The sequence below is a fragment of the Pseudophryne corroboree genome, chromosome 5, assembly GCF_028390025.1.
Source record: "Pseudophryne corroboree isolate aPseCor3 chromosome 5, aPseCor3.hap2, whole genome shotgun sequence".
Lineage (NCBI taxonomy): Eukaryota > Metazoa > Chordata > Amphibia > Anura > Myobatrachidae > Pseudophryne > Pseudophryne corroboree.
The window spans coordinates 719,790,846-719,862,934 of record NC_086448.1 but is presented as its reverse complement, the minus strand read 5'-3'; the positions used below and the strand labels follow the sequence as shown (position 1 = coordinate 719,862,934).

General features: G+C 48.8%; 1 protein-coding gene across 1 annotated transcript; it reads left to right on the top strand.

Moving 5' to 3' along the window:
* Positions 1-22,822: 22,822 nt before the first annotated feature.
* Positions 22,823-71,512, top strand: TMEM70 (transmembrane protein 70). The gene is given in 4 exon segments (XM_063923976.1): positions 22,823-23,122; positions 44,171-44,282; positions 70,485-70,891; positions 70,893-71,512. Coding segments are annotated over 4 exon segments (711 nt in total). The 5' UTR covers positions 22,823-22,972; the 3' UTR covers positions 70,935-71,512.
* The last annotated feature ends 577 nt before the right edge of the window (positions 71,513-72,089 follow it).

The window sequence follows — 72,089 nt, the reverse complement described above, 5'->3', positions numbered from 1 at the left end:
ATGGCATGGGTTAAATAAATGCATTGGTAACTCATAAATCGTGCTTGATGTGACCAAGGAAAGCTGATTATTCTGAGCAGACTGAAAATCAGCTATTCAGAAAATGACCCTCCCAAAATGGCCGCTGCTCCTCCCCCTTCCACATCCATGAGGATTACACTAAATGGTGGACAGGCCATGTGGCTAGTCCAAAATGGAGGACAGACCATGCGGCTTCCTTTGTCACAAAAAAATCACACATCATACAAGCACCAGAAGTTATTTTAGGCCTGAGTTAAAAAAAAACTATATCAAGGCTATGCAGCAACTTTTAAATATACTTAACAGATAAACAATCCAATCTGAATCAAACACAATATGACGTATTTGAACCTTGTTTTGCAACAATAAAAATACATTTTAGCATCTTAAATATTATGAGAAACGCACTGTCCCTTGAATTTCAAATCAGCGGCTTACTGATAACACAACAATACATTAACGTGGATGTTATTTTCATCAGCTTCGCGATGCGTCCATCGGAGCCGGTCAATTACAGCCGCATTTGTAATGTACAGTGCATCATTAAGAACGTGATATCACGGACGAGCCCCGAATTGATAATGCCGTTTTATATGCAGGAATGAAAAGCTATACCTTATACACACTTCAAATACACTTTACCATGAAGCCGCTGCGGCCGCTAAACTTAATACACACCCTACGTACATTGTACACTGTTTGCGTACAGAGTCCCATACAGTGTACGGACTTTGCGTACACACGCCGCGCTGACGGTACAAAGTACACGCAGCGCGTAAACACCCAGAGATTAAACCTTTTACAGCAATGCAATGCAATAGTAATACACTTTAAACCTTAGCAGGAAAAGGAAGACACGACACCAGTTTGTAGTTAAACCACTGGGTTCCGACACCACAGCGTATTATTGCTGAAAGGGGGTTACAATATAAACAATACAATACAACAGAATAATGGCTACAATCAATGGTACATACGTGAGTGGATTCGCAGCGCTACCCAGTCTGGTCCTCCGTCATCTGATAGATAACTTTGTGAGTCTTGTGTCTGACCAGGCCTGCAGCAGGCTCTCTTTATACAATTCATCCAAAACTTAACACAATGGATATTGTAATCTCTTTGTCCATTGGACACAGGGATGGTCATTTACAGTACAGGAGAGGTCATAGGTCGGTTTGAATAGGTGGGCGATGTCTGTTCCAACTCCTCTTGTGGGTGGTCTCCTCTGGATTCCCGCCGCATACATAATGTACAGTAAATACAGTTTATATCTATATTCTGCTCCTGCACATAACTATCCGCAGGAACATGCGATCTTCCTCAAACCAACACCGGAATGTTACCCTTAAAATACCCTACAGCTGGATACCAAACACCACCTTATAACCTTGTTCTGTCCCCTCCTATCCTGTAAAGGTGAATCCCTTTGTTCTGTTACCATTTAAACTGCTGTTACTTTCTGATGTGGCGCAGGGAGACTATGGGGGTCATTCCGAGTTGTTCGCTCGGTAAATTTCTTCGCATCGCAGCGTTTTTCCGCTTAGTGCGCATGCGCAATGTTCGCACTGCGACTGCGCCAAGTAAATTTGCTATGCAGTTAGGAATTTTACTCACGGCTTTTTCATCGTTCTGGTGATCGTAATGTGATTGACAGGAAGTGGGTGTTTCTGGGCGGAAACAGGCCGTTTTATGGGAGTGTGTGAAAAAACGCTACCGTTTCTAGGAAAAACGCGGGAGTGGCTGGAGAAACGGAGGAGTGTCTGGGCGAACGCTGGGTGTGTTTGTGACGTCAAACCAGGAACGACAAGCACTGAACTGATCGCAGATGCCGAGTAAGTCTGGAGCTACTCAGAAACTGCTAAGAGAGGTGTAATCGCAATATTGCGAATACGTCGTTCGCAATTTTAAGATGCTAAGATTCACTCCCAGTAGGCGGCGGCTTAGCGTGAGTAAATCTGCTAAAAACAGCTTGCGAGCGAACAACTCGGAATGACCACCTATGTGTACATTGTGCACTATTTGGATTAAATATGTAATGTGTTTTGATAGCTTTCCATGCGTTCACAAACTCTACCGTAAATACCCATACCACGCGCTAATGTGCAGGACCGCGGGAGCGACCATACGCAAATTGCGGATATGTGCACGCACGGCAGAACTAGTACACGCGCGGAGGCCATTTGTGTGTAGTTTGTACGTGGTGTGTACTGCAATATTTTTCGACTTTGACAGTACTAACTAAAGACAGTGGCCCTCATTTCCGAGTTTATCGATAGCTGCTTTCGTTCGCAGCGCGGCGATTAGGTAAAAAAGCGGCATTTCTGCGCATGCGTAAAAAAAATCCGATGCAGTTTCACACAAGGTCTAGCGAGAGAGTGATTGACAGGAAGTGGGTGTTTCTGGGTGGTAACTGACCGTTTTCGGGGAGTGTGTGTAAAAACGCAGGCGTGTCGAATAAAAACGCAGAAGTGGCTGGGGAAACGTAGGTGTGGCTGGCCGAACGCAGGGCGTGTTTGTGATGTCAAAACAGGAACTAAACAGTCTGAAGTGATCGCTAGCTAGGAGTAAGTCTCGAGCTACTCAGAAACTGCACAATCTTTTTTGGTAGCAATGCTGCGATCCTTTCGTTCGCACTTCTGCTAAGCTAAGTTACACTCCCAGAGGGCGGTGGCTTAGCGTTTGCACGGCTGCTAAAAGCAGCTAGCAAGCGAACAACTCGGAATGAGGTCCAGAAGTCTACCATACTGGATGCATCTCTTGCTGTCTTTTGCCATTTCCTAGGTGTTCTAAATGTAATATTAATCAGAGGAAGCCTCTGGTTGCAATGCCTTGGCATAGTCTTGTCTTTAAGCACAAAGCACCCAACAACCATTACCTTAAGGCAATGGTTTTCAACTTCAGTTCTCGCGTACCACCAACAGGTCATGTTTTCCGTATTTCTGTTTTGCTGCGTCAGTAATATTCCCAATTGTTTCAGAGTCAGAAATACTAAAAACATGACCTGTTAGGGGTATTTGAGGAGTGGAGTTGAGAACCACCACCCAAAGGCTTTGTACAGATTGCACTGCTTCAACTACGTTGCATTAACGAGTTGTCCACTGTGAGGGTCTGCTTTTTAAGTTTAACACTAGTGAGTGTTTAAGTTCTACTAGTGAATCAGTGGCATATTTATTATGGTCTGTATTTTATGCATATCATTTCTAATCACTGCATATTGGAGTGATAATAAACTATACGGGCTATTTATGCATATTTTGTTAGAGTAGGATCCCTACAAACTCTAAAAAGCGATCACTTTACTTATGGGCTCAGATCCAGTAGATTGCTACATGGCCATAAGGTCAAGCATATGTAAGCAATCATTAACCTCTCGCTAAAACAAATATGATGGCATTACCTATAAGGAACCAGTCCTTGATAAATTTCATGTACGCACAGTATCCTGATTTCAGCCTACAAAATGTTGGGAGATATGCTGCCTCACAGCACTGGGGTCATGGGTTAGATACCCACCATGGTCCTGTGTGGAGTTTGTATATTCTCCCCGTGCTTGCGTGGGTTTTCTCTGAGCACTACGGTTTTCTCCCACAATTCCAAAAATATACTGGTAGGTTCACTGGCAACAAAAATTAACCTAGTGTGTAAGTGTATGCGTGTTCATGGGCAGACTAGGTGGGCCAAGGGTTTCTTATCTTCTGTTATATTCTATGGGGTATGTTCAATTAGGGTCGGATCCATTCCGACATGCATTTGTCGGAATGGATCCGACAACCCCTATTCAATCTCATTTCAATTTGACTTTTAAAAAGTCGAATTGAGACGAGGGACCCAGAGGAGGAGGTGGGGGGGGGGGGAGCCGCGGGGAGACCAGCGAGGACAGCCGCAGGCAGACGGAGGAGAGCAGCGCTACAGTAGTGCTGCAGGAGGATGTCACACAGCCGCACGACCTCACGGCAGTGTCCACCCGGCTCCAGCAAGCGTGTACTCACTCGCTGGAGCCGGGTGGACGCAGCCGTGAGCAGCGCGGCTGTGAGACATCCTGCTGCAGCGCTGTGCTGTAGCGCTGCTCTCCCCTGTATGCCCGTCTCCCTGCGACTCCCCCCTCTCCTCCTCTGGGTCCCACATCTCAGTCCGACATTTTTTTATGTCGGACTGAGATGGTCGGAAACGGGGCCAAATCCTTTCGAATTTAGCCCCGTTTCACTCAAAAGTACGTGAATCGGCAGCTATAACGTCGATTCACGTACTATTCGACAAGTCGAATTCCACGACTTGTCGAATAAAAACTGCTGGGACTGAATAGGTCAAATCACGATTCGACCTTAAAAAGTCGAAAAACTGCCGTCTTTTCGACAGACGCCAGTTTTCGACCCTAATTAAATATACCCCTGTTTCTATAAGAAGATTTGCTATTAACATGCATCACAGCCCCGAGCTGTCTTGCATTAATTCCCAGCATAACGTTGCGCTTAGTGGTGCTGTGATGACACAGATCGTAGTGTCACGTCATTCCCACCTATACCAACTTTCAGAGGATCTCCAGGAGGCTTCCTAGCAAAGGTCCACAGATATGATGCTGGTGTGTAACATAATAAAATAAAACACTGAATGTAGACAGAGATGCTAACTGCGTGAATAACCTCTAACAACTACCTTTGTGGTTAGTGTTTATTTCTTCCCCATCGAGATCATCTACATGTACATGATGAAGCAGGGCCGCAGGCACACAGTGTAACAACTTGTTTACAATTTAAACAATAATTATTGATGAGCCGGTGAGCAAAAGCAGCCCAAACAGCCTGCAAATGTAACACTGTCACTCACACTACAAAATACAGACAATAAAGCATAATCACAAATGGGCACACAGGCGCAAACAGATAAATTCAATATAAAACAGTATGTTTCTTATGGATAACAATAACAGGTCATCCTGACTTGTGGTGGGACAGATAGTGGTACCCAAAGATGGAGAATTCTTTCAATGGTGTGCACTGTAGATGGGAAACATCAAATCCTCCTGTGATGCCCAGTATCTGTCCCCTGATCCCTGCTAACTGCAACCGCTGTCCCCGCAGGGGTTAATAGATTGTCCGGTTGCTGGGCAACCCCAGCTGGCCGGACGATTTGCTGGAAGGACACTAGGACCCAGTGTTGAGGAGGCTGGGGACTCAGGGGATTGGCGGTACACAGAGCGGGAAGAGGAGAGGCGGGACTGGCGCCAAAGATAGTGCTGGCGGGCAGGAGAGAGAGGAACGCGACTGCTCCCGTCAGAAGGGAGAGCTGCCAGCCGCGGTCGAGGAGGACAGTGGCAGCGTGAGCCACCTGCGGGAGAGCGTACGGCGCTGCTGCAGCACAAGAGAGCCGACGTGACAGCAAGGAAGCTGTCAGAGACGAGCCGCGCCGGGCGCCCTGAGTGAGTGAGGGCCACCGAGGGCTGGAGGGAGCCGCCTGCAAGGGAAGCTAGCGCCGCTGACCACCACGACCATCAGGGGGAGCCAAGAGGCATGGCGTGCGAGCGCCGAGCAGGAGAGAGCCGTGCACGTGTGCCCAGCAGAGGAGGGAGCTGTGACAAGAGCGCTGGCAGCAGCAGGTACTTTCTTTTCCCTGGTCCTACAGGAGATATATTGTAGGGGTGCAAGAACCCTATCCCAAGCCCATTGTGTGTACCCCCACAGTCTGTGCCCTGCCTGCCGTCTCTTGCCACCTAGTAAACGTAGCGCTGCTTTAATCTTATGTACGCTGTAGCACCAGAGATCCCGTTAGCCGCGTGATGCCTAGCCCGCAACCCCTTTGGTATACGCACTGATACTTTTGCCTATTACCGGAGTCTCAGACCGGGACAGTGTCATAAGCCACAGCAGACCCCAAGTAAAGACAAGTTTTGTCCACCCCTGTCCCCTTACTGAGCCATAACAGGGGTTGTTCTCAGCCGGACTGCCCGAACTCTTGCATACATTCTAATTGGACCCCCCTTCCTTGTCCAGCCAGTGGAAAGGCAAACACCTCCCTCCTTGAGTTACATTACTGGGCGAACTCGCATTTGGACTTCTCCGGATTGTGTGTAGGGCCATAGGCTTCCCCTCAATGAGTCTATAGTGACACCCAGTGGCTCATCTGTATACTGTTTGAACATTCTTGAACCTGCCTTCCGAAATTACAGTTTGGAGATTACAACTATGAGAAGTAGTTATGTTGTTGTTAGGATCCGTTTACTATGCAATTGATGTATGCTAATTTGTAATGTGCCTTACCGAAATGTGTTAAACATACTGATCAGTAACTCAAACTACGTAAGCAGGGAATATATCTTCCTGCAATAAACCTTTGTTCCCGTATCCCACCGTAGTTATCCTTGTGCACTTTGGGGTGTTGGCCGTACTGGGGTGTCCCCGTCCTTCTGCCATATTCCTATACAGGTGTTCGACGCAGGTTCCGGCAGGAGCTGTAGCAAGCGAGAACTGGTCGACCCGACAGGCCGTAACAGGACAGACGTAAAACCCAGGTACGCTTAGATATCACACTTGGCGTCACGAACAGGATACAAACAAGATGACGGACCCACGGGTTCCCGCTACTCCCACGTCAGCATCCGGCAGGAGGATGCTACCAGTGTCACCCGGGCAAAGAAACACGACTACCGTGGTGGCATCACCATTGACTATGCCATACTATTTTGGAGCACCATGGTTACCAACATATGCAGGAAAACAAGTTCCGGGTTCAAGTACATTCAAAGAATTTAAAGACAAGATGTATTCCATGTTCCGCCTGTACCCACTAACCGCATAACAGAAAATAGAGATCGTGATGGGTCAATTGACAGATTCGGCACTACGGGAAGTGAAGGCATGGGAAAACAGTGAAAAGCAGACCGTCGAATGCATCTTCAAGAAGCTGGTGACCATATTTGACTGCCAGACCATAGCGGAATTAAAGAGCCGCCTTTATGCGAGGAAACAAAGACCCGATGAATCACTGCGAGACTTCTCACTGGCCCTACAAGAAGTTGCAAAGGCTATACGGGCCCTGGATGAACGAGAAGTCGAAGGGATAGACAGAACGTTAACAGACCTGTTTGTGGAAGGGGCAGGAGGAGAGATGATTCGTTCTCAAATGCGCATGGAGAGACGACAGCAACCAGGGAGCTCCTTCTCCGAATTCAAAGAGACGGTGCTGCAGATCCTTGGGAAAAATCAGAGCAATAACGTTGAGAAAGACGCGTCTTCGGAGTGGAGTGAAGAGGACAGCTACAGAGAAACCGCGCCGCTCAGGAAGCCAGACGGACTAACCCAAGTAGGAGCGGTCCTCCAGCAAGCGCAAGCCTCACCGGGACCAGATTCTATGGAAACGCTCAATCAGAAACTGGCAGAGATGACAATGAACCTCTCCCGAATGAACCGAAGGATGGATGAGTTCGACAGGGACCAAGATAGGAATAGACACAGAGAATGGCGTCAAGAACGAGGTGGGCGGAGTCGTCCTCGCTGGGACGTGGTAAGAGAATCTGGCAGAAGACCCACCGACCAGTTCGACTCTCAGGGGAGCCCGATATGCAGAGGGTGTCGACAGAGTGGCCATATCGAAAGGAACTGCCCTGCGGCTGCTTTAAACGAGGAGCTCCCGAGGCAACGGACCGACGTTCGGGAGAGGAACCAGTAAGTGGTCCACTGCCCCAAGAATGGTCCAGGTACGTCGGAGAGTGCCCGCACCTGAGGATTTGTATCAATGGAATTGAAATACCAGCTCTGTTGGATACTGGGTCACAAGTCTCCACCATCCGGATCACCGAGTTCCTTCAGCACTGGGACGAAGCCACCATTGTGTCCCCACCAACCACCTGGATCCATCTGCTGGCCAGCAATGGGCAACCCATAACGTATCAGGGTTACTGGGAAGCGGACACAAAAATTGGAAATGCGACACTGCCACGGCAAGGGTATCTTGTCACCACCGCTCCTAACACTCACCTACCTCCCGTCATCCTGGGCATGAATGTCTTGAAGAACTGCCCTAATGAACTAGTGGAAGCCCTTCGGCAGGAGATGCAGATAGCAGCCCCGGTGGAGCGGAGAGCCTTGCAACAGACGGTGCACCTACTGGAGAGGGAGAAGAAATTCGCCAACCACCGAGGGGAGGTTGGGAAGGCCAGAATCGCCGACCACCGGTCTACCCTCTTGAGGCCGAACTCGGAACGTGTAATCTGGTGTAGGGCGAGAATCAGTCCAGGAGGACGAGATTATGAAGCCTTGGTGGAACCCTGTGACTCGGAGGGCCAACAACCCTTCACGGTGGCGAGAACGCTAGCAAAGGTGGAACACGGAAGAGTGCCAGTGCGCATATTGAACCCGCATCCCTATGCTATCAGACTACACAAGCGCTGCCTGGTGGCGAAAGTAAGCTCAGTTGACTTCCAAGACATTGTGGGCCAGGATATAACCACAGCTGCCCAAGAGACGGCGACTGAGGGGCCATCGACAATGGGTCAAGAACCCCCATGGTGGGCTGATATTCAGGTTGGCAACGCAGAAACCCCCAACGAACAGAAAGCGGGAGTATTACAAGTGGTGCGGCGGAATGCAGCAGTTTTTGCCAATACCCTTCTGATTTTGGAAGAGCCGACAAAGTGTACCATCATATCCCTACAGGGACGACCCCCCCTATCAAGGAAAGACACCAACCCCTTCCTCCAGCCTTGTACCAGTCTGTGAGGAAAATGATAGCGGAGATGAAAGACGCAGGAGTTATCAGAGAAAGTCACAGCCCATGGGCAGCTCCGCTAGTGATCGTTAAGAAGAAGGACGGCAGCCTTCGCTTCTGCGTTGATTACCGCAAGCTCAATGTGGCCACCCATAAAGACGCCTACCCACTTCCTCGGATCAAAGAGTCCTTGACGGCCCTGAAGACTGCCGCATACTTTTCGGCCCTTGACCTCACCAGTGGATACTGGCAGATTCAGATGGCCCCCGAGGACATGGAAAAAACAGCCTTCACAACGCCGATGGGCCTGTTTGAGTTCGAAAGGATGCCTTTCGGGCTTTGTAACGTGCCCGCCACATTCCAACGCGTCATGGAACACTGTCTGGGACAGCACAACTTCGAGATGGTCCTGCTATACCTCGATGACGTAATAATTTTCTCGAAGAGTTACAAGGACCACTTGCAACACCTAGAAGAAGTGACAAAGTGTGGTCTGAAACTTAAGCCAACGAAATGTCACTTGCTCAAACCTGAGGTCCAGTACTTAGGCCATGGCGTCAGCGCGGAAGGCGTGATGCCCGACCCTGAGAAGGTCCGAGTTGTTCGGGACTGGCCAGTGCCGAAGACCGTCAGGGATGTCTGAAGCTACCTCGGGTTCGTGGGTTACTACAGACGTTTCGTGGAGCACTTTGCCAAAGTGGCAGCCCCGTTGCATGAATTGCAGAGAGGTCAGTCTGGCCACGAAAGGAGGGGATCGTCACCGGTGCAGTGGGGTAAAGAACAGCAACAGGCCTTCCACCAGTTAAATACCTCCTTGACGGAAGCCCCGCTATTGGCTTACCCCGATTACGAGCAGCCGTTTCAAGTCTGCACAGACGCCAGCCATCGTGGATTGGGAGCCGTATTGTCCCAGGTGCAGAATGGGCGTGAGAGAGTAATCGCATATGCCAGTAGAGGATTACGCAAAACAGAATGGAATTGCGAGAATTACAGCGCTTTTAAATTGGAACTACTCGTCCTAGTCTGGGCCGTCACAGAAAAATGTAAACACTATCTCGCTGCTACACCATTCATCATCATGACAGACAACAACCCATTGGCTCACCTGTCCACCGCCCGGCTCGGCACCCTTGAACAGCGATGGGTATCACGGCTTGCCAATTTCCAATACACTGTGTCCTACAGGAGTGGGAAGTCCAATGGCAACGCCGACGCACTGTCCCATTTGCCCACCACCGATGTGGCGGAGGAAGGAAGAGACATTGAGGAAGAAATAGAAGACCCAGTCTTCAAAGCCTCGAGGAAAAGATGGATGGTCACCTCAGATCCATTAGCCGTCATGGACTGACAGCGATCAGATTTGTCCGAAGCCCCTGCTGTAGACTGGGAAGCGATCCAACAACGGAATCCAGTGCTGAAGGAACTCACAGCCCTCCTCCGACGTAACCACCAACTGACCCGGGCACAACGTGCCGAAGCGGATCCGGAGCTGGTAAAGTTACTGCGACAACGGAGACAACTTCACCTGAAACAAGGCATCTTAGTACGTACCAGTATTGACCCCAGTACTCACCAGACAGTGGATCAAGTGGTTGTTCCCCGAAAACAAGAAAATGTCCTACTTACCGCCTACCATGACAAGTCAGGGCATTTTGGTACACAAAAAACGGAAGCCATCTTGCGTACCCGGTACTTCTGGATAGGTCTGCATGATGACGTAGAACGATGGTGCTGGGACTGTGTCCCCTGCAACCTGAAGAGGCACCCAGATGCACATCAGAAGGACCATTTGCACCCCATCAAGAGTCACCGTCCGCTGCAAATTGTCGCTCTCGACCACGTGAAACTAGAGCCCAGCACCAGCGGACTCAATTATGCCTTAACCATGACCGACCACTATAGCAAGAACTTAGTGGCGGTCCCTGTGAAAGACTTGACTGCTAAGACTACGGACGACTTATTCCTGAAACACTTCGTCAGGCCCTTCGGGTACCCCGAGTGCATACTAACTGACCAAGGGCCTGCCTTTGAGTCACAGCTATTCTATGAACTGTGCTCCTACTATGGCTGCCAGAAAGCGAGAATGACAGCATACCACCCACAGGGGAATGGTTTGTGTGAGAGAGCTAACCAGACCCTCATTGGGATGCTCAGAAGCCTATCAGCTGAAGACCGTGCCCGTTGGCCGACCTTGCTGCCTGAACTCGTCTACCTCTACAATAATGCGGAACACTCCTCCACCAGTTTCACACCATACTACCTTATGTTTGGTCGACAAGGTAAACTACCTGAAGACCTCGAGCTTGCCCCCGCGCTAATGTCTCCTGCCACTCCACAAACCGATTGGGTCCGTGGGCATCAGCGGAGAATCGAAGCGGCCAGAGAGCTGGTGGAGGTGCGGATGGAAACCGTCCGACACCACCAAGAGAAGAATTACAACGCGACCATCCATCCTACGCCTCTGAACGTGGGTGACCTTGTTTGGAGGAAACAGAATCACCGCACCAGTAAGTTGGACACCATGTGGGAAAACGCACCCTATGTCGTCGTCAGCGTCCCGGAGGGAGAACGGTTCACCTATGAGATCCGCCGAGGTCAAGATGGGCCCGTCAGTGTTGTGTCCAGAGAACAACTCAAGCCTTACACCTCCGAAGTATCACCAGAAACGGCAACCTCACCTGCGGCAGAGGGGCGGGGACCCCCAGGCGGCATACCCTTACTCGACCCCATAGAGCTCTTACTCTTTATGTGCGGTCCACCCGCATTGAGCTCAGTGCCTCATGACACCCTAGACTCAGTGGTTAATGGGCCCTTAGAGGGTCAGAGTCGGCCCAATCCAGTCACTACCCATAGTGAGAACAGAGTCCCCACGGTCGAAATTAGAAGGTCGGGAGGTAGCACAAAGGGCGTCCCGCCCTCTAGGTACAGGGAATAAGCTAATACTTGATTTGTAAATATGTTGTTCAAGGATGTATATGCATGTTGGTACCCAACTTGATTCTGTTCACCTGTTTACTACTGTTCGCATCCTGAAGGACTGTAAAATTGACTTTTGCCATGTTGCCTAATGCGTGAGGACACACAATCTTCCAGAGGGGGAATATGTGATGCCCAGTATCTGTCCCCTGATCCCTGCTAACTGCAACCGCTGTCCCCACATGGGTTAATAGATTGTCCGGTTGCTGGGCAACCCCAGCTGGCCGGACGATTTGCTGGAAGGACACTAGGACCCAGTGTTGAGGAGGCTGGGGACTCAGGGGATTGGCGGTACACAGAGCGGGGAGAGGAGAGGCGGGACTGGCGCCAAAGAGAGTGCTGGCGGGCAGGAGAGAGAGGAACGCGACTGCTCCCATCAGGAGGGAGAGCTGCCAGCCGCGGTCGAGGAGGACAGGGGCAGCGTGAGCCGCCTGCGGGAGAGTGGACGGCGCTGCTGCAGCACAAGAGAGCCGACGAGACAGCAAGGAAGCTATCAGAGACGAGCCGCGCCGGGCGCCCTGAGCGAGTGAGGGCCGTTGAGGGCTGGAGGGAGCCGCCTGCAAGGGAAGCTAGCGCCGCTGACCACCACCGACCATCAGCGGGGGGGAGCCAAGAGGCACGGCGTGTGAGCGCCGAGAAGAGAGCCGTGCACGTGTGCCCAGCAGAGGAGGGAGCTGTGACAAGAGCGCTGGCAGCAGCAGGTACTTTCTTTTCCCTGGTCCTACAGGAGATATATTGTAGGGGTGCAAGAACCCTATCCCAAGCCCATTGTGTGTACCCACGCAGTCTGTGCCCTGCCTGCCGTCTCTTGCCGCCTAGTAAACGTAGCGCTGCTCCAATGCTATGTACGCTGCAGCACCAGAGATCCCGTTAGCCGCGTGATGCCTAGCCCGCAACCGCTTTAGTATACGCACTGATACTTTTGCCTATTACCGGAGTCTCAGACCGGGACAGTGTCATAAGCCACAGCAGACCCCAAGTAAAGACAAGTTTTGTCCACCCCTGTCCCCTTACTGAGCCATAACAGGGGGTGTTCTCAGCCGGACTGCCCGAACTCTTGCATACATTCTAATTGGACCCCCCCTTGTCCAGCCAGTGGAAAGGCAAACGCCTCCCTCCTTGAGTTACATTACTGGGCGAACTCGCATTTTGACTTCTCCAGGTTGTGTGTAGGGACATAGGCTCATCTGTATACTGTTTGAACATTCTTGAACCTGCCTTCCGAAATTACAGTTTGGAGATTACAACTATGAGAAGTAGTTATGTTGTTGTTAGGATCCGTTTACTATGCAATTGATGTATGCTAATTTGTAATGTGCCTTACCGAAATGTGTTAAACATACTGATCAGTAACTCAAACTACGTAAGAAGGGAATATATCTTCCTGCAATAAACCTTTGTTCCCGTATCCCACCGTAGTTATCCTTGTGCACTTTGGGGTGTTGGCCGTACTGGTGTGTCTCCGTCCTTCTGCCATATTCCTATACAGGTGTTCGACGCAGGATCCGGCAGGAGCCGCAGCAAGCGAGAACTGGTCGACCCGACAGGCCGTAACTGGACAGACGTAAAACCCAGGTACGCTTAGATATCACACTCCCGTTTGTGATTTTGTGTTATTGTTATTTTCTGATTTGATCAGAAAGTTTCTGCTCTTCCGTTTATTATAATTAAGTATTGTGACTTGAAGATATTTCTTTGCCATTATTTCAATCCCAGTGATGACAACTGGAACATAAGTGTAACCAACAAAAGCAAGCATTGTATAATATGCATATACAGCAAGCATTGTATATATCAGTGGTTCACTGTGCACCGTGCCACCCTGGAATGTCTCAGGACACCTGCAGGGGTGCCAAGGATTGGTGGTCCAGGACCAATTGAAATTCTTTATGGTCAATGTAATAGGCAAAATCATACTCTCTAACATTTTACACATACAAATCGGTACAAATTAGAAAAGGGGGCGTGTCTACGGGTAAAGGCACATGGCCACGCCCCTTTCCCTATATTTTCAATGGAAGTTTGGAGAGCCAAAAATCGGTACAGACCATAATAAAAAGGGGTGTGGATCATAAGATCGACAGTGTCTAGGTCGACAATGTTTAGGTCGACCACTATAGGTCAACAGTCACTAGGTCGACAGGGTTTGAAGGTCGACAGGGTTTCTAGGTCGACATGTTCTAGGTCGACAGGTCAAAAGGTCGACATGAGTTTTTCATGTTTTTTGGGTGTCGTTTTCTCGTACAGTGACCGGGAAGCCCAATTAGTGCACATTGTCCCCTCGCATGGCTCGCTTCGCTCGCCATGCTTTGGGCAAGGTGCCTCACTCCGCTACCGCTTCGCTCGGCACAGGTTACCGTTTCCCAATCGTAGTCCACGTGGATCATTAAGTATGAAAAAGTAAAAAAAAAATAATTATTTTTTAAAAAACTCATGTCGCCCTTTTGACCTGTCGACCTAGCACATGTCGACCTAGAAACCCTGTCGACCTTGAAAACATGTCGACCTAGTGACTGTCGACCTATAGTGGTCGACTTAAACATTGTCGACCTAGGCATTGTCGATCTTTAGACCGGATCCCAATAAAAAGGTACTGTACCTGCCAAAAAGGTACAGCTGGAGTGTATGCAAAACCAGCGCTGGTGGCTGTCAATCATAAAATATGTGGACAAACAAAAACAAATATTTTCCCTCACCACACAATTGAACCAAATGATGAAATACAAACACAATTCACTTGATGTAATATTTCTTTCTAAATTTCTCAACAAGAAACATTTGGCCTAGGGGTGCCGTGAAAAAAATCATGGCACCACACTCTGACTCTAGCGCCATGATTCAAAAAACTTTGGGTACCACTGGTATATTATATGCATATACAGCAAGCATTGTGTATATTATATGCAGATACAGCAAGCATTGTATATATATTACATACACATACAGCAAGCATTGTATATATTATATGCATATACATACCCTCCAACTGTACCTTTTTGGCAGGTACAGTACCTTTTTTTTATGGTCTGAACCGATATTTGGCTCACCAAACTTCCATTGAAAGTATAGGAAAAGGGCGTGGTCTTTACCAGTGACCACGCCCCTTTCTCTGACGTCCTAGTGGATGCTGGGGACTCCGTAAGGACCATGGGGAATAGACGGGCTCCGCAGGAGACTGGGCACTCTATAAGAAAGATTTAGTACTATCTGGTGTGCACTGGCTCCTCCCTCTATGCCCCTCCTCCAGACCTCAGTTAGATTTCTGTGCCCGGCTGAGCTGGATGCACACTAGGGGCTCTCCTGAGCTCCTAGAAAGAAAGTTTAATTTAGGTTTTTTATTTTACAGTGAGACCTGCTGGCAACAGGCTCACTGCAACGAGGGACTAAGGGGAGAAGAAGCAAACCTACCTGCTTGCAGCTAGCTTGGGCTTCTTAGGCTACTGGACACCATTAGCTCCAGAGGGATCGACCGCAGGACCCGTCCTTGGTGTTCGTTCCCGGAGCCGCGCCGCCGTCCCCCTTACAGAGCCAGAAGCATGAAGATGGTCCGGAAAATCGGCGGCATGAAGACTTCAGTCTTCACCAAGGTAGCGCACAGCACTGCAGCTGTGCGCCATTGTTCCTCATTACACACTTCACACTCCGGTCACTGAGGGTGCAGGGCGCTGGGGGGGGGGGGGGGGGGCGCCCTGAGCAGCAATAAAAACACCTTGGCTGGCAAAATAACCACAATATATAGCCCCAGAGGCTATATATGTGGTAATTACCCCTGCCAGAATACAGAAAATAGCGGGAGAAAAGTCAGCCGAAAAAGGGGCGGAGCCATCTCCCGCAGCACACTGGCTCCATGTTCTCTTCACAGTGTAGCTGGAAGACAGCTCCCCAGGCTCTCCCCTGTAGTTTTCAGGCTCAAAGGGTTAAAAAGAGAGGGGGGGGCACTAAATTTAGGCGCAATATTGTTTATACAAGCTGCTATTGGGGAAAATTCACTCAGTGATGGTGTTTATCCCTACATTATATAGCACTCTGGTGTGTGCTGGCATACTCTCTCTCTGTCTCCCCAAAGGGCTGTGTGGGGTCCTGTCCTCAGTCAGAGCATTCCCTGTGTGTGTGCGGTGTGTCGGTACGGCTGTGTCGACATGTTTGATGAGGAGGCTTATGTGGAGGCGGAGCAGATGCCGATAAATGGGATGTCGCCCCCTGTGGGCCGACACCAGAGTGGATGGATAGGTGGAAGGTATTAACCGACAGTGTCAACTCCTTACATAAAAGGCTGGATGACGTAACAGCTATGGGACAGCCGGCTTCTCAGCCCGCGCCTGCCCAGGCATCTCAAAGGCCATCAGGGGCTCAAAAATGCCCGCTCCCTCGGATGGCAGACACAGATGTCGACGTGGAGTCTGACTCCAGTGTCGACGAGGTTGAGACATATACACAATCCACTAGGAACATCCGTTACATGATCCCGGCAATAAAAAATGTGTTACACATTCTGACATTAACCCAAGTACCACTAAAAAAGGGTTTTATGTTTGGGGAGAAAAAGCAGGCAGTGTTTTGTTCCCCCATCAAATGAGTGAATGAAGTGTGAAAAAGCGTGGGTTCCCCCGATAAGAAACTGGTAATTTCTAAAAAGTTACTGATGGCGTACCTTTTCCCGCCAGAGGATAAGTTACGCTGGGAGATATCCCCTAGGGTGGATAAGGCGCTCACACGTTTGTCAAAAAAGGTGGCACTGCCGTCTTAGGATACGGCCACTTTGAAGGTACCTGCTGATAAAAAGCAGGAGGCTATCCTGAAGTCTGTATTTACACACTCAGGTACTAGACTGAGACCTGCAGATAGTGCTGCTGCAGCGTGGTCTGTAACCCTGTCAAACAGGGATACTATTTTGCGAACATAAGACGTCGTCTTATATATGAGGGATGCACAGAGGGATATTTTGCCGGCTGGCATCCTGAATTAATGCAATGTCCATTCTGTCAGGAGGGTATTAGAGACCCGACACTGGACAGGTGATGCTGACTTTAAAAGGCACATAGAGCCTTATAAGGGTGAGGAATTGTTTGGGGATGGTCTCTGGGACCTCGTATCCACAGCAACAGCTGGGAAGAAAATTTTTTACCTCAGGTTTCCTCACAGCCTAAGAAAGCACTGTATTATCAGGTACAGTCCTTTTGGCTTCAGAAAAGCAAGCGGGTCAAAGGCGCTTCCTTTCTGCACAGAGACGAGGGAAGAGGGAAAAAGCTGCACCAGTCAGCCAGTTCCCAGAATCAAAATTCTTCCCCCGCTTCCTCTGAGTCCACCGCATGACGCGGGGGCTCCACAGGCGTAGCCAGGTACGGTGGGGGGCCGCCTCAAAAATTTCAGCGATCAGTGGGCTCGCTCACAGGTGGATCCCTGGATCCTTCAAGTAGTATCTCAGGGGTACAGGCTGGAATTTGAGGCGTCTCCCCCCCGCCGTTTCCTCAAATCTGCCTTGCCGACAACTCCCTCAGGCAGGGAGGCTGTGCTAGAGGCAATTCACAAGCTGTATTCCCAGCAGGTGATAGTCAAGGTGCCCCTACTTCAACAAGGACGGGGTTACTATTCCACACTGTTTGTGGTACCGAAACCGGACGGTTCGGTGAGACCCATTTTAAATTTGAAGTCCTTGAACACATACATAAAAAAATTCAAGTTCAAGATGGAATCGCTCAGGGCGGTTATTGCAAGCCTGGAGGAGGGGGATTACATGGTATCCCTGGACATCAAGGATGCTTACCTACATGTCCCCATTTACCTTCCTCACCAGGAGTACCTCAGATTTGTGGTACAGGATTGCCATTACCAATTCCAAACACTGCCGTTTGGACTGTCCACGGCACCGAGGGTCTTTACCAAGGTAATGGCAGAAATGATGATACTCCTTCGAAAAAAGGGAGTTTTTAATTATCCCGTACTTGGACGATCTCCTTATAAAGGCGAGGTCCATGGAGCAGTTGTTGGTCGGAGTAGCACTATCTCGGGAAGTGCTACAACAGCACGGATGGATTCTATACATTCCAAAGTCACAGCTGGTTCCTACCACACGCCTGCTGTTCCTGGGGATGGTTCTGGACACAGAACAGAAAAAAGTGTTTCTCCCGCAGGAGAAAGCCAAGGAGCTGTCATCTCTAGTCAGAGAACTCCTGAAACCAAAACAGGTATCGGTGCATCATTGCACACGAGTCCTGGGAAAAATGGTAGCCTCTTACGAAGCAAAATTCCATTCGGCAGGTTCCATGCAAGAACCTTTCAGTGGGACCTCTTGGACAAGTGGTCGGAATCGCATCTTCAGATGCATCGGCTGATAACCCTGTCTCCAAGGACCAGGGTATCTCTACTGTGGTGGCTGCAGAGTGCTCATCTTCAAGAGGGCCGCAGATTCGGCATACAGGACTGGGTCCTGGTAACCACGGATGCCAGCCTTCGAGGCTGGGGGGCAGTCACACAGGGAAGAAATTTCCAAGGACTTTGGTCAAGTCAGGAGTAGTCAATACACATAAATATTCTGGAACTGAGGGCCATTTACAATGCCCTAAGTCTGGCAAGGCCTCTGCTTCAAAACCAACTGGTACTGATCCAATCAGACAACATTACGGCAGTCGCCCATGTAAACCGACAGGGCGGCACAAGAAGCAGGATGGCGATGGCAGAAGCCACAAGGATTCTCCGATGGGCGGAAAATCACGTCTTAGCACTGTCAGCAGTGTTCATTCCGGGAGTGGACAACTGGGAAGCAGACTTCCTCAGCAGACACGACCGACACCCGGGAGAGTGGGGACTTCATCCAGAAGTCTTCCAACTGTTGGTAAACCGTTGGGAAAGGCCACAGGTGGACATGATGGCGTCCCGCCTAAACAAAAAAACTAGATATTGCGCCAGGTCAAGGGACCCTCAGGCGATAGCTGTGGACGCTCTAGTGACACCGTGGGTGTACCAGTCGGTTTATGTGTTCCCTCCTCTGCCTCTCATACCAAAGGTACTGAGAATAATAAGAAGGCGAGGAGTAAGAACGATACTCGTGGTTCCGGATTGGCCAAGAAGAGCTTGGTACCCAGAACTTCAAGAAATGTTATCAGAGGACCCATGGCCTCTACCGCTCAGACAGGATCTGCTACAGCAGGGGCCCTGTCTGTTCCAAGACTTACCGCGGCTGCGTTTGACGGCATGGCAGTTGAATTCCGGATCCTAAAGGAAAAGGGCATTCCGGAGGAAGTCATTCCTACGCTGATAAAAGCCAGGAAAGAAGTAACCGCAAACCATTATCACCGCATTTGGCGAAAATATGTTGCGTGGTGTGAGGCCAGGAAGGCCCCTACAGAGGAATTTCAGCTGGGTCGTTTTCTGCACTTCCTACAGTCGGGAGTGACTATGGGCCTAAAATTGGGTTCCATTAAGGTCCAGATTTCTACTCTGTCGATTTTCTTCCAGAAAGAACTGGCTTCACTGCCTGAAGTTCAGACTTTTGTAAAGGGAGTGCTTCATATTCAGCCCCCTTTTGTGCCTCCTGTGGCACCTTGGGATCTCAATGTGGTGTTGAGTTTCCTAAAATCACATTGGTTTGAACCACTTAAAACTGTGGATCTGAAATATCTCACGTGGAAAGTGGTCATGTTATTGGCCTTGGCTTCGGCCAGGCGTGTGTCAGAATTGGCGGCTTTGTCATGTAAAAGCCCTTATCTGATTTTTCATATGGATAGGGCAGAATTGAGGACTCGTCCCCAGTTTCTCCCTAAGGTGGTATCAGCTTTTCACTTGAACCAACCTATTGTGGTGCCTGCGGCTACTAGGGACTTGGAGGATTCCAAGTTACTGGATGTAGTCAGGGCCTTGAAAATTTATGTTTCCAGGACGGCTGGAGTCAGGAAAACTGACTCGCTTTTTATCCTGTATGCACCCAACAAAATAGGTGCTCCTGCTTCTAAGCAGACTATTGCTCGCTGGATTTGTAGCACAATTCAGCTGGCGCATTCTGCGGCTGGATTGCCGCATCCTAAATCAGTGAAAGCCCATTCCACGAGGAAGGGGGCTCATCTTGGGCGGCTGCCCGAGGGGTCTCGGCTTTACAACTTTGCCGAGCTGCAACTTGGTCAGGGGCAAACACGTTTGCTAAATTCTACAAATTTGATACCCTGGCTGAGGAGGACCTTGAGTTCTCTCATTCGGTGCTGCAGAGTCATCCGCACTCTCCCGCCCGTTTGGGAGCTTTGGTATAATCCCCATGGTCCTTACGGAGTCCCCAGCATCCACTAGGACGTCAGAGAAAATAAGATTTTACTCACCGGTAAATCTATTTCTCGTAGTCCGTAGTGGATGCTGGGCGCCCATCCCAAGTGCGGATTGTCTGCAATACTTATATATAGTTATTGCCTAACTAAAGGGTTATTGTTCAGCCATCTGTTGAGAGGCTCAGTTATATTTCATACTGTTAACTGGGTATAATATCACGAGTTATACGGTGTGATTGGTGTGGCTGGTATGAGTCTTACCCGGGATTCAAAATCCTTCCTTATTGTGTCAGCTCTTCCGGGCACAGTATCCTAACTGAGGTCTGGAGGAGGGGCATAGAGGGAGGAGCCAGTGCACACCAGATAGTACTAAATCTTTCTTATAGAGTGCCCAGTCTCCTGCGGAGCCCGTCTATTCCCCATGGTCCTTACGGAGTCCCCAGCATCCACTACGGACTACGAGAAATAGATTTACCGGTGAGTAAAATCTTATTTTTTCCCGCATTTGTACCGATTTTTATGTGTAAATTGTTGGAGGGTATGCATATACAGCAAGCATTGTATCATATCTCCCAACATGACCCTCTCCAGGAGGGACAGAATGCTCTGCTCCTTGTGTTTCCTCTTAATTCATGATTGTCATCACCTGTGCTGAAACACCTTTCTTATCCATTCACCTGTTCAACACAGGTGTCGGCAATCATACATTAAGAGAAAAGTCCAGAGCAGAGCATTGTGTCCATCCTGGAGAGGGTCATGTTGGGAGGTATGTTGTATATATTATATGCAGATACAGCAAGCATTGCAGGGACATGCAGTCAGGGGAGGCAGTGCCTCCCCTGTGATTAATTTTTAAAATAACAAAAAGAAGATACTTATGACACATGTTCTGTGTCATAAGTATGTTCTTTATTTTATTCTAATCATTTTAAGGCTTTAAATAGGTTTGGGAGGCACTGATAGCAGTGCCTCCCGTAGATAATGGAAACGGGGATCGAGCGGGGGGTGGGGCCAAAACTGGGCTGTAACAGCTCATTGAAAAAGATAGGCAAAGCGGCACCTATAGCAGTGACTCGCTGACATCACTGTCAGCAAGGCAGAAATGATTGGACAGCGGATCCAGCGCTGGATCCGCTGGTCCAATCATCCATACGAGGCGGCGGGACAGTAAGCTGCTCCCCTCCTTCATCCCCCCCCTTAATCCGTCACCTGCTGCTGGCGATCATCCCTGGGACCCTGTGCACGAGACAAGGCCAGCGGCGGTAGCGGGCCTGCAACCGGCGTCTGTAATGTAAGTGGTGAAAGTTCAGTGGTGGCGCCCGGCGCTCTCCTCCTCCAAGCTAAGTTCAGCCACAGCACCGGGCGTCAGCCTGCGCCTGTGGTGAGTACAGTCTCTGTCACTCTCTCTCTCTCTCTCCCCCTCTCTCTCTCTCCCTCCCTCCTTCTCTCTCCCTCTCTCTCCTTTCCCTCCTCCTGTGGATTGAAGTATGTATGTATATTTTTCATTTTTTACAGGTACCCCTAGTGGATTCTACTGGACAAGTGGACGTGACCGGCGTGGGATGTAGGTAAGTAATCTCTCTCATTTTTACAGGTTCCCCTATTGGATTCTACTGGTCAAGTGAACGTGACCGGTGTGGGATATAGGTAAGAATGTGTGAGTGTGGAAGTGTGTTTTTAATAAACTTTTACTTTCACGGTGTGTGTGTTGTGTTTTTATTTGGGTATTTTTTGTTGTTGTAGAACTACAGGTACCAACGGGCCCGTTATTTCCTCGCATGCTGGTACTTGAGGTTCTCCAAGTACTAGCAAGCGGGGGAGGCTTGCTGGGCCTTGTAGTTCCACAACAAAAAACAATATTCTTTTTTATTACACACATGGCTATCAGCCTCCCATCCACCGCCCACGGATGGGGGGGACAGCCTCGGGCTTCACCACTGGCCCTTGGGTGCCTGGAGGGGGTGACCCCTTGATTTAAGGGGTCCCCACTCTTTCAGAAAACCCCGGCCAGGGGTAACTAGTTGGGGGGTAATGCCACGGCCGCAGGGGCCTACATAAATGTGTCCCCCGGCTGTGGCATTATGTCCCTGGCTAGTGGAGCCCGGTGCTGGTTTTAAAAATACTGGGGACCCCTAAATCTTTTGTCCCCCGTATTTTTGGAACCAGGACCGGACTAAGCCCAGTGCTGGTTGTCTAAATACGGGGAACCCCTGTCCAATTTTTCCCCCAGTATTTAAACAACCAGGACCGGCTCAAAGAACCAGAGGCTGGTTATACTTAGGAGGGGGGACCTCACACATTTTTTTTTTTTTTACATTTTTTAACCCATTCAGACCCTTTTCCATTAAGTTAATGGAAACCCTGGACAACAAAAATTGCATTCATGTCCTCCTCCCACTCCCTTCCCAGTCCCAAACACTATTTTTTTTTTCACGAGCCACTGACCTCACCGCACGCCACTGAAGCATTGTATATATTATATGCACATACAGCAAGCTTTGTATATATTATATGCACATACAGCAAGCTTTGTGTATATTATATGCACATACAGCAAGCTTTGTGTATATTATATGCATATACAGCAAGCATTGTATACAGTATATTATATTACGGCTTAGAGCAGCTGCTCAGGTGCCCACATATAATCACAGCCATCAGCCAGCTCCGCTGTGACTTCATACAGTATACAGATATGACTGCCATCTGTGCTGGATACTGTTATACAGCGGTGATACTCATCCCCCATCTGTATCACTGCTGCCCGAAGAACAGGGTGTGATAGTCAATAGTCACACGCAGAAAGGGAAGGCGGAACCAATGGGCCTCACTACTATTGTACTACGGACATATTATAATGTTGCACAGAGATGCGTCCACACTCACCCTGGCAACTGTCAGAGAGGGGTCACCAAGGGGGCGATAGATTAGGACATCCGGGAGTATAACGAGGGCGGGGGTAATACATCCGGGGCAGTACGCCAGGACGAGGAGCATTTGGAGACATTCGCACCGAGGGGGAGATGCACCGCTTTGCTGTGTACGGCCGGTGCCAGCGGGGGCTGCTGAGCCTGGCTTACAGGGGTCCTGGCAGTACGCAAGACTGCCTCCGGTTCCTGATGCCGGACACAGTACAGAGCCGTGTGCAGAGGAGTCTACTGCCCCCTCGCCAGGTGCGGTCACCGTGAGACCGGGAGAGACTGACAGGACACGGGGGCTGAGAGAGGGGAGAGAGTGACCCTCAGACGGGCAGCTGTGTTACTGTAGGCGGGTGGGTGACCGGGCTGGTGTGTGACTCTAGGTGGGGAGAGGGTGACAGGACAGGGGTGTGACGGTGGGGGTAGCAGGGCAGGTGTGCCACTGTAGGGGGAGATGGTGTGACAGGGCAGGTGTGTGACAGAGGGGGTGGCAGGGCAGGTGTGTCACTCGGGGGAGAGGGGGTGACAGGGAGCAGGTGGGGAAAGAGATTGACAGGGCAGGTGTGTCACTAGGGGGAAAGGGGGTGACAGGGCAGGTGTGTGGCTGTAGGTGGGGAGGTGGTGGCAGGGCAGGTGTGTCACTAGAGGGGGTGACAGGGCAGGTGTGTGACTGTAGGTGGGGAGCGGGTGACAGGGCTTGTCTGTGACTGTAGGTGGGGAGGGGGTGACAGGGCAGGTGTGTCACTGTAGGGGGAGAGGGGTGAAAGGGCAGGTGTGTGACGGAGAGGGTGGCAGGGCAGGTGTGTTACTGTAGGAGTGAGAGGGTGACATATAGGGCAGGTGTGCGACTATTGGAGGCAGTGACAGACAGGGTAGGTATGTTACTGTAGGGGGTGACAGACATGGCAGGTGTGTTACTGTAGGGGGCGGTGGGGGTGACAGACCAGGGCAGGTGTATGACTGTAGGGCGGAGAGGGGGTGATGGGTTAGGTGTGTTATTGTAAGGGGGAGGGGGTGATAGGGCAGGTATGCGACTAGACGGCAGAGGGGTTGACAGGGCAGTGATGTGAAGGGGGGAAATGGGGCAACAGGGCAGGGGTGTTACTGTAGTGGGTAGAGGGTGACAGACAGGTCAGGGGTGTTTCTGTTGTGTGTAGAGGGGGTGACAGGGCAGGTTTGTTACTGAAGGGGGTGAGAGACAGGGCAGATGTGTGACTGTGGGGGAGGGGGTGACAGGGCAGATGTGTTAGTGTAGGGTGGAGGGGGTGACAGGGCAGGTGTGTTACTGTAGAGGGTGACAGACAGGGCAGGTGTGTGACTATCGAGGGTAGAGTGGGTGACAGACAGGACAGGAGTGTGACTCAAAGGGGATAGGGGGGAACATGGCAGGGATGTGACTGTAGGGGGGGGGGGGGGCAGGGCAGGAATGTGACTGTAGGGGGTGACAGGGAGGGATGTGACTGCAGGCGGCGACAGCAGGAATGTGACTGTAGGGGGGCGGCAGGGGTGGGGGCGAGAGGGCGGTTGTGTGACTGCGGAGGGGGCAACAGGGCAGGTATGTAACGATGAGGAGAGGATGTTGACAGTTAAGATGTGTGACGTGCTGAAAGGGTGACAGACAGGTCAGGTGTGTGACATTGTAGAGAGGTGAGGGGGTTGACAGGCAGGGCAGTTTTGTGATAGTGTTAAATGAGTTGTGCGACTATGGAAATGGCTGTGTTTCATTGCAGGGAAGAGTGTAGGTGTGTAACAGCGTGTAGGGAGTACAATTAGGCTCATGCACATGAGTGTTACTTTATATAGTGTTTAACACAATTTTAAAGATTTTTATATACATTTTGATGCTGATGGTGCAAAGAAAAATAATGTATTCTCTCTTCCAGGAGCCCCAGACTGCTCTTCATGTATTCTCACTGTTCACATCCTCTCTGCAAAATCCTAAAAATAGTGTTTTGTTTTTTTGTTTGTTTTTTTATGGTACATGACAATATCTAAAGATATCAATAACAAAAGTAGCACTCTAGATAACTCCCACACCAACAAAAACACACAAACAAACAATAGAGTCAAGGCTGATCTCTGTTATGGTGTGTACACACGGTGAGATATTTCTTTGCGATTTTGACTATACAGTCAAAATTGCAAATACAGTTAGTGCAGATCGTAAGGTGAAAGTCACCTTACGATCCCGATGCAATACCGATGCGCGGTCCCGTGTGGTCGGTATTGCATGCCTAGATAGACTGTGCAGGCAAATCAATTTTGGCTATCTCGTGTAAAAGATAGTCAAAATTGACTCTTAGCCAAAATCAGACAAAGCCAGTATCGCAAGCACAGTCATTATATGCTTGCAATACCGACCTAGTCCCTGTCACATAGTGAGAATCGGGCATAGGGCCTAATTCAGAGTTGATCGCAGCAGCAAATTTGTTAGCAGATGGGCAAAACCATGTGCACTGCAGGGGGAGGGGGGCAAATCTAACATGTGCAGAGAGAGTTAGATTTGAGTGTTTAAACAGAAATCTAAATTGCAATGTAAAAATAAAGCAGCCAGTATTTACCCTGCACAGAAACAAAATAACCCACCCAAATCTAACTCTCTCTGCAAATGTTATATCTGCCCCCCCCCCCATCCTGCAGTGCACATGGTTTTGCCCAACTGCTAACAAATTTGCTGCTACGATCAACTCTGAATTACATTGAAAAGTAAAAATATGAAATAACTGTCAACTAACAATCAATCCTCCATTAACTATACTATGAAAGCAAGCTATCCAGTAAAGCCAGTTTAGGCTTTTTAAGACTGAATTGGATTTAAATATTTTATTGTACAAAAACAGACGTCTTGACAATGAAATACATCCCGAACTCCCACAACCTTGACACTGCAGAGTACAAACATAACAGACCTATATAAAATTGTTCAAGTTCATTCTAACAATGTTTGATGTAATAAAATACCTGTTTTCTCTGACGTCCTAAGTGGATGCTGGGACTCCGTAAGGACCATGGGGAGAAGCGGCTCCGCAGGAGACTGGGCACAACTAAAGAAAGCTTTAGGACTACCTGGTGTGCACTGGCTCCTCCCACTAAGACCCTCCTCCAGACCTCAGTTAGATTCTTGTGCCCGGCTGAGCTGGATGCACACTAGGGGCTCTCCTGAGCTCCTAGAAAGAAAGTATATTTTAGGTTTTTTATTTTACAGTGAGATCTGCTGGCAACAGACTCACTGCAGCGAGGGACTAAGGGGAGAAGAAGCGAACCTACCTAACTGGTGGTAGCTTGGGCTTCTTAGGCTACTGGACACCATTAGCTCCAGAGGGATCGACCGCATGGAACCGGCCATTGATGTTCGGTCCCGGAGCCGCGCCGCCGGTCCCCTTACAGAGCCAGAAGCAAGAAGAGTCCGGAAAATCGGCGGCAGAAGACATCAGTCTTCACCAAGGTAGCGCACAGCACTGCAGCTGTGCGCCATTGCTCCTCATACACACTTCACACTCCGGTCACTGAGGGTGCAGGGCGCTGGGGGGGCGCGCCCTGAGCAGCAATAAAAACACCTTGGCTGGCAAATATATCACAATATATAGCCCCAGAGGCTATATATGTGATAAATACCCCTGCCAGAATTCATTAAAAAGCGGGAGAAAAGTCCGCGAGAAAGGGGCGGAGCTATCTCCCTCAGCACACTGGCGCCATTTTCTCTTCACAGTGCAGCTGGAAGACAGCTCCCCAGGCTCTCTCCTGTAGTTTTCAGACTCAAAGGGTTAAAAAGAGAGGGGGGGCACTAAATTTAGGCGCAATATTGTTTATACAAGCAGCTATTGGGGGAAAAATCACTCAGTTATAGGGGTATATTCAATTAGCAGTGATAACTGACTTTTCACGTGAAACGCAATTACAGCCTATTCAATTTTCCGTGAAAACTTGTCGGTGATCATTTTTTCACTAATTTCACTTCACCTTCTCTGAAGCAGGTGAAAAGTTGGGAAAAGTCACTATTTTAAGGTAAAAATGTTTGGATATGGTACAGAACTCCTGGGACACCCCCCTTAATGACTAATTAGGCACGTTGAAGTTTTTAATTATTTTTAATTGGCCAATAATGACATGTCATTTTCTCTGACGTCCTAGTGGATGCTGGGGACTCCGTCAGGACCATGGGGATTAGCGGCTCCGCAGGAGACAGGGCACAAAAATAAAGCTTTAGGATCAGGTGGTGTGCACTGGCTCCTCCCCCTATGACCCTCCTCCAAGCCTCAGTTAGGTTTTCTCTATCGTCCTAAGTGGATGCTGGGGTTCCTGAAAGGACCATGGGGAATAGCGGCTCCGCAGGAGACAGGGCACAAAAAAGTAAAGCTTTACTAGGTCAGGTGGTGTGCACTGGCTCCTCCCCCTATGACCCTCCTCCAGACTCCAGTTAGATTTTGTGCCCGAACGAGAAGGGTGCAATCTAGGTGGCTCTCCTAAAGAGCTGCTTAGAGAAAGTTTAGTTTAGGTTTTTTTCTTTACAGTGAGTCCTGCTGGCAACAGGATCACTGCAACGTGGGACTTAGGGGGAAAGTAGTAAACTCACCTGCATGCAGAGTGGATTTGCTGCTTGGCTACTGGACACCATTAGCTCCAGAGGGATCGAACACAGGCCCAGCCGTGGAGTCCGGTCCCGGAGCCGCGCCGCCGACCCCCTTGCAGATGCTGAAGCGTGAAGAGGTCCGGAAACCGGCGGCTGAAGACTCCTCAGTCTTCATAAGGTAGCGCACAGCACTGCAGCTGTGCGCCATTTTCCTCTCAGCACACTTCACTGGGCAGTCACTGAGGGTGCAGAGCGCTGGGGGGGGGCGCTCTGAGAGGCAAATATAAACCTTATACAAGGCTAAAAATACCTCACATATAGCCCATAGGGGCTATATGGAGATATTTAACCCCTGCCTGACTGGAAAAATAGCGGGAGAAGAACCCGCCGAAAAAGGGGCGGGGCCTATCTCCTCAGCACACGGCGCCATTTTCTGTCACAGCTCCGCTGGTCAGAACGGCTCCCAGGTCTCTCCCCTGCACTGCACTACAGAAACAGGGTAAAACAGAGAGGGGGGGCACATTAATGGCTATATATATATATATTAAAGCAGCTATAAGGGAGCACTTAATATAAGGATATCCCTTGTATATATAGCGCTTTGTGGTGTGTGCTGGCAGACTCTCCCTCTGTCTCCCCAAAAGGGCTAGTGGGTCCTGTCTTCATTAGAGCATTCCCTGTGCGTTTGCGGTGTGTGTCGGTACGTGGTGTCGACATGTATGAGGACGATATTGGTGTGGAGGCGGAGCAATTGCCAAATATGCAGATGTCACCCCCCAGGGGGTCGACACCAGAATGGATGCCTTTATTTGTGGAATTACGTGATGGTTTATCTTCCCTTAAACAGTCAGTTGAGGACATGAGGCGGCCGGACAATCAATTAATGCCTGTCCAGGCGCCTCAAACACCGTCAGGGGCTGTAAAACGCCCTTTGCCTCAGTCGGTCGACACAGACCCAGACACGGGCACTGATTCCAGTGACGACGGTAGAAATTCAAACGTATTTTCCAGTAGGGCCACACGTTATATGATTTTGGCAATGAAGGAGACGTTACATTTAGCTGATACTACAGATACCGTAAAACAGGGTATTATGTATGGTGTGAAAAAACTACAAACAGTTTTTCCTGAATCAGAAGAATTAAATGACGTGTGTGATGAAGCGTGGGTTGCTCCTGATAAAAAGTTGATAATTTCAAAAAAGTTATTGGCATTATACCCTTTCCCGCCAGAGGTTAGGGCGCGCTGGGAAACACCCCCTAAGGTGGACAAGGCGCTCACACGCTTATCCAAACAAGTGGCGTTACCCTCTCCTGAGACGGCCGCACTTAAGGATCCATCAGATAGAAAGATGGAAGTTATTCAAAAGAATATATACACACATGCAGGTGTTATACTACGACCAGCTATAGCAACTGCCTGGATGTGCAGTGCTGGAGTAGTTTGGTCAGAATCCCTGATTGAAAATATTGATACCCTAGATAGGGACAATGTTTTACTGTCGTTAGAACAAATAAAGGATGCATTTATCTATATGCGTGATGCACAGAGGGATATTTGCACACTGGCATCTCGGGTGAGTGCTATGTCCATTTCAGCCAGAAGAGCCTTATGGACACGACAGTGGACAGGCGATGCGGATTCAAAACGTCACATGGAGGTTTTGCCGTATAAAGGGGAGGAGTTATTTGGAGTTGGTCTATCAGACTTGGTGGCCACGGCTACTGCCGGGAAATCCACTTTTTTACCTCAAGTCACTCCCCAACAGAGAAAGGCACCGACCTTTCAACCGCAGCCTTTTCGCTCCTACAAAAATAAGAGAGCAAAGGGCTTGTCGTACCTGCCACGAGGCAGAGGAAGAGGGAAGAGACACCAACAGGCAGCTCCTTCCCAGGAACAGAAGCCCTCCCCGGCTCCTGCAAAAACCTCAGCATGACGCTGGGGCCTCTCAAGCGGACTCGGGGACAGTGGGGGGCCGTCTCAAAAATTACAGCGCGCAGTGGGCTCACTCGCAGGTAGACCCCTGGATCCTGCAGATAATATCTCAGGGGTACAGGTTGGAATTAGAGACGGATCCTCCTCATCGTTTCCTGAAGTCTGCCTTACCAACCGTCTCTTCCGAAAGGGAGAGGGTGTTGGAAGCCATTCACAAGCTGTACGCTCAGCAGGTGATAGTCAAAGTACCCCTATTACAACAAGGAAAGGGGTATTATTCCACTCTATTTGTGGTACCGAAGCCGGATGGCTCGGTAAGGCCTATTCTAAATCTGAAGTCCTTGAACCTCTACATAAAAAAGTTCAAGTTCAAGATGGAGTCACTCAGAGCAGTGATAGCGAACCTGGAAGAAGGGGACTTTATGGTATCCTTGGACATCAAGGATGCGTATCTACACGTTCCGATTTACCCCGCACACCAGGGGTACCTCAGGTTCATTGTTCAAAACTGTCACTATCAGTTTCAGACGCTGCCGTTCGGATTGTCCACGGCGCCTCGGGTCTTTACCAAGGTAATGGCCGAGATGATGATTCTTCTTCGAAGAAAAGGCGTATTAGTTATCCCATACTTGGACGATCTCCTAATAAGGGCAAGGTCCAGAGAACAGCTGGAGACAGCTTTAGCACTATCTCAAGAGGTGCTAAGACAACACGGGTGGATTCTGAATATTCCAAAATCCCATTTAATCCCGACAACTCGTCTGCTGTTCCTAGGAATGATTCTGGACACGGTTCAGAAAAAGGTTTTCCTTCCAGAGGAAAAAGCCAAGGAGTTATCCGATCTGGTCAGGAACCTCCTAAAACCAGGAAAAGTGTCAGTACATCAATGCACAAGAGTCCTGGGAAAAATGGTGGCTTCTTACGAAGCAATTCCATTCGGCAGATTCCATGCAAGAATATTCCAAAGGGATCTGTTGGACAAATGGTCAGGGTCGCATCTGCAGATGCACCTGCAAATAACCCTGTCACCAAAGACAAGGGTGTCACTTCTGTGGTGGTTGCAGAAGGCTCACCTATTAGAAGGCCGCAGATTCGGCATTCAGGATTGGATCCTGGTGACCACGGACGCCAGCCTGAGAGGCTGGGGAGCAGTCACACAAGGAAGAAACTTCCAGGGAGTATGGACGAGTCTGGAAAAGTCTCTTCACATAAACATTCTGGAACTAAGAGCAATCTACAATGCTCTAAGCCAGGCGGAACTTCTCCTGCAAGGAAAGCCGGTGTTGATTCAGTCGGACAATATCACGGCGGTCGCCCATGTAAACAGGCAGGGCGGCACAAGAAGCAGGAGTGCAATGGCAGAAGCTGCCAAGATTCTTCGCTGGGCGGAGAATCACGTGATAGCACTGTCAGCAGTGTTCATCCCGGGCGTGGACAACTGGGAAGCAGACTTCCTCAGCAGACACGATCTTCATCCGGGAGAGTGGGGTCTACATCCAGAAGTCTTCAACATGTTAATAGACCGTTGGGAAAGACCAATTGTAGACATGATGGCGTCTCGCCTCAACAAGAAACTGGACAAATATTGCGCCAGGTCAAGAGATCCACAGGCAATAGCTGTGGACGCACTGGTAACTCCTTGGGTGTACCAGTCAGTGTATGTGTTTCCTCCTCTGCCGCTCATACCAAAGGTATTGAAGATCATACGGCAAAGAAGAGTAAGAACAATACTAGTGGTTCCGGATTGGCCGAGAAGGACTTGGTATCCGGAACTTCAAGAGATGCTCACGGACGAACCGTGGCCTCTACCTCTGAGAAGGGACCTGCTACAGCAGGGTCCCTGTCTTTTTCAAGACTTACCGCGGCTGCGTTTGACGGCATGGCGGTTGAACGCCAGATCCTAAAAGGGAAAGGCATTCCAGAAGAAGTCATTCCTACCTTGATTAAGGCACGGAAGGAAGTCACCGTGAAACATTATCACCGCATTTGGCGAAAATATGTAGCGTGGTGCGAGGATCGGAGGGTTCCGACGGAGGAATTCCAACTGGGTCGTTTCCTACATTTCCTGCAATCAGGATTATCTATGGGTCTCAAATTGGGATCCATTAAGGTTCAAATTTCGGCCCTGTCAATATTCTTCCAAAAAGAATTGGCCTCTGTCCCTGAGGTCCAGACTTTTGTCAAGGGAGTACTGCATATACAGCCTCCTGTGGTGCCTCCGGTGGCACCGTGGGATCTAAATGTAGTTTTAGATTTCCTCAAATCCCATTGGTTTGAACCATTGAAAAAGGTGGATTTGAAATATCTCACATTGAAAGTGACTATGTTACTAGCCCTGGCCTCTGCCAGGAGAGTATCTGAATTGGCGGCTTTATCTTATAAAAGTCCTTATCTAAACTTCCATTCGGATAGGGCAGAACTGCGGACTCGTCCGCATTTTCTCCCTAAAGTGGTATCAGCATTTCATCTGAACCAACCTATTGTGGTGCCTGCGGCCACTAGCGACTTGGAGGACTCCAAGTTGTTGGACGTTGTCAGAGCCTTAAAAATATACATTGCAAGGACGGCTGGAGTCAGAAAATCTGACTCGCTGTTTATATTGTATGCACCCAACAAGTTGGGCGCACCTGCTTCTAAGCAGTCGATTGCTCGTTGGATTTGTAACACAATTCAACTTGCACATTCTGTGGCAGGCCTGCCACAGCCTAAAACTGTAAAAGCCCACTCCACAAGGAAGGTGGGCTCATCTTGGGCGGCTGCCCGAGGGGTCTCGGCATTACAACTCTGCCGAGCAGCTACGTGGTCGGGGGAGAACACGTTTGTAAAATTTTACAAATTTGATACCCTGGCAAAGGAGGACCTGGAGTTCTCTCATTCGGTGCTGCAGAGTCATCCGCACTCTCCCGCCCGTTTGGGAGCTTTGGTATAATCCCCATGGTCCTTTCAGGAACCCCAGCATCCACTTAGGACGATAGAGAAAATAAGAATTTACTTACCGATAATTCTATTTCTCGGAGTCCGTAGTGGATGCTGGGCGCCCATCCCAAGTGCGGATTATCTGCAATACTTGTACATAGTTATTGTTAACTAATTCGGGTTATTGTTAAGGAGCCATCTTTAAGAGGCCCTTTCTGTTGTCATACTGTTAACTGGGTTTAGATCACAAGTTGTACGGTGTGATTGGTGTGGCTGGTATGAGTCTTACCCGGGATTCAAAATGCCTCCCTTATTGTGTATGCTCGTCCGGGCACAGTACCTAACTGGAGTCTGGAGGAGGGTCATAGGGGGAGGAGCCAGTGCACACCACCTGACCTAGTAAAGCTTTACTTTTTTGTGCCCTGTCTCCTGCGGAGCCGCTATTCCCCATGGTCCTTTCAGGAACCCCAGCATCCACTACGGACTCCGAGAAATAGAATTATCGGTAAGTAAATTCTTATTTTTGTGCCCGTCCGAGCAGGGTGCAATCTAGGTGGCTCTCCTAAAGAGCTGCTTTGAAAAAGTTTTTAGGTTTTTTATTTTCAGTGAGTCCTGCTGGCAACAGGCTCACTGCATCGAGGGACTTAGGGGAGAGAAGTGAACTCACCTGCGTGCAGGATGGATTGGCTTCTTAGGCTACTGGACACCATTAGCTCCAGAGGGAGTCGGAACACAGGTCTCACCCTGGGGTTCGTCCCGGAGCCGCGCCGCCGACCCCCCTTGCAGATGCCGAAGATGGAAGAGGTCCAGATGCAGGCGGCAGAAGACTTTTCAGTCTTCCTGAGGTAGCGCACAGCACTGCAGCTGTGCGCCATTGTTGTCAGCACACTTCACACAGCGGTCACGGAGGGTGCAGGGCGCTGGGGGGGCGCCCTGGGCAGCAATGTATAATACCTTTTTTATGGCTAAAAATACATCACATATAGCCCCTGGGGGCTATATGGATGTATTTAACCCCTGCCAGGTCTCAGAAAAACGGGAGAAGAAGCCCGCCGAAAAGGGGGCGGGGCCTATTCTCCTCAGCACACAGCGCCATTTTCCCTCACAGAAATGCTGGTGGGAAGGCTCCCAGGCTCTCCCCTGCACTGCACTACAGAAACAGGGTTAAAACAGAGAGGGGGGGCACTGATTTGGCGATATGACTACATATATTAAAATGCTATAAGGGAAAAGCACTTATATAAAGGTTGTCCCTGTATAATTATAGCGTTTTTGGTGTGTGCTGGCAAACTCTCCCTCTGTCTCCCCAAAGGGCTAGTGGGTCCTGTCCTCTATCAGAGCATTCCCTGTGTGTGTGCTGTGTGTCGGTACGTGTGTGTCGACATGTATGAGGACGATGTTGGGAGGCGGAGCAAATTGCCTGTAATGGTGATGTCACTCTCTAGGGAGTCGACACCGGAATAGATGGCTTATTTAAGGAATTACGTGATAATGTCAACACGCTGCAAGTCGATTGACGACATGAGACGGCCGGCAAACATATTAGTATCTGTCCAGGCGTCTAAAACACCGTCAGGGACGTTATAATGCCCATTTTACCTCAGTCGGTCGACACAGACACGGACACTGACTCCAGTGTCGACGGTGAAGAAACAAACGTATTTTCCTTTAGGGCCACACGTTACTTGTTAAGGGCAATGAAGGAGGTGTTACATATTTCTGATACTACAAGTACCACAAAAAAGGGTATTATGTGGGGTGTGGAAAAACTACCTATAGTTTTTCCTGAATCAGATAAATTAAATGAAGTGTGTGATGAGGCGCGGGGTTCCCCCGATAGAAAATTATTGGCGGTATACCCTTTCCCGCCAGAAGTTAGGGCGCGTTGGGAAACACCCCTTAGGGTGGATAAGGCGTTCACACGCTTATCAAAACAAGTGGCGGTACCGTCTCCAGATACGGCCGCCCTCAAGGAGCCAGCTGATAGGAGGCTGGAAAATATCCTAAAAAGTATATACACACATACTGGTGTTATACTGCGACCAGCGATCGCCTCAGCCTGGATGTGCAGCGCGGGGGTGGCTTGGTCGGATTCCCTGACTGAAAATATTGATACCCTTGACAGGGACAGTATTTTATTTACTATAGAGCATTTAAAGAATGCATTTCTATATATGCGAGATGCACAGAGGGATATTTGCACTCTGGCATCAAGAGTAAGTGCGATGTCCATATCTGCCAAAAGATGTTTATGGACACGACAGTGGTCAGGTGATGCAGATTCCAAACGACACAAAGATGTATTGCCGTATAAAGGGGAGGAGTTATTTGGGGTCGGTCCATCGGACCTGGTGGCCACGGCAACTGCTGGGAAATCCACCGTTTTTTACCCTAAGTCACATCTATGCAGAAAAAGACACCGTCTTTTCAGCCTCAGTCCTTTCGTCCCCATAAGCATATCTGCCCAGGGATAGAGGAAAGGGAAGAAGACTGCAGCAGGCAGCCCATTCCCAGGAACAGAAGCCTTCCACCGCTTCTGCCAAGGTCTCAGCATGACGCTGGAGCCGTACAGAACCCCTGGATCCTACAAGTAGTATCCCAGGGGTACAGATTGGAAAGTCGAGACGTTTCCCCTCGCAGGTTCCTGAAGTCTGCTTTCCCAACGTCTCCCTCCGACAGGGAGCCAGTATTGGAAACAATTCACAAGCTGTATTCCCAGCAGGTGATAATCAAAGTACCCCTCCTACAACAAGGAAAGGGGTATTATTCCACACTATATTGTGGTACTGAAACCAGAAGGCTCGGTGAGACCTATTCTAAATCTGAAATATTTGAACACTTACAAAGGTTCAAATCAAGATGGAGTCACTCAGAGCAGTGATAGCGAACCAGGAAGAAGGGGACTATATGGTGTCCCGGGACATCAGGGATGCTTACCTCCATGTCCCAATTTGCCCTTCTCACCAAGGGTATCTCAGGTTCGTGGTACAGAACTGTCACTATCAGTTTCAGACGCTGCCGTTTGGATTGTCCACGGCACTCCGGGTCTTTACCAAGGTAATGCCCGAAATGATGATTCTTCTTCGAAGAAAATGGACGACCTCCTGATAAGAGCAAGGTCCAGAGAACAGTTGGAGGTCGGAGTAGCACTATCTCAAGTAGTTCTACGACAGCACGGGTGGATTCTAAATATTCCAAAACCGCAGTTGTTTCCGACGACACGTCTGCTGTTCCTAGGGATGATTCTGGACACAGTCCAGAAAAAGGTGTTTCTCCCGGAGGAGAAAGCCAGGGAGTTATCCGAGCTAGTCAGGAACCTCCTAAAACCAGGAAAAGTGTCAGTGCATCATTGCACAAGAGTCCTGGGAAAAATGGTGGCTTATTACGAAGCGATTCCATTCGGCAGATTCCACGCAAGAACTTTTCAGTGGTATCTGCTGGACAAATGGTCCGGATCGCATCTTCAGATGCATCGGCGGATAACCCTATCTCCAAGGACAAGGGTGTCTCTCCTGTGGTGGTTACAGAGTGCTCATCTTCTAGAGGGCCGCAGATTCGGCATTCAGGATTGGATGCTGGTGACCACGGAGGCCAGCCTGAGAGGCTGGGGAGCAGTCACACAGGGAAAAAATTTCCAGGGAGTGTGATCAAGTCTGGAGACTTTTCTCCACATAAATATACTGGAGCTAAGGGCAATTTATGATGCTCTAAGCTTAGCAAGACCCCTGCTTCAAGGTCAGCCGGTATTGATCCAGTGGGACAACATCACGGCAGTCGCCCACGTAAACAGACAGGGCGGCACAAGAAGCAGGAGGGCAATGGCAAAAACTGCAAGGATTTTTCGCTGGGCAGAAAATCATGAGATAGCACTGTCAGCAGTGTTCATTCCGGGAGTGGACAACTGGGAAGCAGACTTCCTCAGCAGGCACGACCTCCACCCGGGAGAGTGGGGACTTCATCGGGAAGTTTTCCACATGATTGTGAACCGTTGGGAAAGACCAAAGGTGTACATGATGGCGTCCAGCCTGAACAAAAAACTGGACAGGTATTGCGCCAGGTCAAGAGACTTTCAGGCAATAGCTGTGGACGTTCTGGTAACACCGTGGGCGTACCAGTCGGTGTATGTGTTTCCTCCTCTGCTTCTCATACCCAAGGTATTGAGAATTATAAGACGTAGAGGAGTAAGAACTATACTCGTGGCTCCGGATTGGCCAAGAAGGACTTGGTACCCGGAACTTCAAGAGATACTCACAGAGGACTCATGACCTCTGCCGCTAAGAAGGGACTTGCTTCAGCACGTACCATGTCTGTTCCAAGACTTACCGCGGCTGCGTTTGACGGCATGGCGGTTGAACGCCGGATCCTAAGGGAAAAAGGCATTCCGGAAGAGGTCTTTCCTACCATGGTCAAAGCCAGGAAGGACGTGACCGCACAACATTATCACCACATGTGGCGAAAATATGTTGCGTGGTGTGAGGCCAGGAAGGCTCCACGAAGAAATTTCAACTCGGTCGATTCCTGCATTTCCTGCAAACAGGAGTGTCTATGGACCTCAGATTGGGGTCCATTAAGGTTCAAATTTCGGCCCTGTCGATTTTCTTCCAGAAAGAATTGGCTTCAGTTTCTGAAGTCCAGAAGTTTGTCAAGGGAGTACTGCATATACAACCCCCTTTTGTGCCTCCAGTGGCACTGTGGGATCTCAACGTAGTGCTGGGATTCCTCAAATCACATTGGTTTAAACCGCTCAAATCTGTGGATTTGAAATATCTCACATGGAAAGTGACCATGATGTTGGCCCTGGCCTCGGCCAGGCGAGTGTCAGAATTGGCGGCTTTGTCTCACAAAAGCCCATATCTGATTGTCCATTCGGACAGGGCAGAGCTGCGGACTCGTCCCCAGTTTCTCCCTAAGGTGGTGTCAGCGTTTCACCTGAACCAGCTAATTGTGGTACCTGCGGCTACTAGGGACTTGGAGGACTCCAAGTTGCTAGATGTTGTCAGGGCCCTGAAAATATCGGTTTCCAGGACGGCTGGAGTCAGGAAAACTGACTTGCTGTTATCCTGTATGCACCCAACAAACTGGGTGCTCTTGCTTCTAAGCAGACGATTGCTAGTTGGATGTGTAGTACAATTCAGCTTGCACATTATGTGGCAGGCCTGCCACAGCCAAAATATGTAAATGCCCATTCCACAAGGAAGGTGGGCTCATCCTGGGCGGCTGCCCGAGGGGTCTCGGCATTACAACTCTGCCGAGCAACTACGTGGTCGGGGGGAGAACACGTTTGTAAAATTCTACAAATTTGATACCCTGGCTAAAGAGGACCTGGAGTTCTCTCATTCGGTGCTACAGAGTCATCCGCACTCTCCCGCCCGTTTGGGAGCTTTGGTATAATCCCCATGGTCCTGACGGAGTCCCCAGCATCCACTAGGACGTTAGAGAAAATAAGATTTTACTTACCGATAAATCTATTTCTCGTAGTCCGTAGTGGATGCTGGGCGCCCATCCCAAGTGCGGATTGTCTGCAATACTTGTACAAAGTTATTGTTACAAAAAAAAAAATAAAAATCGGGTTGTTATTGTTGTGAGCCGTCTGTTCAGAGGCTCCTACGTTGTCATACTGTTAACTGGGTTCAGATCACGAGTTATACGGTGTGATTGGTGTGGCTGGTATGAGTCTTACCCGGGATTCAAAATCCTTCCTTATTGTGTACGCTCGTCCGGGCACAGTATCCTAACTGAGGCTTGGAGGAGGGTCATAGGGGGAGGAGCCAGTGCACACCACCTGATCCTAAAGCTTTATTTTTGTGCCCTGTCTCCTGCGGAGCCGCTAATCCCCATGGTCCTGACGGAGTCCCCAGCATCCACTACGGACTACGAGAAATAGATTTATCGGTAAGTAAAATCTTATTTTTGGGGTGAAAAAGTAAAAAGTCATGGAAATTGGGGTTCAAGGTATGGGACAGGTATATTGGGGTGCTTTATGAGTGGGACAGGTGTTTTTTAGGCTTGCAGATGGGAGTAATCGGTCTGTTTCCACTTTTTTTTAAAGTATCCTAAAATGACCCAAATATATACTTATACCCATTTTCATGTACCCAAAATTTAATGAGAGCATTTATTTTGCTCAAAAAAAATTGCTTTCTATAATTTTTTTGCATTTTTAAAAAAATGCATATAACAGCCATTTCACACAATTTAAGTCCCCAAAAACGCTCTAATGTGATCTCTAACACACTTTTTTTTCTGTTTTCCTATGTTAGTTTAGCATTTTTTGGGGTACAGGCCGATTTCCCCATTTTCACCTGCACTTTTCATTGCAAGAATTTTCACGTGAAACCCGGTCGGAATTGAATAGGTCGAAAAACGGAGCGTTTTCGCGGCAATTTTCGGCCGATTGCCGCAAAAAATTTTCGGGCGCGAATTTGCGGATAATTGAATATCCCCCATAGTGTTAATCCCTGCATTATATAGCGCTCTGGTGTGTGCTGGCATACTCTCTCTCTGTCTCCCCAAAGGACTTTGTGGGGTCCTGTCCTCAGTCAGAGCATTCCCTGTGTGTGTGCTGTGTGTCGGTACGGCTGTGTCGACATGTGGGATGAGGAAGGTTGGAGGTGGAGCAGAGGCCGATAAATGGGATGTCGCCCCCTGTGGGGCCGACACCAGAGTGGATGGAAGGTGGAAGGTATTAACCGACAATGTCAACTCCTTACATAGAAGGCTGGATGACGTAAAACAGCTGTGGGACAGCCGGCTTCTCAGCCCGCGCCTGCCCAGGCGTCTCAAAGGCCATCAGTGGCTCAAAAAAGCGCCCGTTACCTCAGATGGCAGACACAGATGTCGACACGGAGTCTGACTCCAGTGTCGACGAGGTTGAGACATATACACAATCCACTAGGAACATCCGTTACATCATCTCGGAAATGAAAAATGTGTTACGCATTTCTGACATGAACCCAAGTACCACATAAAAGGGGTTTTTATTTTTGGGGAGAAAAAGCAGCCAGTGTTTTGTTCCCCCATCAGATGAATGAATGAAGTGTGTAAAGTAGCGTGGGTTCCCCCGATAAGAAACTGGTAATTTCTAAAAAGTTACCGATGGCGTACCCTTTCCCGCCAGAGGATAAGTCACGCTGGGAGATATCCCTTAGGGTGGATAAGGCGCTCACACGTTTGTCAAAAAGGTGGCACTGCCGTCTTAGGATACGGCCACCTTGAAGGAGCCTGCTGATAAAAAGCAGGAGGCTATCCTGAAGTCTGTATATACACACTCAGGTTATATACTGAGACCGGCAATTGCCTCAGCATAAATAGTGCTGCTGCAGCATGGTCTGATACCCAGTCAGATAATATTAATACTCTAAGACATAATAGTTGCTAACATAGAGCATATAAAAGACGTTGTCTTAGATATAAAGGATGCACAGAGGGATATTTGCCGACTGGCATCCAGAATTAATGCAATGTCCATTCTGCCAGGAAGGTATTAGAAACCCGGCAGTGGACAGGTGATGCTGCCTATAAAAGGCACATGGTGATTCTGCCTTATAAGGGTGAGGAATTGTTTGGGGATGGTCTCTGGGACCTCGTATCCACAGCAACAGCTGGGAAGAAAATTTTTTACCTCGGGTTTCCTCACAGCCTAAGAAAGCACTGTATTTTCAGGTACAGTCCTTTCGGCTTCAGAAAAGCAAGCGGGTCAAAGGCGCTTCCTTTTCTGCACAGAGACAAGGGAAGAAGGAAAAAGCTGCACCAGCAGCCAGTTCCCAGGATCAAAAATCTTCCCCTGCTTCCTCTGAGTCCACCGCATGACGTTGGGGCTCCACAGGTGGAGACAGGTGCGGTAGGGGCGCGTCTCGGGAACTTCAGGGACCAGTGGGCTTGCCCACAGGTGGATCCCTAGGTTCTGCAAATAGTATCACAGGGATACAGGCTGGAGTTCGAGGCGACTCCCCCTCGCCGTTACCTCACATCAGCCTTGCCTGCTGCCCTCGGAGAAAGGTAGTACTGGCGGCAATTCACAAGCTGTACTTCCAGCAGGTGAAATCAAGGTACCCCTCCTTCAACAAGGCCGGGGTTACTATTCCAAACTGTTGTGGTATCGAAACCAGACGGTTCGGTGAGACCCATTCTAAAATTGAAAGCCTTGAACACTTATATACGAAGGTTCAAGTTCAAAATGGAATCGCTCAGGGCGATTATTGCAAGCCTGGAGAATTTCATGGTATCACTGGACATCAAGGATGCTTACCTGCATGTCCCTATTTACCCTCTTCACCAGGAGTACCTCAAAATTGTGGTACAGGATTGTCATTACCAATTGCAGATGTTGCCGTTGGTCTGTCCCCGGCACCGAGGTATTTACCAAGGTAATGGCCGAAATAATTATCCCGTACTTGGACGATCTCCTTATAAAGGCGAGGTCCAGGGAGCAGTTGTTCGGCGGAGTAGCACTATCTCGGGAAGTGCTACAACAGCACGGCTGGATTCTGAATATTCCAAGGTCGCAGCTGGTTCCTACGACGCGTCTACTGTTCCTTGGTATGGTTCTGGACACAGAAATGGATAAAAAGGGTTTCTCCCGGAGGAGAAGTCCAAGGAGTTGTCGTCTCTAGACAGAGACCTCCTAATACGTATACAGGTGTCGGTGCATCAATGCACGCGAGCCCTGGGAAGGATGGTAGCTTCTTACAAAGAAATTCCATTCGCCAGGTCCCATGCAAGGATTTTCCTGTGGGATCTGTTGGACAAGTGGTCCGGGTCGCATCTTCAGATGCATTGGCGGATAACCCTGTCTCCAAGGGCCAGGGTGTCGCGGTTGTGGTGGCTGCAGAGTGCTCATCTTCTAGGGGGCCGCAGATTCGGCATACAGGACTGGGTCCTGGTGACCACGGATGCCAGCCTTCGAGGCTGGGGGGCAGTCACACAGGGAAGAAACTTCCAAGGCTATGGAAAAGTCAGGAGACTTCCCTACACATAAATATTCTGGAACTAAGGGCCATTTACAATGCCCTAAGTCAGACTAGACCCCTGCTTCAACACCGGCCGGTGCTGATCCAGTCAGACAACATCACGGCGGTCGCTCATGTAAACCGACAGGGCGGCACAAGAAGCAGGATGGCGATGGCAGAAGCCACAAGGATTCTCCGATGGGCGGAAAATCATGTGTTAGCACTGTCAGCAGTGTTCATTCCCGGAGTGGACAACTGAGAAGCAGACTTTCTCAGAAGACACGACCTCCACCCGGGAGAGTGGGGACTTCATCCAGAAGTTTTCCAAATGATTGTACACCGTTGGGAAAGGCCACAGGTGGACATGATGGCGTCCCGCCTCAACAAACAGCTACAAAGATATTGCGCCAGGTCAAGGGACCCTCAGGCGATAGCTGTGGACGCTCTGGTAACACCGTGGGTGTACTAGTCGGTGTATGTGTTCCCTTCTCTGCCTCTCTTACCCAGGGTAATGAGAATAATAAGAAGGAGAGGAGTAAGAACTATACTCATTGTTCCGGGTTGGCCAAGAAGAGCTTGGTAACCAGAACTCCAAGAAATGATCTCAGAGGACCCATGGCCTCTGCCGCTCAGACAGGACCTGCTGCAGCAGGGGGCCTGTCTGTTCCAAGATGTACCGCGGCTGCGTTTGACGGCATGGCGGTTGAACGCCGGACCCTGAAGGAAAAGGGCATTCCGGAGGAAGTTATCCCTACGCTATTTAAAGCTAGGAAAGAAGTGAACGCAAACCATTATCACCGCATATGGTGGAAATATGTTGCGTGCTGTGAGGCCAGGAAGGCCCCAAAGGAGAGATTTCAGCTAGGTCGATTTCTGCACTTCCTACAGTCAGAGGTGACTATGGGCCTAAAATTGGGTACCATGAAGGTCCAGATTTCGGCTCTATCGATTTTCTTCCAAAATAGAACTGGCTTCACTGCCTGAAGTTCGGACTTTTGTTAAGGGAATGCTGCATAGTCAGCCCCCGTTTGTGCCTCAAGTGGCACCGTGGGATCTCAACGTGGTGTTGGATTTCCTGAAGTCGCATTGGGTTGAGCCACTTAAATCCGTGGAGCTACAATACCTCACGTGGAAAGTGGTCATGCTGTGGGCCGTGGCATCGGCCAGGCGTGTATCAGAATTGGCGGCTTTGTCATACAAAAGCCCTTATCTGTATTTTATATGGATAAGGCGGAATTGAGGACTCGTTCCCAATTCCTTCATAAGGTGGTATCAGTTTTCATGTGAACCAACCTATTGTGGTGCCTGCGGCTACTTGGGACTTGGAGGATTCCAAGTTACTGGACGTAGTCAGGGCCCTGAAAAGTATATGTTTCCAGGACGGCTGGAGTCAGAAAAACTGACTCGCTGTTTATCCTGTATGCACCCAACAAACTGGGTGCTCCTGCTTCTAAGCAGACTATTGCTCGCTGGATCTGTAGCACGATTCAACTTGCACATGCTGCGGCTGGACTGCCGCACCCTAAATCTGTAAAAGCCTATTTCACGAGGAAAGTGGGCTCTTCTTGGGCGGCTGCCCGAGGGGTCTCGGCTTTACAACTTTGCCGAGCTGTTACTTGGTCGGGTTCAAACATTTTTGCAACAGTCTACAAGTTTGATACCCTGGCTGAGGAGGACCTAGAGTTTGCTCATTCGGTGCTGCAGAGTCATCCGCACTCTCCCGCCCGTTTGGGAGCTTTGGTATAATCCCCATGGTCCTTACGGAGTCCCAGCATCCACTTAGGACGTCAGAGAAAATAAGATTTTACTCACCGGTAAATCTATTTCTCGTAGTCCGTAGTGGATGCTGGGCGCCCATCCCAAGTGCGGATTGTCTGCAATACTTGTTTATAGTTATTGCCTAACTAAAGGGTTATTGTTGAGCCATCTGTTGAGAGGCTCAGTTATATTTCATACTGTTAACTGGGTATAGTATCACGAGTTATACGGTGTGATTGGTGTGGCTGGTATGAGTCTTACCCGGGATTCAAAATCCTTCCTATTTGTGTCAGCTCTTCCGGGCACAGTATCCTAGCTGAGGTCTGGAGGAGGGTCTTAGTGGGAGGAGCCAGTGCACACCAGGTAGTCCTAAAGCTTTCTTTAGTTGTGCCCAGTCTCCTGCGGAGCCGCTAATCCCCATGGTCCTTACGGAGTCCCAGCATCCACTACGGACTACGAGAAATAGATTTACCGGTGAGTAAAATCTTATTTTTAAACCTCAGTGTTGGTGATTTAATGCACCTGAACCGTCATTTTGAGGGCAGGAAAAAGAACACCTGGTGGTGCGGATGATTACAATCTTTAACAGTGCATTTCCTTTCCTTAGGCAACTTTTAGCATAAATGTCCTCAATAGAAGTTAAATTAGTACCAACAATATAATCAGCCGATCTGACTTTCCTCTCCAAAAGCCTATGATCTACTGTAGAGCTGTTCCCATACCAAATTGGGATGCAGTAGGTTAACACCATGTCAGTAACACAGTGATAAAAGTTCCCCAATGTATTTGCCCATTTTTCTCCCACAATTTCCTAAGGAAATATAAAGTAGGTGCTATTGTGTTTTTTTTCAAATGCTTGTGAAATCCAAGAATTTAAAAAGAGAGATGACCCCAAAATGTGTTTTATTGTGTATGTACTCCCCAGCTGGAAAACCTGTAGCGGTTTTACCACACGTATAGCTGATAATTTTCCATCTCCATGTACTTTCCTGTGGTCCAGGTCCTGCATACTAGTGCATGAGGTTCTACCTGCCATTGCAATATTTGCCGCGGCTTATTTTTCTAGGGATGGAGGACAGCCTCCATGTTGACATTAGGTTTTGTTGAGTTGTGCTGTTCATTAAATATTTTTGTATGTTTTAAATTTCACATCCTCCATTTGTTTCTCTCCTGTAGATAACTGTCCCTGACTTTAAGTCGTGTCGCTTTTTCTGCACGTCCGCTGCTTCCACAAACCAGGAACTGGGCAATTTGGTTTATACTGGAAATCTGGCCAGGGCAGTGCTTGGTATGTTCCTCATCTACATCCTTCCATTGAATAAGCTCTCAGACTTACTGTTGATTGCCGTCAGTTGCATTAAAGGAGGATTCCATTCTCCCAAAATATTTTTCTGCAGTGGGGTACACTGTGTTCCACAGGGAATACTTCGGGGTGTAGAGATGGATCTTGATCCAGATGACCAACAGGCTAATGCTTTAGACTGTCCCAGAATGCATTGCGGGGCCTCCTCTATAACCCCGCCTCCAGGTACTGTGAGCTCAGTTTTTAGAGTTGGTGCCTACATGAAGCAGGTCACTTAACAGGAGGCAGCCCTGAAAAAGCTTTTTAGAAGACTATGGGGTATATGCAATTCACGGCGAATCGCGGCAAATTATCGCCGTTTTTAAATTCGACACAATTCGACAGGTGAATTCCGGCAGGTGGCTGCCGGAATTCACCATATTCAATGAAAAATGGATTCGACAGTCCCGCGGGCGAAAATCGGCCGATTTGCCGGATTTTGCCGCGATTTAAAAAAACGGGAAAAAACGGGAAGAACCCGGAAAAAAAAATGGCGTGGGGTCCCCCCTCCAAAGCATAACCAGCCTCGGGCTCTTCGAGCTGGTCCTGGTTCTAAAAATGCGGGGAAAAATTGGGCATGGATCCCCCGTATTTTTAAAACCAGCACCGGGCTCTGCGCCTGGTGCTGGTGCAAAAAATACGGGGGACAAAATGAGCAGGGGTCCCCCGTATTTTTCACACCAGCATCGGGCTCCACTAGCTGGACAGATAATGCCACAGCCGGGGGTCACTTTTATACAGTGCCCTGCGGCCGTGGCATTAAATATCCAACTAGTCACCCCTGGCCGGGGTACCCTGGGGGAGTGGGGACCCCTTAAATCAAGGGGTCCCCCCCCCCCAGCCACCCAAGGGCCAGGGGTGAAGCCAGAGGCTGCCCCCCCCCCCCATCCAAAGGCTGCGGATGGGAGGCTGATAGCCTTGAGTAAAATGAAAAGAATATTGTTTTTTCCAGCAGTACTACAAGTCCCAGCAAGCCTCCCCCGCAAGCTGGTACTTGGAGAACCACAAGTACCAGCATGCGGGAGAAAAATGGGCCCGCTGGTACCTGTAGTACTACTGAAAAAAAAATACCCAAATAAAAACAGTACACAGACACCGTGACAAGTAAAACTTTATTACACACTGCCGACACACATATACTTACCTATGTTGACACGCCGACTGCCACGGTCTCCGACGATCCGGGGTACCTGTGAAAAAAATTATACTCACCTTCCAGCGTCCAGAGGTACATCCACGTCCAGAGATAATCCTCGTACTTGTTAAAAAAAACAAACCGAACACCCGTTCCATGCCGGACTGAAAGGGGTCCCATACTTTCACATGAGACCCCTTTCCCCCGAATGCCGGGACACCACGTGACTCCTGTCACTGAAGTCCCTTCAGCCAATCAGGAAGCGCTACTTCCGTGGCGCTCACCTGATTGGCTTGGCGCTGTCTGAGCTGTCAGACAGCGCATCGCAAAGCCGCTCCATTAGTTTCAATGGTGGGAACTTTGCCGTCAGCGGTGGGGTTACCCGCGGTCAGCCGCTGACCGGCGGGTGACCTCACCGCTAGCCGCTAAGTTCCCACCATTGAATATAATGGACGGAGCTGTGCGATGCGCTGTCTGAGTTCAGACAGCGCACAGCCAATCAGGTGAGCGCAACGAAGTTGCGCTTCCTGATTGGCTTTAGAGACCTTTGTGTGACAGCTGTCACTGACAGGTCTCATTCGGGGTAAGGGGTCTCATGTGTCAGCATGGGACCCCTTTCAGTCCGGTGGTCCGTGTGTCCGTTTTCTTTTTTTGCCAAGTCCGTGGATTTATCTCTGGACCATGGCTGAGGTGAGTATATTGATCTTTTCTTTTCAGGTATCCGTGGATTCTACATGGAGAAGAGGACCGATGTCGGCGTGTGAACATAGGTAAGTATGTATGTGTCGGCAGTGTGTAATAAAGTTTTACTTGTCACGGTGTCTGTGTACTGTTTTTATTTGGGTATTTTTTTTTCAGTAGTACTACAGGTACCAGCGGGCCCGTTTTTCTCCCGCATGCTGGTACTTGTGGTTCTCCAAGTACCAGCTTGCGGGGGAGGCTTGCTGGGACTTGTAGTACTGCTGGAAAAAACAATATTCTTTTCATTTTACTCAAGGCTATCAGCCTCCCATCCGCAGCCTTTGGATGGGGGGGACAGCCTCGGGCTTCACCCCTGGCCCTTGGGTGGCTGGGGGGGGGGGACCCCTTGATTTAAGGGGTCCCCACTCCCCCAGGGTACCCCGGCCAGGGGTGACTAGTTGGATATTTAATGCCACGGCCGCAGGGCACTGTATAAAAGTGACCCCCGGCTGTGGCATTATCTGTCCAGCTAGTGGAGCCCGATGCTGGTGTGAAAAATACGGGGGACCCCTGCTCGTTTTGTCCCCCGTATTTTTTGCACCAGGCGCAGAGCCCGGTGCTGGTTTTAAAAATACGGGGGATCCATGCCCAATTTTTCCCCGCATTTTTAGAACCAGGACCAGCTCGAAGAGCCCGAGGCTGGTTATGCTTTGGAGGGGGGACCCCACGCCATTTTTTATTTTTATTTTACCGTTCCAGCAATAAAAAAAAAATAATATTTTAAAAAATATATAAATAATACTTGTGCCTCCAAAAAAAAAAAAAAAAAAGTACCTAATCCCTTCTAATATAAATATATATGCTATTCCCAAAAAAAAAACACAAAAAAAAACATGTTTAAATTTTTTTTTATTGTTTTCACCCTCCAAAGTGTGGCGGATTGAAAATGACGAATTTACTGTCTAAAAGCACTGCTGTCGAATTTCCAAACTTGAATTGAATATGCTTTTGTCGAATTGCAGCACTTGTATCATTGCAGAAAAGTCGAATTTGCAAAAAGTCGAATTTCAAAAAGTCGAATTTTGAAAGTCCGTTTTTTTGACGGAAAGCACTGAATTGCATTGACGAATTTTTTTTTTGGGCGAAAATGACCCGAAATTCGACAATTTCGGGAATTCGACCGCAATTGCATATACCCCTATAAGGGCTGCAGCACTTCATATGTCAGTGTGACATACTGTGCTGCAGGTCCATCACCTCCCCAGTGGCGTCACATACTCCCGCTGGCTCTGTTCCCGGGTACTTGTGGCGGAGGCGCTGCGGTTCCTAGGCAAACCACCACAGACGCTCTCCTGGATCGCGTGGCTGCTACTAAGGGAGGAGGTAAGAGTGTCCCCCAGGTGGGATCCGCCAATAAATCGCTTTCCGGTCGCGGTTTAAGGAGACGAACTGCTACGCTGGCGTGGACACTGTGACAGAGCAGGGACCCCACTATTTCCACCAGGGCATGGGAGACCAGGCCGGATAGTAAAATATCCACTTTAATAAGGCTCCATAGTACCCAGTGATGAGGACCAGCATAGGGAAAAAGGCACTTGACCTGTAGCCCCTCCAGCAGATTCAGGCGCCATCTACTGCTGGTGTTCCCACCCTGGAGCTGCCTCACACTCTCCCTCACTCCCTGACTGAGACACTGGGCGCCATTTTCTAAAATAGATGCGACTGGTCTCCGGGACTGCAGGGCAGGGTCTCCTTTGTAGGCCCGCCTGTACATCAGCGCCGTGGTTTGGCAGCATTAGTTACCTGTGCCAGAATATATTGTACGAGTATCCTAATATATACATCTGGTCTCAGACCGCGCATTGTTAGATATAGATATATATATATATATATATATATATATATATATATATATATATATATATATATATATATATTTTATTAACCGTTTCTTATATAGTGCAGCATATTCCGTTGCGCTTTACAATTAGAACAACAGTAATAGAACAAAACTGGGTAAAAACAGACAGACATAGAGGTAGGAAGGCCCTGCTCGCAAGCTTACAATCTATAGGAAAATAGGCATAAATACACAAGGATAGATGCTATCTGATCCACCAGATTGCTAGGTTCTTAATGAGTTGTATGATGATACCCCGCAATGTTGGCCAAGTGTCAGGAGGGTGTGAGAGTAAAGAAAGACAAGATATGTGATGTTATCTGTACTGTACAGAGAGGATGTAATTAGATAGGGAAGCACTGAAGGTTATTTGGGTGGGTCTGGAAAATATATATAAAAACACACAATTCCCAAGTGCGCTGTACAGATTGTAAATACATATAGGATCCTCCAAAGAAATCCAAGAAATCTGTACACTGAAGAGCAGCAAATCCTGGGGTCCTAAAATAGATAACCCCTCACCAAAAGATCACCCAGAACAAAGGCCCACGGCCAATTAGTAAAGGAAAATGATTTAATATCATAAAATTTGCATATTAATAAAAATTTCTTTACAGACAAAAGTCATACAGAAAATTTGTAAAAATTCATGAGATATATCCAGTATATATTGATCATTTTAGACACTCCCTCACCTTAATAAGGTGTGAGCTCGAGAGGGAGTATCTTCACAGAATGATTAAACAGCTCATGACTGACAGAGTCTCCCGTAGTGCAAAATAAGGATACTTTTGTGTATATTATATTATGTGTGTGTGTGTGTGTGTGTGTGTGTATTCAAATAATAATCCAATGCAGTTTTATTGTCATGAAAATAATTATCTGCATTGCAAACGTGGCTATGTGTGCCTGTATCTACTATGTGATTTCACTGCGGTGTATTCCTGATATATCTATCACTGTATACTGTACCCTAGGGGACTAGGTGCGTCTGGGTCCATATATAGTGCGTCACAGTATTTACCTATTACGTGTATTCTACTGTGTACTTAGTCACATAATACCGGATTTATTCGCAGGTGTTGTGTACTGGGTACTCAGTCACATGCTAACGGATTTATTTGCAGGTATTGTACTCTGTCTGGCTTCATCGTACTAAACCGTTCTCTGTTGCATTTGTGTATAATGTTTAACATGGAGGCCAGTAAATCTGGGGACACTTCTGCACCTGCAGGGCATGCACAGCGGATTTACCTGAGGGGGAAGTTTTGTGTGATGGTCTGTGTGCTATGTCTCATACATCTCCCAGTCAGTCCGCAGCTCCTGTAATCAATCAGGAGCCAACCTGGGCTGCATTCTCAAACCTACTGGGTACTCTAGTTGAACGCTTTATGTCCCCTATAGGACCACCTGTAACATTACAGTCACTGATGTCCCCATGGTTACTCCGCTTTGGGCGGGAAAATTTTGCCTCACGGATTGTAGCGTATGACTCATTCCTTGGTCAGGCAAAACCCTGTTCCAGGTCACTCTCGTGTCTCTGGGTCATCTGAGCGGGCTGCTTCCCTCCTCTCTATCCAATAATCTCTCTGATATTTTATGTGAAGAGAGGCGGATCATGCTGTCCTGTCAGTCCCTATATTAGGTGTTCCTGACAAGGATTTTCCATTGCTAAATGATACCACTGCCCTGGTGGTTACTGGGTAACAAATAGTACAAATCACTGATAAGAGGATTCCCCTACTGTGGTTAAGCAAATTGATATGTTAACACGTCAGAGGTAATTAAAACTCTGTTACCACAATCTGACCATTAAGTGTACATCAGACAAGACCCCTGGTCTAATCCAGGGAAGGCATTCCCCTGTCTACAACGGACATTAGCTCGATATCCTCCCCCTGCAGAGTTATATAGCGAGTAAGTAATTCACTGCTAGTGAACTCATGTGTCACCCATCGGGTGTCGTCCACTCTGCCTCTCACCACTGTCTCCTCACTGTAGGAACCGACAGGTAAGCGTGTGGATGGATACCTGAAGTCTTACTCCCTTATCGGTGTTGTACATAGACCACGATTGCATCCTCTTGGGGCTGCAAAATAGATTGATGACTGGATCAGGCATTAGAGGAAGAGCTGCCCGAGGATATATCTGACAATGCCAGATATTCCCTGTCTCGCAATACCACCGCCACCTTTTTCTACACCAGGAGGCGTCCCCTGAGGCGGGTGTGTTGGCTGCCAAGGCGTGGAATACGTCTGTCCTGGCTCGCCATATTCTGTGATTGAGGTCATGGATGGTGGACCTGGACTCCAAAAGTCCTTGGAGGTATTCCCCTTTTACTGGGGACATCTTATTTGGGGAAGACCTAATTAAAAATTGGGTCTGAATTGGCGGCTACTGTGACTGCCTTTCTCCCAAATGCTACTCCTTCTGCACAGAAGGCAAAAAGTACCACTTTTCCCTGCTTTTGGCCTTAAGGGAAAGTGAAGGTCAGGCATACCCAAGATTGTCTCATGCTCCCAACAACCACTAAGCCCAAGGCATTACGTTCCTGGGCTGCTCGTCAGCCTGCTTCTCATGACAAGCCTGCTGCATGACGGGCAAGGCCTCCCCCTGGGGGATCCCAGGGTGAGGGGGGCGACTTCTATGATTCATCCAGGTCTGGTTAATAACCACTTCAGACGCATGGTTGCGAAAAATTGTGTCTCATGGATATGCAGTCTCTTCCCAGAGACGTCCCCCTCGCCAGTTCTGCACATCGGTTATCCCTTTGGATCCGTCAAAGGCGCAAGCTCTACTGATGGTTGTATGTTCCCTCCTGGATACAGGAGTGGTAGTGCCAGTACATCTGTCCCAGAGAGGCAGAGGATACTACTCGACCCTGTTTCTAGTCCCGAAACTTGATGGGTCTTTCCGGCTTATTCTCAACCTCAAATCACTGAACAAGTTTGTGAGAGTGTCCAAGTTCCGTATGGAAACACTGCGCTCAATTGTACTGGACCCGGAGACTATATGGTATCCCTGATTATACAAGATGCTTACCTGCATATGCCTATTGCCATATCGCATCAGCAATGTCTGCTGTTTGCTATTGGCAACCTTCACTATGCGTTCCAGGCTCTGCCGTTTGGACTGGCCATGGCCTCTCGGATCTTCACCAAGGTTATGGTCGTGATGGCGGCTCATCTCCGTAGCTAGGGAGTCAGGTTCCTGCCATATCTGGACGATTTGCTGATTCTGGCAAACTCCCATGATGTCCTCCTCGGTCATCTACAACTGATGGTAAACTTCCTACAAGTCCACGGGTGGCTTATCAACTGGAAGAAGTCCTCGCTGGTTCCTGCTCGGAGCATGGTGCCTCTGGGGGCATTACCAGACATACACAGTCAATGGCTGTTTGTGTCTCCAGAGAAGGTCCTGAAACTTCAGGACAGAATCAGATACTTCCTCTCTCGCCCAAGAGTGTCTGTACACTCAGTGATGCAAGTACTAGGCCTCATGGTGTCTGCTTTCGACATGGTAGAGTACGCTCAATTCCATTCCCGCCCTCTACAGAGGTTAATCATTTCCAAATGGGATGGCCTGCCTCATCGGATCAGATCTCACATGATCTCCTTGACTCCGGAGGTTCGCCTGTCACTGACCTGATGGCTACAGGACCAGCAGTTGAGCAGGAGCAGTCCCTTCTGGATCCCCAACTGGGTCCTACTGACTACGGACGCCAGTCTGAAGGTTTGGAACGTGGTGTTGGAGCAACACTCTTTCCAGAGTTGGGGGACCATGGAGGAATCACCCCTCCCGATAAACATTCTGGAATTGCGGGCAGTGTTCAATACTTTGTCTCTCACCCTGCCTCTGATACAGAACAGGCCTGTTCAAGTACGGTCAGACAACGCCCTCACGGTGGCATACATAAACCATCAAGGTGGCACTCGAAGCCGCATGGCAATGCTGGAAGTGTAAAAAATCCTTTGTTGGGTGGAACGCCTTCTGCTGGCAATATCGGCAGTGTTCATTCCGGGAGTCCTCAACTGGGAAGGTGATTTCCTCAAGTCTTTTAGGACGTGCATGCCGGAGGGTGGAGTTTTCATCAGGAAGTTTTTCAACTCCTAGTGAACAAGTGGGGCCTACCAGATGGTAGACCTGATGGCGTCTCGACACTATCACAAAGTTCTGGTCTTCGGATTAAGAACCAGGGATCCTCAAGCCGCGTTCGTGGACGGTATGGCAATTCCATGGAACTTTCGGCTGCCCTACGTGTTCCCTCCAGTGTCACTCCTGCCCAGGGTACTACGGAAGTTCAAACAAGGAGGAATACTACTTCTAGTCGCACCAGCATGGCCCAGACGGCATTAGTTCTCAGACCTGCATGGTCTATCGATAGCGTGTCCTCTTCTACTTCCTCAACGCCCAGACCTCCTCATTCAGGGCCCTTGTGTCTATCCAGACCTGGCCAGACTGGCTTTGACGGCGTGGCTCTTGAAGCTTTACTCCTGAGGGCCAAAGGATTCTCCGAGGCGGTCATCCAAACTATGCTGAAGACCCGCAAACTGTCATCTGCACGGATTTATTATAGGGTCAAGAATTACTTCATCTGGTGTGCTGCTAAGTATTACGGTGCTTACAAATTCAGTACTTCCAGACTTCTGGCTTTTTTGCAACAAGGCCTTCGTCTGGCCTCCCTCAAGGTTCATATCTCTACCTTGTCAGTTTGGTTTCAGAGAAAAATTGAGTCTATTCCTAACGTTCATACTTTCACTCAGGGTGTTTTACGGATTCAGCCTCCCTATGTCCCTCTTGTGGCTCCATGAGATCGGTCTGTTCTGAATTCCCTGCAAGAGTTTCCATTTGAACCTTTTGAGTCAGTGGACCTTAAATTGCTCACTGTCAAGGTCCTGTTCCTAATGGCTATTGCCTCTGCTGGAAGGGTGTTAGACCTAGGCGTTTTGTCCTGTCGTCCACCCTTTCTGATATTTCACATAACCGGACAGTTCTTTGAACTAACCCTGGTTATTTGCCTAAGATGGTGTTATCTTTTTCACCGTAACCAAGAGATTGTGATTCCGGCCTTCATCTCTTCTGGTTTGTCCTCCAAAGAGCGGTCTTTGGATGTGGTACAGGCTCTTCGTATATACGTGGAAAGGACTGCCTCTATCGGGAGGTCAGATTCCCTTTTTGTACTTTTTAGTTTTCACAACCATACCTGGCCTGCAACTAAGCAAACCTTGGCCAGATGGATTAGAATGGCGATTGTACAAGTTTATGCACAGGATGGACCTCCAGCTCTTGCTGCTATTAAAGCCCATTCTACTCTGTCTGTTGGACCCTCTTGGGCGGCCCGCCGTGGCGCGTCCGCGGAACATTTGTGCAAGGCGGCTACGTGGGTCTCAGTGAACATGTTCATTGTGTTCTATGCCTCTGATACTTCCACCTCCCAGGATGCTTCCTTTGGACGCCGTGTTCTCATACACGCTAAGGCACGTCCCCTCCCTTAAGGAACTGCTTTAGGACATCCCCGATGTATTCCCTGTGGAACACCGTGTACCCCGCTGCAGAAAAGGAGATTTATGGTAAACTTAAGGTGTGTACACACAGTGAGATCCCTGCTATGTGCGATTTTGACTATGCGATTTCCCTTGAACTCCCCCAGAGCCCAGATAGCACAGATTGTACAGATTTTGACTATCTGTGCTTGATATTTTGTCTATGTACGATTTTGACTAAGTGCCAATTTTGACTATACTTTGTACTAGATTGTACACTAGATAGTCAAGATTGACTTGCCTGCACAGTCTATCTAGCCTTACGATACCGACCCCACGGGAGCGCGCATCGGGATCGAATCTGTATTGCAAGCTGCCTAGCACCATGAGATATGCACTAACTTTTCATAAGATTTTGACCATGGTTAAATCTTTCTGCGAGGTACACTGGGTTCACAGGGCGCCCACCCTAACACACTTAGCTTCTTTGGGTTTGTATGGCATTAGCTGCTAGTCCCTTCTTCTGTTGTGAGAACGCCGTTCTATGTGACTAACATCTGCTTTCTCTTTTACCTGCTTCTGCATTGGACTGGTTAACAAAACTGAGCTCACAGTGCTTGGAGGCGGGGTTATAGAGGAGGCTCCGCAATGCATTCTGAGACAGTCTAAAGCTTTAGCCTATTGGTGCCTCTGGATCAAGATCCATTCAACACCCTAATGTATTCCCTGTGGAACCCAATGTACCTCGCAGAAAAAGATTTAACCATGGTAAGTCTACCATAAATCTCCTTTTATACAAAGTCACATGTTCCCCCAACTAGTTAAATGATGAGGACATCTTTCTTTTTGGACCAGTGTGACTTCCCAGATAACCATGGAAACCTCTCCGCTTAATGTGTTGGCCTCCTAGCCTAATATTGTAAGTGAGCAGGGCTGTCTCTGCTTTTTAGATTTCACCTGACTATGGTGGTAATTCAGACTGGATCGCAGCAGCGGCAGCGATCGCAGTCTGAATTACTTTGCGCAGTGCCACGTGCAGCCAGTGAGATGCTATCAGCGTCTCTCTGGGGCAATCGCCTCTGCCTGATTGACAGGCAGAGGCGGTCACGGGGCGGGCGGAGGCGTGCCAATGGCGTTAGAATGCTGTTGGAAGGGCGCGGCCCGGACAAAGGAGGTGTGTCCGGACCGTTGCGACCCAGGATGCAGTGGGTAGCTCCCTGCCAAAGCGCAGGTAGGGAGCTACTCGCCAGGTACAAAAGCTTCACCGCCATGCGATGCTTTTGTACCTGTGTGGGGAGGCAGGAACTGACATGCGGGTTGGACTAACCCTGTGCTAGGCGTCCCCCCACATGTCACATGTCGTAGATGTGCTAAATTTAGCACATCTACGATCTACTCTGAATTACCCCCCATGTCTTGTCTGCTTAGCTGAGACCTTAATCTGCAGGCATCTGTTAACAGAATATAATCCAGACTTCAAGTGGTTGTATGCATAGGGAGTGAACTTTGATGAAACAACAGGATCTGGTGGATGGCCCACAAAAATCTTCTTTTCAATATGAAGAACGTCAGCCGTAACATATTTTTATTTCATATGCTCAGGTGTTGCTCCTCCACGCTTTCTGCAGTATGATTAATTTCCAACTTGTATGACAAAATTTTAAAGAGTGCTATTTCTTTTATTTTATGTAATTTATGCTTTATGTAATTTATTAAAATGTGTTATATATTTTTATCCTAACACTGTGACTCAGTTATCCGTGAATCTCTACTAGACCTGCTTCTGCTTGGTAGTGCTGTTCTTATGACACAATCACACACAGAACAATGGGGGTAATTCCAAGTTGATCGCAGCAGGAATTTTGTTAGCAGTTGGGCAAAACCATGTGCACTGCAGGGGAGGCAGATATAACATGTGCAGAGAGAGTTAGATTTGGGTGTGGTGTGTTCAATCTGCAATATAATTTGCAGTGTAAAAATAAAGCAGCCAGTATTTACCCTGCACAGAAATAAAATAACCCACCCAAATCTAACTCTCTCTGCACATGTTATATCTGCCTCCCCTGCAGTGCACATGGTTTTGCCCAACTGCTAAAAAAATTCCTGCTGTGATCAACTTGGAATTACCCCCAATATGTACTGGGTTTCACTAGGGTGCTCAAATCCAGAGAAGCGCCAACAGTAATCCCTTTCCAGAAAATTTCTAGTATGTTGGGTTTTTTTTAATTTAAACTGTCTTACTACAGAGAAAATAATAAAGGTATGTTACTATGATGTCATATTATTAGTCTTAATAACATATAATAATAGTACAGTTAATAATAAACAATATTTTCTCTGACGTCCTAGTGGATGCTGGGAACTCCGTAAGGACCATGGGGATAGACGGCTCCGCAGGAGACTGGGCACATCTAAAGAAAGAATTAGGACTATCTGGTGTGCACTGGCTCCTCCCCCTATGACCCTCCTCCACCCGGGAGAATGGGGACTTCATCCAGAAGTCTTCCAAATGCTGGTAAACCGGTGGGAAAGACCACAGGTGGACATGATGGCGTCCCGCCTCAACAAAAAGCTAAAAAGATATTGCGCCAGGTCAAGGGACCCTCAGGCGATCGCTGTGGACGCTCTAGTAACACCGTGGGTGTACCAGTCGGTTTATGTGTTTCCTCCTCTGCCTCTCATTCCCAAGGTACTGAGAATAATACGAAGGCGAGGAGTGAAAACTATACTCGTGGTTCCGGATTGGCCAAGAAGAGCTTGGTACCCGGATCTTCAAGAGATGCTTTCAGAGGACCCTTGGCCTCTGCCGCTCAGACAGGACCTGCTGCAGCAGGGGCCCTGTCTGTTCCAAGACTTACCGCGGCTGCGTTTGACGGCATGGCGGTTGAACACCAGATCCTGAAGGAAAAGGGTATTCCGGAGGAAGTCATTCCTACCCTGATCAAAGCCAGGAAGGATGTCACCGCAAACCATTATCACCGCATTTGGCGAAAATATGTTGCTTGGTGTGAGGCCAGGAAGGCCCCAACGGAGGAATTTCAACTGGGTCGATTCCTGCATTTCCTGCAAACAGGGGTGACGTTGGGCCTCAAATTGGGGTCCATTAAGGTCCAGATTTCGGCCCTGTCGATTTTCTTCCAGAAAGAACTGGCTTCTCTGCCTGAAGTTCAGACTTTTGTCAAGGGAGTTCTGCATATTCAGCCTCCTTTTGTGCCCCCAGTGGCACCTTGGGATCTCAATGTGGTTTTGGAGTTCCTGAAATCACATTGGTTTGAACCACTTAAGACTGTGGATTTGAAATATCTCACGTGGAAAGTGGTCATGCTGTTGGCCCTGGCTTCGGCCAGGCGTGTGTCAGAATTGGCGGCTTTGTCCTATAAAAGCCCTTATCTGATTTTCCATATGGATAGGGCAGAATTGAGGACTCGTCCTCAGTTTCTCCCGAAGGTGGTATCAGCGTTTCACTTGAACCAGCCTATTGTGGTGCCTGCGGCTACTGGGAACGTGGAGGATTCCAAGTTACTGGACGTAGTCAGGGCCCTGAAAATTTATGTTTCCAGGACGGCTGGAGTCAGGAAAACTGACTCGCTGTTTATCCTGTATGCACCCAACAAACTGGGTGCTCCTGCTTCTAAGCAGACTATTGCGCGCTGGATTTGTAGCACTATTCAGCTGGCGCATTCTGCGGTAGGACTACCGCAGCCTAAATCTGTAAAAGCCCATTCCACAAGGAAGGTGGGCTCATCTTGGGCGGCTGCCCGAGGGGTCTCGGCTTTACAACTTTGCCGAGCTGCTACTTGGTCAGGGGCAAACACGTTTGCAAAATTCTACAAATTTGATACCCTGGCTGAGGAGGACCTGGAGTTCTCTCATTCGGTGTTGCAGAGTCGTCCGCACTCTCCCGCCCGTTTGGGAGCTTTGGTATAATCCCCATGGTCCTTACGGAGTTCCCAGCATCCACTAGGACGTCAGAGAAAATAAGAATTTACTCACCGGTAATTCTATTTCTCGTAGTCCGTAGTGGATGCTGGGCGCCCATCCCAAGTGCGGATTGTCTGCAATACTTGTAAATAGTTATTGTTACACAAATCGGGTTATTATTGTTGTGAGCCATCTGTTCAGAGGCTCCTTTTGTTATCATACTGTTAACCGGGGTTCCTATCACGAGTTATACGGTGTGATTGGTGTGGCTGGTATGAGTCTTACCCGGGATTCAAAATCCTTCCTTATTGTGTCAGCTCTTCCGGGCACAGTGTCCTAACTGAGGCTTGGAGGAGGGTCATAGGGGGAGGAGCCAGTGCACACCAGATAGTCCTAATTCTTTCTTTAGATGTGCCCAGTCTCCTGCGGAGCCATCTATCCCCATGGTCCTTACGGAGTTCCCAGCATCCACTACGGACTACGAGAAATAGAATTACCGGTGAGTAAATTCTTATTTTCTCTGACGTCCTAGTGGATGCTGGGAACTCCGAAAGGACCATGGGGAATAGCGGCTCCGCAGGAGACTGGGCACAAAAGTAAAAGCTTTAGGACTACCTGGTGTGCACTGGCTCCTCCCCCTATGACCCTCCTCCAAGCCTCAGTTAGATTTTTGTGCCCGAACGAGAAGGGTGCACACTAGGTGGCTCTCCTGAGCTGCTTAGTGAAAAGTTTAAGTATAGGTTATTTATTTTCAGTGAATCCTGCTGGCAACAGGTTCACTGCACCGAGGGACTAAGGGGAGAAGAAGCGAACTCACCTGCGTGCAGAGTGGATTGGGCTTCTTAGGCTACTGGACATTAGCTCCAGAGGGACGATCACAGGCCCAGCCATGGATGGGTCCCAGAGCCGCGCCGCCGGCCCCCTTACAGAGCCAGAAGACTGAAGAGGTCCGGAAAATCGGCGGCAGAAGACGTCCTGTCTTCAATAAGGTAGCGCACAGCACCGCAGCTGTGCGCCATTGCTCTCAGCACACTTCACACTCCGGTCACTGAGGGTGCAGGGCGCTGGGGGGGGGGGGGCGCCCTGAGACGCAATAAAAACACCTTAGATGGCAAAAAATACATCACATATAGCTCCTGGGCTATATGGATACATTTAACCCCTGCCAATTTTTCCTTAAAAAAGCGGGAGAAAGGCTCCGCCCCCTTCTCGGCGGCCTATCTCCTCAGCACACTGGCGCCATTTTCCCTCACAGCTCCGTTGGAGGGAAGCTCCCTGACTCTCCCCTGCAGTCCTGCACTACAGAAACAGGGTAAAACAAGAGAGGGGGGGCACTAATTTGGCAGATAAATCTATACAGCAGCTATATAAGGGAAAAACACTTATATAAGGTTATCCCTGTATATATATAGCGCTCTGGTGTGTGCTGGCAAACTCTCCCTCTGTCTCCCCAAAGGGCTAGTGGGGTCCTGTCCTCTATCAGAGCATTCCCTGTGTGTGTGCTGTGTGTCGGTACGTTGTGTCGACATGTATGAGGAGGAAAATGGTATGGAGGCGGAGCAATTGCCTGTAATAGTGATGTCACCCCCTAGGGAGTCGACACCTGACTGGATGGTCTTATGGAAGGAATTACGTGATAGTGTCAGCACTTTACAAAAGACTGTTGACGACATGAGACAGCCGGCAAATCAGTTATTACCTGTACAGGCGTCTCAAACACCGTCGGGCTCTAAAGCGCCCGTTACCTCAGATGGTCGACACAGACCCAGACACGGACACTGACTCCAGTGTCGACGGTGAGGAAACAAACGTATTTTCCAGTAGGGCCACACGTTACATGATCACGGCAATGAAGGAGGTTTTGAACATTTCTGATACTACAAGTACCACAAAAAAGGGTATTATGTGGGGTGTGAAAAAACTACCTGTAGTTTTTCCTGAATCAGATGAATTAAATGAGGTGTGTGATGAAGCGTGGGTTTCCCCCGATAAAAAACTGCTAATTTCTAAAAAAATTATTGGCATTATACCCTTTCCCGCCAGAGGTTAGGGCGCGTTGGGAAACACCCCCTAGGGTAGATAAGGCGCTCACACGCTTATCAAAACAAGTGGCGTTACAGTCTCCTGATACGGCCGCCCTCAAGGAACCAGCTGATAGGAAGCTGGAAAATATCCTAAAAAGTATATACACACATACTGGTATTATACTGCGACCAGCAATCGTCTCAGCCTGGATGTGCAGTGCTGGGGTGGCTTGGTCGGATTCCCTGACTGAAAATATTGATACCCTGGACAGGGACAGTATATTATTGACTATAGAGCATTTAAAGGATGCATTTCTATATATGCGAGATGCACAGAGGGATATTTGCACTCTGGCATCAAGAGTAAGTGCGCTGTCCATTTCTGCCAGAAGAGGGTTATGGACGCGACAGTGGTCAGGTGATGCGGATTCCAAACGGCATATGGAAGTATTGCCGTATAAAGGGGAGGAGTTATTTGGGGTCGGTCTATCGGACCTGGTGGCCACGGCAACGGCTGGGAAATCCACCTTTTTACCCCAGGTCACCTCTCAGCAGAAAAAGACACAGTCTTTTCAGGCTCAGTCCTTTCGTCCCCATAAGGGCAAGCGGGCAAAAGGCCACTCATATCTGCCCTGGGGCAGAGGAAGGGGAAAAAGACTGCAGCAGGCAGCCTCTTCCCAGGAACAGAAGCCCTCCCCCGCTTCTGCCAAGTCCTCAGCATGACGCTGGGGCCTTACAAGCGGACTCAGGCACGGTGGGGGCCCGTCTCAAGAATTTCAGCGCGCAGTGGGCTCACTCGCAAGTGGACCCCTGGATCCTGCAGGTAGTATCTCAGGGGTACAAATTGGAATTCGAGACGTCTCCCCCTCGCTGGTTCCTGAAGTCTGCTTTACCAACGTCTCCCTCCGACAGGGAGGCGGTATTGGAAGCCATTCACAAGCTGTATTCCCAGCAGGTGATACTCAAGGTACTCCTCCTACAACAGGGAAAGGGGTATTATTCCACGCTGTTTGTGGTACCGAAGCCGGACGGCTCGGTGAGACCTATTTTAAATCTGAAATCCTTGAACACTTACATACAAAGGTTCAAATTCAAGATGGAGTCACTCAGAGCAGTGATAGCGAACCTGGAAGAAGGGGACTATATGGTGTCTCTGGACATCAAAGATGCTTACCTCCATGTCCCAATTTGCCCTTCTCACCAAGGGTACCTCAGGTTTGTGGTACAGAACTGTCACTATCAGTTTCAGACGCTGCCGTTTGGATTGTCCACGGCACCCCGGGTCTTTACCAAGGTAATGGCCGAAATGATGATTCTTCTTCGAAGAAAAGGCGTCTTAATTATCCCTTACTTGGACGATCTCCTGATAAGGGCAAGGTCCAGAGAACAGTTAGAGGTCGGAGTAGCACTATCTCAAGTAGTACTACGACAGCACGGGTGGATTCTAAATATTCCAAAATCGCAGCTGATTCCGACGACACGTCTGCTGTTCCTAGGGATGATTCTGGACACAGTCCAGAAAAAGGTGTTTCTCCCAGAGGAGAAAGCCAGGGAGTTATCCGACCTAGTCAGGAACCTCCTAAAACCAGGCCAAGTGTCAGTGCATCAATGCACAAGGGTCCTGGGAAAAATGGTGGCTTCTTACGAAGCGATTCCATTCGGCAGATTCCACGCAAGAACTTTCCAGTGGGACCTGCTGGACAAATGGTCCGGATCGCATCTTCAAATGCATCAGCGGATAACCCTGTCTCCAAGGACAAGGGTGTCTCTCCTGTGGTGGTTGCAGAGTGCTCATCTTCTAGAGGGCCGCAGATTCGGCATTCAGGACTGGGTCCTAGTGACCACGGATGCCAGCCTGAGAGGCTGGGGAGCAGTCACACAGGGAAGAAATTTCCAGGGCTTGTGGTCAAGCATGGAAACGTCACTTCACATAAATATCCTGGAACTAAGGGCATTTACAATGCCCTAAGTCAGGCAAGGCCTCTGCTTCAGGGTCAGCCGGTGTTGATCCAGTCGGACAACATCACGGCAGTCGCCCACGTAAACAGACAGGGCGGCACAAGAAGCAGGAGGGCAATGACGGAAGTTGCAAGGATTCTTCGCTGGGCGGAAAATCATGTGATAGCACTGTCAGCAGTGTTCATTCCGGGAGTGGACAACTGGGAAGCAGACTTCCTCAGCAGACACGACCTCCACCCGGGGGAGTGGGGACTTCACCCAGAAGTCTTCCACATGATTGTGAACCGTTGGGAAAAACCAAAGGTGGACATGATGGCGTCCCGCCTCAACAAAAAACTGGACAGATATTGCGCCAGGTCAAGGGACCCTCAGGCAATAGCTGTGGACGCTCTGGTAACACCGTGGGTGTACCAGTCAGTGTATGTGTTCCCTCCTCTGCCTCTCATACCCAAGGTACTGAGAATCATAAGAAGGAGAGGAGTAAGGACTATACTCGTAGCTCCGGATTGGCCAAAAAGGACTTGGTACCCGGAACTTCAAGAGATGCTCACGGAGGACCCGTGGCCTCTACCTCTAAGAAAGGACCTGCTCCAGCAGGGACCCTGTCTGTTCCAAGACTTACCGCGGCTGCGTTTGACGGCATGGCGGTTGAACGCCGGATCCTGAAGGAAAAAGGCATTCCGGATGAAGTCATCCCTACCCTGATCAAAGCCAGGAAGGATGTAACTGTGCAAAATTATCACCGTATTTGGCGTAAATATGTTGCGTGGTGTGAGGCCAGGAAGGCCCCTACAGAGGAATTTCAACTGGGTCGATTCCTGCATTTCCTGCAAACAGGACTGTCTATGGGCCTAAAATTAGGGTCCATTAAGGTTCAAATTTCGGCCCTGTCGATATTCTTCCAGAAAGAACTAGCTTCAGTTCCTGAAGTTCAGACGTTTGTCAAGGGGGTACTGCATATACAGCCTCCTTTTGTGCCTCCAGTGGCACCTTGGGATCTCAATGTAGTTTTGGGGTTCCTAAAATCACATTGGTTTGAACCACTCACCACTGTGGACTTAAAATATCTCACATGGAAAGTGGTAATGCTGTTAGCCCTGGCTTCAGCCAGGCGTGTCTCAGAATTGGCGGCTTTATCCTATAAAAGCCCTTACCTAATTTTTCATACGGACAGGGCAGAATTGAGGACTCGTCCTCAATTTCTCCCTAAGGTGGTTTCAGCGTTTCACTTAAACCAGCCTATTGTGGTACCTGCGGCTACTAGGGACTTGGAGGATTCCAAGTTGCTGGACGTAGTCAGGGCCCTGAAAATATGTTTCCAGGACGGCTGGAGTCAGAAAATCTGACTCGCTGTTTATCCTGTATGCACCCAACAAGCTGGGTGCTCCTGCTTCTAAGCAGACTATTGCTCGTTGGATTTGTAGTACAATTCAGCTTGCACATTCTGTGGCAGGCCTGCCACAGCCAAAATCTGTAAAAGCCCATTCCACAAGGAAGGTGGGCTCATCTTGGGCGGCTGCCCGAGGGGTCTCGGCTTTACAACTTTGCCGAGCAGCTACTTGGTCAGGGGCAAACACGTTTGCTAAATTCTACAAATTTGATACCCTGGCTGAGGAGGACCTGGAGTTCTCTCATTCGGTGCTGCAGAGTCATCCGCACTCTCCCGCCCGTTTGGGAGCTTTTGTATAATCCCCATGGTCCTTTCGGAGTTCCCAGCATCCACTAGGACGTCAGAGAAAATAAGAATTTACTTACCGATAATTCTATTTCTCATAGTCCGTAGTGGATGCTGGGCGCCCATCCCAAGTGCGGATTGTCTGCAATACTTGTACATAGTTATTGTTACAAAAATCGGGTTATTATTGTTGTGAGCCATCTTTTCAGAGGCTCCTCTGTTATCATGCTGTTAACTGGGTTCAGATCACAAGTTGTACGGTGTGATTGGTGTGGCTGGTATGAGTCTTACCCGGGATTCAAAATCCTTCCTTATTGTGTACGCTCGTCCTGTCACAGTATCCTAACTGAGGCTTGGAGGAGGGTCATAGGGGGAGGAGCCAGTGCACACCAGGTAGTCCTAAAGCTTTTACTTTTGTGCCCAGTCTCCTGCGGAGCCGCTATTCCCCATGGTCCTTTCGGAGTTCCCAGCATCCACTACGGACTATGAGAAATAGAATTATCGGTAAGTAAATTCTTATTTTAATTGTACTCCAAAAGAAAGAAAACCTCCCCTATTCTTCCATAGTAGATATTCACCCGATTGGAAACCAGAGGAACCTACTCAACTTAAATTATATTGCGTATGTCACTTATACCACTTTCAGACAGAAAAGTCTGAAAGTCCCGGCAATTACCCGGCATTTCAAGTTTTGCCGGGACCTGCCTGACCCCCCTTTCACACTGACAAGCAAATTACAGGGTCGAGAATTTTGAGCCGGTAATTTGCAGATCAACACTGGTATTTTGTCTGTGTGAAAGGGACAACCTTGGTCGAAATTCCCGTGTCTCCGACCCTGGTAAATTCCAGGGTCGCAGTCCTGGGAGTTTCAACCTGGGTTGACCCTATCACACAGAAAGAGGACAAGTGTGTTTCATGAAATTACTGAGTAGAACTGCTTCATCTGGTAATTTCAGTTTCTGTCTGAAAGGGGTATTAGAGATAATTGGGTCATTGCAGTTTTACGCAAGTCTGATTGTGTAGCGTATCTTGCATTTTTTTGCTCTAGAAATGGTTAGATTACACAACTATAGGCGATGCAGAGGTACGCGCAATTCAGTCACCTCGCCCCTTGCGATTGAAGGGTTGTAACAGGGCTGTATAAGGATGTCCTCATGTAGATTATGTAGTGTTCGCTCTAGCACCATGCACCTAATCAGTGGAGGAGGGCATATTTTAATCTTTAAGGGTAATTTCTCTCACGTCCTAGGGGATACTGGGAATCCATTTAGTACCATGGGGTATAGACGGGTCCCCTAGGAGCCATGGGCACTTTAGAAATTTATAGTGTGTGCTGCTCCTCCCTCTATGCCCCTCCCACCTGACTCAGTTTAGAAAATGTACCCGGAGGAGCCGGTCACGTTTCTGGAAGCTCCTGAAGAGTTTTCTGCATTTGTTATTTTCAGGCAGGCTGGATGGCACCAGCCTGCCTGCTTCGTGGGACTTGGGGGGGGGGGGGCAACTTCCCAAAGGGTTAATGGTCCCGTTCCCCGCTTACAGGACATAGCTCCTGAGGCAACTATTTGCAAGCCCCACCATGGCGAGCGTACATTCCCGCAGCATGCCGCCACCCCTAACAGAGCCAGAAGAAAGAAGAGTGGTGAGTACTAAGACGGTGTCCCGATAGCGGGACGCCGGCCATTATGGCGGCAGGAGGGTTCGGAGGCACACGGCTTCTTCGTGGGGCGGTTGGGTCTCCAGACTTAGTACACAGTGCGGGCGCACGGCTTCTAATGGAGCGCACTGAGTCTCAGTACACTTTATGTGTACACAGTACCCAGACTGGCATTACAGACTTAAAAGGGAGCTGACTCCATTTTAGGCACAAAAATCACCTCAGCCAGTATAAAAAAGAGCGGGAAGACCACGCCATTGCAGAGGCGGGGCTTCACTATGGATCCAGCAGCTCACAGGCACCATTTTACAGACTGCATGATCACATATGCTGACTGCAGGGACGCGCAGCTCCTCCAGAAAGCCTCCAGTTTACCTCAGCGGTACCAGAGGGTTATAGCAGGGAGGGAGCGTTATATAGTGTACTGAGTTCCCAGTTAGGGTACTTAGTCTGCGACCCAGCTAAGCTTACTTTAGCAATAAGGGCGCCATGTGCTGGTTTCTCTACATTTGTGTCTCTCCTGAATGGCTCTGTGTGGGTTAATTGTGCTGTTAACTATTTCCTGTGTGTATGCCATTCTGCTGCAAGGATGTCAGGAAACAGAGTGTGTTGCATGTAAGACAGTGTTCCTCCTCTCCTGGGGGTTCACTAGTGTGTACTCAGTGTAGTGTCCCTTCTCAGACAAAGGAAGCAGAGCCAGCGTGGCTGGACTCCATTAGGGAGATGATCTCCACTATCTCTACTAAATTATTTTGAAATGAGACGCAATACTTCTATGACTGAGTTTCGTTTGTTCGCAAAAACGTACTTTAGCCCAGATCCCACATTCTGACTCTGATCAAGAAGGATCAGAAATGGAGGAAGGTGAGGTGGACATGGCGGTAGGGAAGGGTACTCTGTTGCATGGAGTTAAAGCGTTCATAGATGCTATCAGGGAAGTCCCCAATATTCCTGACAAGGTGACTGAGGAGAGTGATGAATCTTACTTTAATGTACAGAAAAAATCCTCTGCTATTTTTCCTGTGTCAAAAGAACTAAATACCCTGTTTGAACAACCGTGGGTTAATACATAAAAAAAAGTTTAAGATCCCTAAGTGGTTACAGTCATCTTTTCCCTTTCCCCCTTAGGATAGGAAAAAATGGGAAAATCCACCGATTGTAGATACATCAGTTTCCAGGCTCTCAAGTAAAATTTTTACCTGTTCCTGGTGCAGCCTCCCCAAAGGACACAGCTGATCGTAAATTTGAGACTACCCTCAAATATTTGTATACAGCTGCAGGGGTGGCTCAGAGACCCACTACAGCATGTGGATGGATTGCAAAAGCCATTGCAAAGTGGTCTGATAATGTCATAGAGGGTTTAGACACCTTACCTCGAGGTGAAATTATTTTACTTCTGCAATATATACAAGATTCTGCAAAAGCCATAAAGGAGATAGGTTTGCTAAATGCACGCACGACCGCTATGGCGGTGTCAGCACGCAGAGGTTTATGTCAGTGGACTGCCGACGCAGACTCCAAGAAAGGTGTGGAAGGCCTGCCATTCTCAGGTGAGGCCTTATTTGGCGATGAACTGGATAAGTGGATTTCAAAAGCTACTGCGGGTAAATCTGCCTTCTGCAGCCTCTCCTGCTAGGAAGACCTACCCAGGACCCAACTTACAGTCCTTACCAACTGCAAAGTTTCGGGGCAGAGCCAGAGGTTCCTCTACTGCCGCCAGAGGTGCTAGAGGGAAATCAGGCAAGCCAACCACTGTTGGTTCTCAGGAACAGAGCTCCAGCTCTGTTGCCTCAAAGACTTCCACATGACGGGGGGCCCACGTGCCTGGAAGAAAGGCAGGTGGGAGCACGGCTAAAGTTCTTCAGTCACGCCTGGGCGAGGACTTGCCAGGACCCCTGGGTCCTAGACATTATTTCCCAGGGCTACAGGCTGAAGTTCCAGGATCTCCCACCTCACAGATTCTTCAAATCAGGCTTACCAGCTTCACAGGAAGCAAGAATAACCTTACAAGAAGCTATTCAAAAACTGTTACTGACTCAGGTCATTGTTCCAGTTCCACCTTATCTACAAAACAAGGGATACTATTCCAGCTTGTTTGTAGTACCGAAACCGGACGGTTCGGTCAGACCAATTCTGAATCTCAAGTCATTGAACCCATACTTGCGGGTGTTCAAGTTCAAAATGGAGTCTCACAGAGCGGTGATCTCAGGTCTGGAAGAGGGGGAGTTCCTTGTGCCTCTGGATATCAAGGATGCGTACTTTCACATTCCGATCTGGGTGCCTCACCAGGCTTACCTGGGGTTTGCACTGCAGGACTATCACTACCAGTTTCAGGCCCTGCCTTTTGGTCTCTCAACGGCACCGAGGGTGTTCACCAAAGTGATGGCAGAGATGATGTTACTCCGAAAACAATGAGTGAACATTATTCCTTACCTGGACGATCTTCTGATAAAGGCTGCATTCAGGGAACAGTTGTTGGTGAACATTGGTCCTGGATCATGGGTGGATTCTGAACCTGCCAAAATCTCACCTAGAACCAACGCAGAAGCTGCATTTCCTGGGAATGATCCTGGACACAGAGTCTCAGAAAGTGTTCCTTCCCTTGGAAAAGGCAATGGTGGTCTAGTCGATGGTGTGGGCTGTCTTGAAGCCAAACCGAATCTCAGTACATCAGTGCATCCGTCTTCTGGGAAAGATGGTGTCCTCTTACGAGGCAATTCAGTACGGAAGGTTTCATACAAGGCCCGTCCAGCTGGATCTGTTGGACAAATGGTCTGGATCGCATCTACACATACACATGCATCAGATGATTCATCTGTCGCCGAAGGCCAGGATTTCCCTCCTGTGGTGGTTACATACTTCTTACCTGGTGAAGGGTCGATGGTTCGGGATTCAAAATTGGATTCTGTTAACCACCGACGTAAGCCTCAGTGGTTGGGGAGCGGTCACCCAGGTGGTACAATTCCAAGGAAGATGGTCAAGTCTGGAAGCCGCACTTCCCATAAACATCCTGGAGCTCAGGGCAATCTACAATGCCCTTCTGCAGGCCTCTTATCTTCTTCAGGATCAGGCCATTCATGTTCAGTCGGACAATGTGTCGGCAGTGACGTACATAAACCGACAAGGCGGAACGAAAGGTGTCAAGAATTTTCATCTGTGCGGAAAAACATGCGGCGGTGTTGTTGGCAATCTTCTTTCCGGGAGTGGTCAACTGGGAAGCAGATTTCATCAGCAGAAACGACCTGCACCCGGGAGAATGGGGCCTCCATCTGGAGGTGTTCCAGCGCCTAACATATCGGTGGGGTTGTCCACAAATCGACATGATGGCCTCTTGACTCAACAAGAAGCTCAGGCGGTATTGTTCCAGGTCGAGGGACCCACAGGCTGTAGCGGTCGACGCCCTGACAACTCCGTGGGTATACCCACTGGTGATTACTTGTTTCCTCCGATTCCTCTGATCCCAAGGGTTCTCAAAAGAATACGAAGGGAAAGAGTTCATGCAAACCTGATTGCTCCGGACTGGCCGAGAGGGGCCTGGTATGCGGGCCTTTAGGGATGCTAAGCGAAGATCCGTGGCCTCCGCCTCTTCGAGAGGATCTTCTGCAACAGGGCCCGTTCGTCTACCGCGGCTACGTTTGACGGCATGGAAGTTGAGAGGCTGATTCTAGCCCAGAAAGGGATTGCCGACAAGGTCATCCCGACTATGATCCAAGCCAGGAAGGGGGTAACGTCGAAACATTACCATCGTATCTGTAAGAAATATGTCTCTTGGTGTGAAAGTAGACAATGTTCTACGGTGGAATTTCATCTGGGACGTTTCCTGCTGTTCCTGCAGTCGGGTGTGGATGTGGGCCTACACCTAGGCTCCTTTAAAGGTTCAGATTTCGGCCTTGTCTATTTTCTTTCAGAAACAATTGGCTTCTCTACTGGAAGTACAGACGTTCTTGAAGGGCGTACTTCATATCCAACCTCCCTTTGTGCCTCCCACGGCATCTTGGGATCTCCAGTTGGTTCTACGGTTCCTCCAATTGGACTGGTTTGAACAGCTACTGGAGGTGGATGAAAAATATCTTACGTGGAAAACCGTCACGCTGTTGGCCTTGGCAAGGCACTTCTCGGAACTGGGGGCGTTGTCGCACAAGAGTCCCTACTTGATTTTCCACGAGGACAGAGCTGAACTCAGGACTTATCAACAATTCCTTCCTAAGGTGGTGTCGGCGTTTCACATCAACCAGCCGATTGTGGTTCCGGTTGTTATTGACACTTCTACTGTTTCAAAGTCCTTGGATGTGGGGAGGGCTTTGAAGATGTATGCTCGTACCAGGAAATTGGATTCACTGTTCGTTCTCTATGATGCCATCAAGATTGGGTGTCCTGCTTCAAAGCAGTCAATTGCAAAATGGATCAGGCTTACTATCCAACATGCTTATTCTACGGCAGGTTTGCCAATCCCTAAATCTGTTCAGGCCCACTCTAGGAGGTCAGTGGGTTTCTCCTGGGTAGCTGCCCGGGGGGTCTTGGGATTACAGCTATGCCGAGCAGCTACTTGGTCAGTTTCGAACACATTTGCAAAGTTTAACAAGTTCGATACCTTGGCCTCTAAGGACCTTCAGTTTGGTCAGTCAATTCTGCAGGAACCTCAGCACTCTCCCACCCGGTTTGGTAGCTTTGGTACTGCCCCATGGCACTAAATGGATTCCCAGTATACCCTAGGAGGCAAGAGAAAATAGGATTTTAATTACCTACCGGTAAATCCTTTTCTCGTAGTCCGTAGGGGATACTGGGCGCCCGCCCGGTGCTTCGTTCTTCCTGCTAAGTTACTTGTTAACTGTTGTTTGGATCAGCTGCTGTTCTTGTTTTCATGTTCTGGTTAGCATGGCTATCCTCTTGTTATGGGTTTGCTGGTTCGAAATCTCACCACTGTTCTTATCGGTTTCCTTCTCTCAAAGTATGTCCGTCTCCTCCGGGCACAGTTTTCTAGACTGAGTCTGGTAGGAGGGGCATAGAGGGAGGAGCCAGCCCACACTATCAAATTCTTAAAGTGCCCGTGGCTCCTAGTGGACCCGTCTATACCTCATGGTACTAAATGGATTCCCAGTATCCCCTATGTACTACGAGAAAAGTATTTACCGGTAGGTAATTAAAATCCTATTACTTTAGACGTGATGTACCGCTACATCACGTCTTAACATTTTATCCTTCAAAATTGATTAGGTGCACTGATTAGCGGCAGGCTGCTAGAATGAGCACTACTGAGGGAATTATGGGCTGTGCAGCGTTGCGTAAGCACACATATACCTGTCTCAGAGCTTTTGCACCTAGTGTAGAGTTGGTGCAGTTCACTGTTGATGATGGGTGTCATTCCCAGCATACCGGTAGGGGGCGGTCTAGCAATAGGCTGCATACTGGTGAATAGGCCCATTTAGTTCTGTGCAGGCAGTGTGGGAGAACTTATAGCTGATTTACTTTCACCTCTTCATCGGCAAAGTGTGTAAATGGAATCTATATTCGGCTTTTCTATTTAGCAGGAAATAGGGACATCACTGAGTGGTGATTGGCTGAATTAATGTGTAAAAAGATAGGTTCCAAATTTAATTTAAAGCTACGATCTTATACCATTATCAGTGCAGTGAGTATATCATGCAGGTGTTGCTGTGATGTATGTGTAAGCAAACCATGCTCGCTGTAACCTTTTGTCGCCATTGTGTTCACACAGGGGTGAAGTTCTTCTCCTATTCCACCAGTATGGCCAGCCTATTTATCCTGCCAGTTATCATGATGAAGTCCGGCATTGGAGTGGACAGCCTGGCTTTAAAAATAGCCTTCTTCAGTGTGGTGGGATTTTTCACCTTCGTCACTCCCGTTACTCTGCATTTTTTAACTAAAGGATATGTGGTCCGTTTATATCACAACAGAGACACGGACCTCTATACTGCCATTACGTATAATGCCTTTCTGGTGGAGAAACGGACTGTGTTTTCTCCAGAGGAGGTTACAGTACCTGGAATTAGCAAAATGTTCACAACTTTCTATGCTAAAAAGAAATCTATGCTGGTCAATCCAGAGTTATTTCCGAATTCTTGGCACTATCATCACCTGATGGGCTATGATAAGCCATTTACGTTTTAATCCTGAAGAACTGAATCCGCCCTCTGAGGAAAAATAAACTCTCTTCCTTGTGAGTGTGTAGTGACTACTCTCTTTAATAGTTTAAAAGGTGGGAGTAATGTAGGATTAGTGATTTTACATTTGCAATGTGAAAAGTAAGCATCTAGGGACTTCTGTATATAAGGTGGTAAATAAGGGCTAAATACAACCACAATTACCCCAGCAATAGGATATGCAACTATGGCATAAATTTACATAGCTCCTTAAGTACTGTATATGTATGTTCTAGTACCCATCACAGAAACACTTGAACCATAGTCGGTCAGAAACTATTTACAATGTACTGGATGACTAGTATAACCATGTCTCCTCATTCCTCACTTATAGTGATTTACTTATTCTAGAGTACATTGCTTAATTTATTTTTGTTGTCCGTTCAATGTCTTCTATAATTTCCTGCCAGTCACCTTTCTGCCCAAGAAAACCGCAGCTTGGTGACCGGAGAATGTCCTCCCTTTCTTGTTTTTGTCCCTACAAATTTTTTATTTTTCAGAGATGCATCTGCTTCCCTGTGAACAACTTTTCCTAATTTTTTATTTTTTTTGTATTTCACATTAAATAGCCTTCTTAACAGCACGATGGAATTGATCTCTTTATTTTATTTGCCTTATATAGGGAAAATGGTAAAAACCAAAACCAAAAATAAACTGTTTCCCTGACTGTTCCTCACCCAATTAATTTATACGTTGCTAAAATATAAGTGCAAGGTGCCTATGGTTATAGGGAATACAGCTTCATTGCAGAAATAATTTTTTTATATTTGAAGATATACTGCAACTGCCAAATACCTGTGTGCACAAATCATTAGGGTGGGAGTATGGTGGCCAATCCCGGGATCGGAGGGATCCCGGGATTTAGGGCCAAAAATGGCCGGGATTCAATCCCGGGATTGGAAGCTCCAATCCCGGGGATTGAGGGATCAGCGTTGAGCGTCCACAGGACGCTCAGATACTGCCCGGCTTCTTCCGGCTCGCCAGCACAGCGCGAGGTCACGCTGCGCTGTCAGCTGCTGCCGGGAGCCGCCAGCAGCAATCAGAGGATGTTCCCTACCCGCCCGCCCCCAGTATATAGTGAGTTATTTGTGCGGGGCGAGGGGGCAGCCAGCTAGTTAAAAGCCAATCCCGCCATTTTTCAATCCTGATACCCGGGATTG